This window comes from Loxodonta africana, chromosome 7 (assembly GCF_030014295.1).
Source record: "Loxodonta africana isolate mLoxAfr1 chromosome 7, mLoxAfr1.hap2, whole genome shotgun sequence".
Classification (NCBI taxonomy): Eukaryota; Metazoa; Chordata; class Mammalia; order Proboscidea; family Elephantidae; genus Loxodonta; species Loxodonta africana.
In genome coordinates this window covers 68,708,403-68,780,491 of record NC_087348.1, presented here as the reverse complement: position 1 = coordinate 68,780,491, position 72,089 = coordinate 68,708,403, and the positions used below count along the sequence as shown (strand labels likewise).

The window sequence follows — 72,089 nt, the reverse complement described above, 5'->3', positions numbered from 1 at the left end:
CGCACCTCCCACCTATTTGAATTTGAATGTTTCCCTTGCGTTGTGGGAGATTTCTTCAACTTCCAACCTTCCTGTTGAGTTTTTTCATTTCTGTTATCATGGTTTTAATTTCCAGGGGCTCTCTTTTGTTTCTCTGAATGTTCCTTTATTTAAAAACAGTAAGAAAAGATCTTTGTTATCTCTTTTAAGCATATTAAAGATGGTGATTTAGACTTTTTCCTTTTCCTGCACTATCTTTGTTCCTCTAAGTTACTTCTATCTGCTTGTTTGTTTTGGTCTTTATCTTTCCTGTGAGAAATTTTCCTTGAATGTTTGTTAATCTTTGAATGTTTGCTCTTGTTTAAGAAGGGACACTAAAAAATTGATTGGAATCTGTGAGCATGCGGGTGAGGTTTGTTGATTTGGAACTTCACTGTGAGCTGATCTGATGAGGCCATTGTTCAGGGAATCCTCAAAGTCGGTATGTTCCCTTTGTTTCCCCTTTGGTTGATCAACTCCTCCAGAAAATATTTTAATCATCTGACTGTATGGCAGATGCCTGGTTGCTTGAATTCTGTGAGCCAGAAGGGGTGGGTGGATATTTGGGAGGTCTCAGCAGTCGGCCTACAGTAATCTGCAACTGTGCCAGGCATCCCTTAACCCAGGAACTTTTATTTTTTATCCTCTCCAAAGAACAAGCCTTCAGTCTTCAGCTGGAGTTGGGGGTGAGGTAGTCACTCAGGGGAATAAAGAAGGGACGAAGCTGCTAACCAAAAGGTCGGCAGTTTGAATCCACCAGGTGCTCCTTGGAAACTCTATAGGGCAGTTCTACTCCGTTCTATAGGGTTGCTATGAGTCGGAATTGACTCGACGGTAGTGGGTTTTTTTTTTTTTTTGAAGCACTAAGAATCTGTCTCTTAGCAGCGTTCAACCAGTTTTCCTGATCTTAGTTCCTACCTCCTTTGTCCTCAGTTTCTGAGCTTTTTGAGGATTTCGTAATATAGATTGGCTTGGCTCTCTGCCTTTCCCTTTCCATGTGTAGGATTTAGTTTCTTGGATCCACCACCTTAGTTACTACTTGTACATCTGATTTCCAGAGTCCAGATTTATTGCTGCCGTCTCCTCTCCCTTTTTTCCCATCCTTGTGGATCTTTCTCTAAATCCCTTTACTTGGTTTTAATGGATTTTCAGGAAGGAGCAAAATTGGATGTGTCCATTCAATGCACCATCTTTAGCTGAAAGCTCTTGAATACTTTTTATATACTGATGCTGGATACAACTGTAAAAGTTGGGATTATTGTACTGATTTTATATATCAAAGAGGAAATAACTTATCCAAGATTATACAGCCAGTTAGGTCTGTCTAAACACTTCCTACTTATATATAAACATAACCATTAGAGATCGGAAATCGGAAATCTGCAGGTAGCACAGCTCATAGATATTTTTGTTTGCTTCTCTCCTCCAGAGGGTTTTTAAACACAGGAAATTTCACATAGGAATCAAGTGTTAAGCATTGCTTGAAAAATCCAAAATTCTGGCAACATTGGGCTTATATTCATGCAGGGCAAAATCGATGAAACAGAATTGTATTTGCCTCCTTTAAATGTGGGTCCCTCTCTCTAATTGCTGCAGTCCCCAGTTAGCCCTGCCTTACATCTGCCTGCAACACTTATATAGGTTACCTGCCTGACCTTTGTTTGCATTTGCATGCAATAGAAATTTTTAATTAAAAAAAAAAAAAAAAGTCTTATTATACAAATTCTTCTGGGTCTTGCTTGTTTGACTTAATTTTAGTAAGTACCTTTTGGGCCTGTTTACCTGCCCCACTTCCAGCCACTATCTTTTTACTGTGTGAATAAATCAGACACACCAGCAAAGTGTCCTGCATTCAGGACTGTGCTATATGATCCTGTTCCTCTTAGCCAGAGCTGATTGATCCAGCAGTAGACAACTAATCCAAACTGGGCCAATGAGATACTCTCTCTTTTGAAACTTGAAATAGAGATAACTGAGGCTAGGAGTCATTGGAGCTGAGTCCCATTAACAGCAGCACTCTAGAGAGGTCCCATAAACTCCTATTACCAAAACCCCAGTGCTTCCCTCGTTCCTTCCCTTTCCCCAGTGTCCCTGCCACCCCATTCCAGGCTCTATAAAAATCATTAACATTTTAAAACTAATAACAGCTTTATTGGGATATAATTCATATACCATACAGTGTGTCCTTTTAAAGTATACAATTCAATGGTTTTTAGTGTATTCACAGTTGTAAACCATCACTACAATCAATTTGAGAACATTTTTAAGATCCTCCCCCAAAAAACCATACCCATTAGCAGTCATTCTCTATTTTCCCTTAACCTCTTTCAGCCCTAGGCAGCCACTGATCTACTTTCCGTCTCTGTGGATTTGTCTATACTGGAATCATATAGTATATGGTCTTTTGTGTCTGGCTTCTTTCACTTAACATAACATTTTCAAGGTTCAACCAAGTTGTAGCATTCATCAAGACTTTATTTCTTTCTATTACTAAATAATATTCCATTATATGGATATACCATATTTTGTTTATCCATTCATCAGTTGATGGACATTTAAGTTGTTTCTACTTTTTGCCTATTATGAATAATACTGCTATGAGCATTAGCATACAAGTTTTTGCAGTGATGCCTGTTTTCATTTCTCTTGGATATATATGTATACGTGTGTGTGTGTGTGTATACACACCTAGGAGTGGAAACTCTGGGGCCCTGGTGACACAGTGGTTAAGGGCTCAGGCCGATAACCAAAAGGTCAGCAGTTTGAATCCACCAGCCACTCCTTGCAAACCCTATGGGGCAGTTCTACTCTGTCGTATAGGGTCTCTATGAGTTGGAATCGACTTGACGGCAATGGGTTTGGTTTGGGTTTTATGCTAACTCTATGTTTAACCTTTTGAGGAACTGCCAGACTGTTTTCCAAAGTGAATGCGCAATTTTTACATTTCTACCAATAGTGTAAGAGGGTTCCAGTTTCTCCATATCCTTACCAACACCTGTTATTGTCTTTCGTTTTCACTATTTTTTATCCTAGAGGGTATGAAGTAGACTCTCTTCATGATTTGTATTTCCCTACTGGATAACAATGTTGAGAATCTTTTCATTTGCTTTTTGGCCATTCGTATATCTTCCTTGGAGAAATGTCTATTCAAACCTTTGCCCATTTTAAAAATTGGGTTATTTGTCTTTTTGTTATTAAGTCATGAGAGTTCTTTAAGTATTTTGGATATAAGTACCTTTTAAGATATATGATTTGCAAATATTTTCTAGTTTTCAATTTCTTGGTGCTTTCTTTTAAGCAAAAAAAATTTTAATTTTGATGATGCCTAATTTATCTTTTCTTTTGTCACTTGTGATCATTAACATTTTGAAGTATACTCCTCCAGATATTTTCTGTGCGTTTTAACAAATGTGAGACCATGTATGCCCCACTCCTTTATTTACTTAATAAATTGTGAACAATTTCTAGATGCTTCATCATAATGATCATTATTGTCTTCATAATATATGTTGCCTGTGTTTACACAATCTGTTTAACGATTGCCTAAAGATGGACATTTAGGCTATTCCCAATATTTTACTATTGTAGACAATCGTTATACAAACATCTTTGCATACTTGTCTAAATTATTTGACAGGATAAACCAAGACTGAACCACATTACAGATTCAGGGAACAACACGAAGAAGGTCAAAGAGGAGGAGGAATCCATCAATCCTGTATACAGGTAGAGCGTAAGATGTTTAAAGGAGAATAGTAGAAGCAAAAGCTGGAGAAATAAGTGGAGGGCCTCAGTTTTAATAAGCTTAGATTTAGAAAGCTATATACCTACCTGTTGCCATCAAGTCGATCCTGACTCATAGCGACTCTACAGGACAGAGTAGAACTGCCTCATAGGATTTCCAAGGAGAAACTGGTGGATTCGAACTGCTGACCTTTTGGTTAGCAACAGTATCACTTAATCACTGCGCCACCAGGGCCTCCTGGGAAAGCTATAAAAGTCTTTTATGTGGAGGCTTAACTTGATAAAATTATCAGATACCTCTTTGATAGAGTAAGAAAAAAAGTTCTGTTTGCCTCCAAAACACATGTTCTAGAAAAGTAAGAGGAAAACCAAGAGGTTTTATCATAGAAGGCAGAGGAAGAAGAAGTTTTAAGAAGAGCATGGCCAATAAGATCAAATGATGCAGACAGATCAAATTAGGTAATTTATCAATAAAAGAATTGTGCTAGAGAAATGTCAATGGAGAGGAGTCTAAGGGTTAAAAAGTTAGAAATAATGATTATTCTTTTTAAAATGCACGGGAGGTGAGGAAGTAGAGACAGTGAGTATATTAGCCATGTTTGGCTATACTGTCATAACAAACAACCCCCAGATTTCAGTGACTTAACACAAACAGAAGTTTCTTTCTTATACTCTATGTCATGTGTCAGGAGGGGACACCACTTAGGAGCTCAAAGTGATGGAGCCTGCATCATCTTGAAGTTGCAACATCTAGAAGACAAAACTCCCTGCACGGTTGCTTCAGCAAGGAAAAAGACCATTAAGAGTCATATGCCAGCTCTTTAATGCTTTGACCCATAGCGACATACCAGTCACATAGTTTGCCTTACTGCATAGGGGTTGCCAAGTGTGGGGATCAGATAGTTGGTGAGCACCACCATCTCTGACATAGGAAAGTAGACTATATGAAATTTGTTATAAAGGAAATGAGAGAAATAGGATAGTTGCTAGGGTGAAAAAAAGTGAGTAGATTTTGGTTATGTTTTTCTAATTGGAAGAGAATTGAGTGCATTTACGGAGAGGGAGTAAATACGCACTGGAACATGGTATTGGTCCTGGAGAAGGCGGAAGGGGGAAATGACATGACTTAGAAAGGGGAACTCACCATCTTTCTCTGAAATTGACAAGAAGGAGGTGAGGGAAGTGCAGTTAGCTAAAATGTGGGTGTGGAGGCAGGAAACCAAGTAAGTTCGCACCTGATATTTTAAATTTCCTCAGAAGTAGGACGCACGTCAATTTCCAAAGAGGTGGGAGGTTTGGGAGGAGGCCAGAAGTAGGTTATACGGCTTTAGGAATTTGGAGAAGGTTCTAAAATCTATCTCCACTAAGTCATCACCTTTCAAATGGACAACTACTATAGCTTCCTATCTGGCTTACATACCTCCATTCGATCCGTTCAACTGCAAACAAGTTAATCTATTTTAAAAAACAGTGAAAATCAGATCATGCCATCCTTTGCTTAAAATCCTACACTGCTCACTTATCGGCTATCGCATTATCCAACATTTTGCATTTACTATAATAATAAAAAAAAATCTACTGTCTGATTATCTTGCACATTAACAAGGTGGCAGGCATGGCAGCAATGGCTTCAGCATGTGCCTCCCTCGAGGAGGGTCTCTGGGCAGCCTCTGGGAAGCTGGGCCACGCTGCCCCATGGCCTTGGCTCCCTCCTGCCAGCAGAGACACCATGTCCAGTTGCTGCATGAGCCAGCCTCCTCCACAGCCACAGCCTCCAGGCAGATGTGCAGGCAGCACCAAGGCAGTGGGCACCTGTTCTGGGGTCCCAGCTCCTATGCGGCCTGAGGCCCTGCAGCTCAAAATTGCTGCAGGGTGGGAAGGAGGAAATAAAAAGGCATCAGAGAGGGTGTTTGGAAGAAATGCAGGAGAGTTTAATGGCATCCCAAAGTGAGATGAACTGGGCCTGAAGCCTCTGCCTCAGTTGGGGGGGGTGCAAACCCTTGCAGGAAGCACTGAGCTTCAATGACTCACCAGGCCCAAAGGGCAGAAGAGGCTGGAGGATCATGAACACAGGGCTTGCAGGGGTGGGAGCGGAGCCCTGGAGGCAGCTCTGCAAAGGAAGCTGTGACCCAGCACAGGAGGAAGGTGAAGTGGTTAGGCCTTGGGTCCCTAGTCAAACAGTCCAGTTTTATCCAGCTTTGTCTCATCCAAGCCTCCTTGTCCGCAGAGGAATAATACATAACTTGACTCATCACCATGATGAGCACATCAATAAATCCTTTCTGTTATTTTTTCTATGATTGTATTTTCTAAATAAAAAAACTAGACAAATGGATGGTCTGAAAACAGAAAAAAATTCTACATTTATGCATAATGCTGATTTTCACATAATGATCTGGGCTCTGGGTTCTAACCATGTCATTAAGTGAGGAGTGGGTGTTTCCTGCCTTGCCCCCAATTCTCTCCATATAGTAGCACAAGGACCCCCTTTAATTTCCTTTCTCCTTCTTGCCTCAAGGTCTTCATAAATACTCTTCCCTCTGCTTGGAAAACCCTGCTATTCCACCCCTACTCCTTTTACTTAGCTAATTTGAACCCTTCCTCTAGGCCTCATATTATATGTCACTTTCTCAGGGAGACTTTCCCTGACCCTTCAGACTAGATTAGGTCTTTCCATGATATGCTCTTATAATACTTGGAGTTTTTTCCTTTCTAGTACTCTTCACATTGTAATAATAAATTTGTATGTACTAGAGGAAGCCTCTCTCCTCCACTAGACTATAATTCCACGAAGGCAGGCACTGTTTGTCCCCTGTTCTTTGTTTAACATGTAGTGCATTGCTGGGCATATAACAGATGACAAATATTTGTCAAATGATTGAAGAGATTAGTCTATTTTTTTAAATAATTCATACTAATTGTGAAGAGATGACCAGGGTTGTAATAACTATGAGGACCCAGTCAAAGATGGAGACCACAGGAGGCAGGGCCAAGATGACGGAGTAGTCAGATGCTTCCTGTGGTCCCTTTTACAACAAAAACCTGAAAAAACAAATGAATTGGTTATATATGACAATCGAGGAGCCCTGAACATCAAAGGCAAAGTTGAGGAATCTGACTGAATGGCAGGGGGAGGGAGAGATGGTTCAGAAGCAGTGAGGAGTTGGCACACCCGATTCTGTGGGAACTGGCACCCTGCAGGCTGGATCGGCTGCTGTGCATGGTGAGGTAAGCAGTGGTGCTCAGAATGCGTTTTCCACATTGGGAGAGACCGAATGGCGGAGAGTCTGCTCAACCCTCTAGAACCAGCAAGAAGCAGCGCGCAATCGGCGTTGTATCCTTTCACCATACATATTCAATCTGTATACTGGACAAACAATCCTATATGAAGAAGAATGGGGCATCAGGATTGGAGGAAAACTCATTAACTACCTGCGTTATGCAGATGACAGAGGACTTGAAGCATTTACCGATGAAAATCAAAGACCACAGCCTTCAGTATGGAATACACCTCAACATAAAGGAAACAAAAATCCTCACAACTGGACCAATAAGCCACATCATGATGAATGGAGAAAAGACTGAAGTTGTCAAGGATTTCATTTTACTTGGATCCACAATCAATACCCATGGAAGCAGCAGTCAAGAAATCAAAAGACACATTCCATTGGGCAAATCAGCTGTGAAAGACCTCTTTAAAGGGTTGAAAAGCAAAGATGTCACCTTGAGGACTAAGGTGCACCTGACCCAAGCCATGCTATTTTCAATCACCTCGTATGCATGTAAAAGCTGGACAATGAATAAGGAAAACCAAAGAAGAATTAATGCCTTTGAATTGTGGTATTGGCAAAGAATATTGAATATACCATGGGCTGCCAAAAGAACGAACAAATCTGTCTTGGAAGAAGTACATCCAGAATGTTCCTTAGAAGCAAGGATGGTGAGACTACATCTCACATACTTTGGACATGTTGTCAGGAGGGATCAGTCCCTGGAGAAGGACAGCATGCTTGATAAAGTAGAGAGTAAGAGAAAAAGAGGAAGACTATCAGTGAGACGGATTGACACAATGGCGGCAACAGTGGGCACAAGTGTAGCAACAATTGTGAGGATGGCGCAGAACTGGACAGTGTTTTGTTCTGTTGTGCATAGCATACCTATGAGTCCGAATTGACTCTATGGCACCTAACAACAACAGTAGCAACGGGGGTGTAGGCAAGCTATGGAAGGAATGGAAATATTGAGGGGGAGTGATAGGCTTGGGATAAAACAGTGAGGCCAAAGTCTTGGCAGTATCCAGGATGTAAAGGAACAGGTATAATGGGAATAACAGTGTGAGGGTAAGGGTGTTTGGCAGCCAGGAGATGATCTTCAGAGACTAAGTGTACCAGATCTCTAATACGGAACAGTTCCAGGTCTTGAGAAGGTCCAGGTTATAACCAGGGAAATGAATAGCTGGAGTGGCTATGAGGTAGTTGTTAATGTTGCTAACATTAAGGAATAGGGAGGCTTATTGGTTTTGATGGTTAAGGTTGTGTGTCTGCTTCCCTGGGCCATGATTCTCTGTGGCTTGGCAGTTATGAAGTAGTTTGGCAGTCGAATAATGATGTGATCACCTCCATGATAAGATTTGATATAATGTGATCACCTCTATTATGGAATCTTCTGTGGGCAGCCAAGCAGTTCAAAGGGAGTTTTCTTGGGGGTGTGGCCTGCATCCATTATAGGTGGACTTTCTGGCATAGCTCGTTGGCTTTTCCTCACTTTGGATAGCACAACTGGCTTCTGTTCATCTGACCTCCAGTTCTTGGAACTTGAGCTAACAGCTTACCTGCTGTCTTTCCTGCTGATCTGGGGATTCATCAGCCTTTGCAGCCTGTGAGCCAGAGCCCTGCTGTCTGATTTGCCAATCTTGGGTTCGCCAGCCCCTGTAGCTATGTGAATCAGAAGCCTCCAGCCTGACACAGGGACTTGGGATGTTCCAGCCTATACAACCGTGTGAGCTTTTTCTGTAAAATAAATCTCTTTGTCTGTATATATTTACATGCTTTACTGGTTTTGCTTCTCCAGAGAACCCAGCCTAAAAAAAAAAAATTTTTTTTTTTTTTTTTTTTTATGTTAAATGGCTCCTTTTATTGAAGTCACCTGCGATATGGCAGGACTTGAAGTGGAGAAGACTGTCAGCCAGGTACCAAAATCTTTAGGGACTGAGGTGGTCAGAAGATGACCACTGTAAGGATGGCATGAGCCTCAAAGACAGCCCCTCTCATCATTCCTTCCATTCTTGGATCATTTATTCAAGAGTCAGAGTTCAAAAACACAGTGTCCGATGTGCTGAGCTAAAAGGCATAGGCCTCAAAGTAGAAGTAAATTTTGCATGCAGTAGAAGTGCTGTGGTAGGTTAGTGGCAATCAGAATGACAAGACTGCCAATAGAGGCCCCAATGGTATATAGAAGATGTGAGAATAGGCAGCTTCTTATCAAGAATTTTGGAGAGGATATAGAAGAGGTGAGATCTTGAGGGAAAGGCAGGTTTTCATTAAGTTGGAGATGTTGTATGCTGTCAAGTCGATTCTGACTCATAGCAACCCTATAGAACGAGTAGAACTGCACCATAGGGTTTCCTAGGCAGTAATCTTTATAGAAGCAGATTGCCAATTCTTTTTCTCCAGAGGAGCACAGCCAGTGGGTTCAAACTGTCGACCTTTCGGTTAGCAGCCAAGTGCTTAACCATTGCGCCACCAGGGCTCCTTAAGCAGGAGGTCGAGAAAGATAATTTAAAAATGGCTGCAGCCATACATCGACAGGGAACTTCCAGATGTTAAAGCTGAATTCAGAAGAAGACATGGAATGAGGGATATCGTTGCTGATGTCTGATATTGGGTGAAAGGAGAGGATATCAGGAAGATGTTTACCTGTGTTTTATTGACTACGTATAGGCATTTGACTGTGTGGATCATAACAAATTATAGATAATATTGCAAAAAAAATGGGAACTCCAGAACACTTAATTGTGCTCGTGCAGAGCCTGTATATAGATCAAGAGGCAGGTGTTCCAACAGAACAAGCGGTTACTGTAGTTTAAAATTGGAAAAGTTGTGTGTCAGGGTTGTATCCTTTCACCACACTTAATCTGTATACTGAATAAATAATCTGAGAAACTGGGCTATAGGAAGAAGCATGTGGCACCAGGATCAGAGGAATACTCATTAACAACCTGCCACATGCAGATGAAACAAGCTTGGTTGCTGAAAGTGAAGACAACTTGAAGCACTTACTGATGAAGATCAAAGACCACAGCCTTCAGTATAGATTATACATCAACATAAAGGAAATAAAAATACTCACAACTGGACCAATGAGCAACATCATGATAAATGGACAAAATATTGAAATTGTTAAGGATTTCATTTTACTTTTATCAATAATAAATGCCCGTGGTAGCAGCAGTCAAGAAATCAAACGACGTATTCTATTGGGCAAATCGGCTGCAAAAGACCTCTTTAAAATCTTAAAAAGGAAAAATGTCACTTTGAGGACTAAGGTGTACCTCATCCAAGCCATGGTATTTTCCATCTCTTCATATGCATGTGAAAGCTGGACAATGAATAAAGAAGACTGAAAAAGAACTTATACATTCGAATTATGGTGTTGGCAAAGGGACTGCCAGAAGAGCACATAAATCTGTCTTGGAGGAAGTACAGCCAGAATGCTCCTTTGGACATGTTATCAGGAGGGACCAATCGCTGGAGAAGGACGTCATGCCTGGTAAAGAAGAGGGTCAGCAAAGAAAAGGAAAGTCCTCAACAAGATGGATTGACACAGTGGCTGCAACAATGGGCTCAAACATACCTACTATTGTGAGGATGGTGAAGGGCCAGGCAGTTTTTTGTTCTGTTATACATAAGGTCACTACGAATTAGAGCCAAATCAATGGTACCTAACAACAACAGAGAAAGTAATCAGCCATGAAAGTTTGTAGAAGTTTTTGTCTGTTTGCTTATTTTACAATGGATCAAGGGTTCCAGCAGTAAAAGTAACAACATGTAATAAACCGAGGACAAGCTCTGAGTCAGAGAGGTTAGGGTTCCATTCCATTCCTCACCCCATCACTAAAATTCCTGAGCAAACTTTGCCAATTACTTCACTTCTTTGAACTCAGTCTTCCTAAATGTGAAATGAAAAAGTAGTAATTGGGTTACTATGAGGATCAAATGAGATAATGGGTGCAAAACTGCATTGTATAGTGCTGTCCACATGCAGTTTGGTGTTGCATCTCCAGTGTTCTTTGGCCAAAAAGGAAAGGAACCTCTTTGGTCCCACACAGGAGCTTGTTCTCTTCACCTTTGCTAAGGTCCTGGCTGTCAAGGGTACACCACCATTCTTGCTTAGTCTCTTTCCAATTTACTGTCAACAACTTACTAAACAAAAACCAACCCATTGCCATCGAGTTGATTCCGACTCATAGAGACCCTATAGGACAAAGTAGAACTGCCCCTAGGGTTTCCAAGGAGTGCCTGGTGGATTTGAACTGCCAACCTTTTGGTTAGCAGCTGTAGCTCTTAACCACTACGCCACCAGGGTTTCCAACAACTTACTAGCAGGATGCAAATGTCCAGCTCAGAAATGAGGCATCACACTTCAGTTTCTGCCTACTAGGTTCTTCCCGATTATCTGATAATGCCCGTTAGTGGCTGACTGTGCTAGCTTAATTGGGAACCATTGACAGGTCAACTTGTCAGCAGCTCTCCCAGGAAACCAGCAGGGTTTTAAAGGAATCGTGACTTTTCACATACACTGTGATTGTTCCACACCTGAATGAGGTTCTGGAGGTACACTTCAATCCCGCCTCCTTTTGTTATGTCCTTCATTAACCCAGAGACCAAAACAGAAAGGTTCCCTTCTTAGGTTACCAAACTCTGACTGTTCCGTTGGCACTTTTCCAAAGGTCATTGGTGGGGACCTGAAAACTTGGTCATCCAGGGTGAGCCCTAGTCCTATTTCAAAGTTAAACAATAACAGTAACCATGGTATATCCATTTTATAGATGAAGAAGCTAAACTTGAACGAAAGTGAGAAGCTAGGAGCTCAGGGTGAGGCAGCTATCTTAGAGCGGCAGTAGAACATGAGACCAGAACATAGCCTAAAACAACAGACCTATAATGGATATCTGTCCATTTTGGGCTGTTCAATATCCATTTCTCCCTTCCTACACCATCTTGATTTCTGTTCACATTATGTGCCATCTTGGTGGGAGTGGACATTTGGATGCTTATCTCCCATTATAGTCATTGAAGGGCCTCAGAGTTCTGACCTAAGAGGTTATGGTCATTGTCATAGCAAATTACCACAAACTGGGTAGCTTAAAACAACAGAAATTTATTCTCTCACTGTTCTGGAGGCTGAAAGTCCAAATGCAAGGTGTTGGCAGCATTGGTTCTTTCTCGAGTCCCTGAGGGAGAATTTGTTCCATACCTCTCTCCTATTTTCAGGTGGTTGTCTACAATCCTTGGTGTTCCTTGGTTTGTAACTGCATCACTCCAATTTCTGCCTCTGTCTTCACATGACTTCTCCTTGTGTCTGTGTGTCTGTCCTCTCCTCTTCTTATAAGGACAACAGTCGTTGGATTTAGGGCCCACTCTAATCCAATAAGACCTCATCATAACTAATTACATCTGCAAAGACTTTATTTCTAAATAAGGGTCACATTCAGAGGTTCCAGGTAGTTATGAATATGGGGGGGGGGCACTAGTCAACCTGCTACAGAGGTTTAAGTGAAATGCAGAAATTATCTCCCTGCTGAGACTAGCATAGTGTCTAGCCAATAGTATATGCTTGTTGTTAGGTGTTTTCAACTCATAGTGACCCCATGTGACAGAGTAGAAATGTCCCATAGGGTTTTGTTGGTTGTAATCTTTACAGAAGCAGATTGCCAGGTCTTTCTCCCATGAGCTCGCCGGGTGAGTCCAAACTACGAACCTTTTGTTCGCAGCCGAGCAGTTAACCATTTGCGCCACCAGGGCTCCTTAGCAAACGTCATTTCTGCTTCAGAGCTGTCTGTTACTTACCATCTGTGTGATGTTATACAAATCATTTAACAGCCTTTGCCTAGAAATGATGTGTGTAAAGTCACCACCATTACCATTACTAACATGTTTTAAGTGCTTGGTAGTCACTGTTATGATTTTTATTTTATTGTCCCAAGAACAGTACATAAGTTGAATTGTGTATATCAGCATGACTGAAACTATTTAAAGTAATGTTACAAAACATTGATTTATTGACATATAAGTTGTTTACATTATAGACTAAAAAAAATTACAGTATGGTCATAATTTGATTAAAATACGTATATAAATTAATATATATCTAAAATGATATTCCTCAAAAGACTAACCAGTATTTATCTCTTAGTAGTGAGATGTTGGATGATTTTCAAATTTTGCCTTTCTTCATTTTCTGTCTTCAGTGAACAGACATTAAACCAAAAACCAAACCTGTTGTCGTCGAGCTGACTCCAACTCATAGTGACCCTATGGGACAGAGGAGAACTGCCCCATAGAGTTTCCAAGGAGCGCCTGGGTGGATTCAAACAGCTTTTTGATTAGCAGCTGTAGCACTTAACCACTATGACACCTGGTTTCCAAACAGACATTACTTAGTAATAATTTTTAAGTTAAAAAAGGCCATGACTCAATGGAGCATCAAAAACTCTGGCTTATAACTCTCCAGACAGGGGTTGGACTGGACTATAAGATAATGATACTAGTGAGGAGTGAGCTTCTTGGCTCAGGCAGACACATGAGACTATGTGGGCAACTCCTGTTTGGAGGTGAGATGAGAAGGATGAAGGGGACAGAAGCTCATTGAATGGACACAGGGAATACAGGGTGGAGAGGAGGAATGTGCTGTTTCATTAGGGGGTGAGCAGTTAGGAATACATAGCAAGGGGTGTATAACTTTTTGTTACGAGAGACTGACTTGATTTGTAAACTTTCACTTAAAGCACAATAAATTAAAAAAAAAAAAAAAACCCCTCTGGCTTATTACTGAATGTTTTGATCAGATTCCTTAGGAGAATTCTGATCAAAATGGAGATACACAGAATCCAAGGCTTTCATGGAATCTAGACTTTCTGGAGCCATTGAGGCTGGGTGACCTCTCCCTGCCCGAAACTACTGCCCTGAGGAAATCTTTAAACCTTAGAACCATCCCCTGAAGTCGTCTTTAAACCAAAAAAAAAAAAAAGATAGTTTAGCTTAAATAGAAAAGAATGTCTGCCTTGAGCATTGTGTTCTTTTAAAGTATTTGTACGTGACCAAACTGACAGCAGCAACCCTAAAGGACAGATGAGAAGCTTAGGGGGCAGAGAGTTCGTGTTAACGATGGTGAAACAATTTGGAAAAGGCTGTTGAGAAAGGTGGCACAACCTGAAGAATATAACCAATGTCACTGAATTGTACATGCAGAAATTATTGAATTAGTGTACGTTCTGCTGTGGATACCTTCACCAATAATAATAAAAACTCTCACTTTATTTCAGCCAGAGGAAAATTCAAGGGGGTCAGGCAAAACAGCAGGGTCACACAATGGGATGGAGTCAGGGTGGCAGTCGCATCTTACTTCTGGATGGCCAGTCTGTTTAAAACAAGGTACCTGTAGGGGACATAAGGGCAAAGGCCCAGACAATAATTTTTATCTCTCTCCTGCCTATCTCTCCTACTGAACCTTCTACCACTTTAAAACCTCTGTCACAAGAAAAACCCCACCCATTATGTTCCTCAAATATGCCAAACTCATTTCCACCACAGGATCTTTTTTTTTTTTCTTATAAAAATTTAAAATATTTAGTTTGGAAGTTTTATATAAAATCAGTATTTAGCAACTTCCCTGCTATTTTATATATACATATATATAACATTTTATTGTGGTTTGGGTGAAAGTTTACAGAGCAAATTAGTTTCCCATTCAAAAATTTATATACATTTTGTTTTGTGACATTAGTTGCAATCCCCTCAATGTGGCAGCGCTCAACCCCCTTTCTCCCTGGGTTCCCTGTTTCCATTTGTCCATTTTTCCTGCTCCTTCTTCCCTTCTGAGCTTTCTTTTTGGGCAAATGCTGCCCTTTTGGCCTTGTATGGTTGACTGTTCTGAGGAGCACGTTTCTCATGGCTGTTATTGTTCACTTTAAAGCCCTATCTTTTGGCCGAAAGGTGATCTCTGGGCATGGCTTCTATTTCAGGTTTGAAGGGTGTCTCAGGGTCATAGACTTGGGGGTTCCACCAGTCTCTATTAGAGCAGTAAAACTGTTTTATGAATTTGAATTTTGTCCTACATTTTTCTCCCTCTGTCCAGGACCTTCTATTGTGATTCAAATCAGAGCAGTCGTAGCGGTAGATGGGCACCATCTAGTTCTAATCTAAGGCTAATGGAGGCTGTGGTTTGTGTGGTCCATTAGTTCTTTGGACTGTTTCCTTGAGTCTCTGATTTTCTTCACTATTCTTTGCTCTGGACCGGAAGAGACCAATAGTTTTATCTGAGATGGGTGCTTGCGAGGTTTTAAGACCCCAGACATTACTCACCAAAGTAAGATGTAGAACGTTGTCTTTATGAACTATGTTACGCCACTTGACCTAGATAGCCCCCGAGACTATGGTCCTAAGTGTTCAAGCCCAGTGACCCAGTCCTCCAAGGTGTTTGGTTATGGCTAAGAAGTTTTCCTAACTTTGTCTCGTGTGCTGTATTATATACATGGATGTGTTTGCCGCACAAACAGGTACATGGAAATATCCTCTGCCAAACCTATATATGCTCACTAGATACTCCATCTCACGCTTGTTCAGCTTATACACCTATGTATCCACTCGAAAATTACTGTTTATTACTGTTATTGCAAGATTGTGTATATAATAATATTTACCGTTGTTTCCTTTTACTCTCGCATTCCTTCCAGTGTCTTCCTTTGCCTTGGTCATGTTGTGCTGACATCCCCCTTAAAGCGTGTTGCTTTTTTTTTCACCCAAGTTAATACATGTCTACTATCTTAATGATTTTCCCTCCCTTCTCCTCCCATACCTGGTAAGCATCAGAGACTGTTTCTGTATGTAAACCTTTTCTTGACTTTTTATAATAGTGGTCTCATATTTGTCCTTTTGCGATTGACTTATTTCACTCACCATCATGTCCTCCAGGTTCATCCATGTTATAAGGTGTTTCACGGATTCATTGTCATTCTTTAACATTGTGTAGTATTCCAGGTGTGTATGTACCATAGTTTGTTTATCCATTCATTTGTTGATGGGCACTTAGGTTGTTCCCATTTTTTGCTATTGTGAATAATGCTACGATGAACATGGGTGTGCACATATCTATTCATGTCACGGCTCTTATTTCTCTAGGATATATACCGAATGGTGAGATTGCTGGATTATAAGGTATCTCTATTTCTAACCCAATGCAGGGTCTTGTTACGTTCTTAATTCCCTGAAACCCTTTCTAAGTTACTCCCATTCACCAAAAACCAAACCCAAAGCCATTGCTGTTGAGTCAATTCCAACTCATGGCGATCCTACAGGATGGAAAAGAACTGCCCCATAAGGTTTCCAAGACTGTAAATTTTTACTGAAGCAGACTGCCACATCTTTCTCCTGCGGAGCAGGTGGTCGGTTCAAACCACAAACCTTTTAGTTAGTAGCTGAGCATTCAACCAGTGTGCCACCTCCACTATTTATCCTATTAGCCAGTTTATTTCCTTCACAACACTTATCCACTATGGAAACATCTTATCACACGAATGTAAGCCCACCAGTGCAAAGATTTTGTCTTTCTTGTTCACCATATACATGTTGTGACAAGAACAGTGCTTGCCCAATGTAGAAGCTCAATAAAATGTAAGTAATGAAAAATCAGGGCCTCATCAGAGAGCAAAAATGTTGAACAGGCAAACTGAGGAGAGAATCCAGCTGACCTATCATGACCCAGGAGTGCATGTCAGTGATTGAGGAAAGGTTACTGAACCCATGGGTTAAGGGCCCAGGAGAGAGGATGATTGGCAATTATGAGTTTACCTTTCTGAGTTGGATTCACAGTCAGGAATATAAGAAAATAAATACCATTCCAACTGCTGTTTTTTCCTTTGCAAAAGACAATTATCACATTTAAAAAAAAGCGATGACATTTTCAGGGGAATATAAAAGTCTGTATTATGAATTTATTGGAAGCGTAGGCTAAATGAGTGACTTCCTGAATGACATGAAACATGATGAGGCTTGTGTCATTCCAGAAAAATTTGACACAAATTGTGCACTGAAGCAATTCCGTGAAATGATGTTTGATAATTTAAATGGCCACTCAGTCTAAAAGATTTTGTCTTGAAATTATGACGGATGAACATTTCTTATACACACCCTGGCATGTAGCTATAACTCAGCTTTTCTGGGACAGAAAGGTTTGGCCAGTAAGCACGGTATACACGAGCTTAACTGTGTTTATTTATTAATCTGCCGTGCACAATTTCATAATGAAATTGTGCAGTACAAACTAGTGAGTAAACACAACTAAGCCTGTGTGTACCTGCCTTATTGGGTAATCCATCCCTGCCTGTTAACTGTCTTTAGGCTCCTACCTATCCTCCAAACCCTGCCCCGATTCTCCAGATAAGGTCTATCAAAATAACTCTTGAATTTGACTTCTATGCTTAATCACAACTACCATAATTTCAGTTTATGCCTTCATCATTTCTCACCTGAAACAACAGGCTTCTAATTGGTCTCCCATACCTCCAGTCTGTTCTCCAAACTGTAGCCAGAAGTTTTGCTAAATGCAAATTTGGTCATGCATTCACCGCTTAAAAGTACTCCTTAGTAGTTCTTTATTCCCTACAAGATAAATTTCAAATGCCTTAGCCTGTCAGTCGTAACCTGACTCGTCTATCATCTCCATCCTCACCATTTCCCACTGCCTGCCAACATGTTGAATAGAACTCACCTCTCTGCCTGCACCTCTGTGACTTAAACTGTTCTGTTGCTGGAATGCCTCCCCCACCCCCCTCCCAATCCCTCATCTGACATTCAACAGGCAAATTTATGCTTTTCAACACTTAGTTCCAAGGTCGCCTTTGTCTGATTTTCTTCTGGTGGTGCGTGTTGTTAGCTGCCGTACATGGCAACCCAGGAACAAGAGAACAACTTTTCCCAGCAGGCCTGTGCCACCTTCACGATCATTGGTACGCTTGGGTCCATTGCTGCAGATGTCATGTATTTTGGGAATCTCTTCCAACCTAGGGGGTTCATCTTCCCAAACTACAATGAACAATATTCTGCTGTGATCCAAAGGATTTTTACTGGCTAATTTTCAGAAGTAGATTGCCAGGCCTGTCTTCCTTGTTTTAGTCTAGAAGCTCTGCTGAAACCTGTCCACAATGGGTGACCCTGCTGGTATTTGAAATACTGGTGGCATAGCTTCCAGCATCATAGCAACACACAAGCCACACAGTATAACAAACTGACAGTGAGTGGTGGTTTCTTCTGGTAGTCACTCCTTTTCTGTGTTCTCACAGCAGCTGGTATATTTTTCTATTGTAAGACTTAAGTAGTGCTCTGTTAGGTACGAGTTTGCTCTTGAAATACTTACCAGACTGTATCTTACTCTTCGTAACTTCAGGATGTAGCACAGCACTAGACATACAGCAGGTGTTGTCAGTCAAAACCTAAGGGTTCTAGACAGTCTCCATCTTACTCCTTAGGTTGAAGAATGAGGGAAAAATCTTATTTACAGGTTGAGTGCTAAAAGCCAGGGCACACTCAGGGCTTTTCAGGAGTTCTTTGCATTGAAGGCATAAGCCAGGGACTACTGAACTTGGATTTATACTTCCATTACCAAAGCCTATTTCCATTAAACAGTGCTTATGAGTATATGACCTGTATGAATTACACAAGAGCATTTGGATTTTACAAAATATATTTCACAGCAGAGCCCCAGGCCACTGGTGGAACACTTTGAAGTCAAGGTGCCCTTTGCTGTCATCATGAAATATTGACGCATTTAATTCAATTGGACGAAGAAACAATTTACTAGCAGAAAATGTATTTATGCAATATAAAACTACCAGGAGCACACATGGCCACAAAGACAAGCTATCAGGCCAAGAATATTCAGCTAGCCAAATATTCCCACAATGCTTTATTACTTTTAAAATTCGGTAGCAGATATTAAAGTAAAAAAAAAAAAATGGAGAAGAAACATAAAATAGACAAAATTCTACCAGTTTGTGTTTTCCTGCCAAGGAAAAAGACCACCATTATTTGATCTTAGCTGTGGGAACACATTGGTCTAGCTCATGAAATACTTCTGTTCTGGTGGAGATGGTCTGAAAACCACTTTCTTAATCATACCTTTACTCAAAGCAGGAGGTCACTGGAAAAAAAAAAAAAATTGACCTTAAGCAACTTCATACAAGAACATTTTGACTATGATCCATTAAGTTCAATTTTTACATTTTTGGGCTTTAAGAAATGGTTTGCATAGTTTAGCAGAGGTCAGTAATTTTCCAGGACAGATTCCTTGGGCCAGATGGGCATTTTCCTCAAGTTCTGGCTGGTGAAGTCCTGTGTGGTAAGATTCAGTCCTCACCCTCTTGTTAAGAGCATGTGAAGAAACTGTGCTTGCAGCCGCTTTGAAGCCCAAGAGAAAAAATCAAAGATCTAAAAATCACAAGAGCTGGAATCAGGGACTCCAGCCAATGAATACCTTAGCCACACCCAGTGACCTAAGTGGGTGGCCAGCATTTATTTTCCACATGCACTAGTGATATGACTGATGTGATATTTTGATTTTCAATTCACTTGGAGGGACAGGCAATGCATCTGTAACATATCCCAGTTTATCCTAATGTAGGAGACATAAAATTTTACAACAGCACTGTCAATTTTCTCACTTAACGTTGCTTCATAGGCACGTCAATGCTACAATTTAATCTGCACTGCTTATTATGTCTAATGGCTCATGCTTCATTCATTCGATCACTCAACAAATACTGAGCACCTACTATCTACTGGGTACTCTGGTACTCACTGTAGATACTTAACACCATTTGCTTGCCAATCCTTATTCTGGGGTGTCTGGATTGTCATTTTTAATTGTGCTTCTGATGAAAGTTTACAGAGCAAATCAATTTCTCATTCAGTAACTTATACACGAATTGTTCCGTGACATTGGTTACAATTCCCGCAACGTGTCAGCACCGTCTCCATTTCCATCCTGGGTTCCTTGTTTCATTTCTCTGGTTTTCCTGCCATCTCATTTTTGCTTTTGGGCAAATGTTGCCCTTTTGGTCTCATACAGTTGATTGTTCTAAGGAGTACTTTCCTCATGGGTGTTATTTATTTTATAGGCCTGTTATTTGGCTGAACAGTGATCTTGAGTGGCTTCAGATCCAAGTTACGAGGGTGACTATGGGCCAGCCTCGGGGGTTTTTCTAGTCTCTATCAGACCAATAAGTCTAGTCTTTTTCATGAATTTGAATTGTGTTCTACATCTTTCTCCCACTCTGTCCAGGACCCTGTATTGTGATCCTGGTCCGAGCAACCACATGGTAGCCAGGCACCATCTAGTTCTTCTGGTTTCAAACCAATGAAGGCTGTGGTTCCTGTGGCCACTACTCACTCGTTTGGACTGATTGCTTCCTTAAATCTCTGGTTTTCTTTGCTCTCCTTTGCTCCAGACAGGAAAAGACCAATAGTAGTATCTCAGATGGCCACTCACAAGCTTTTAAGACCCCAGACACTACTCACCGAAGTAGGATGTAGAACCCTGACTTTATGAGCTGTGTTATGCCTAGATGTTCCCCAAGACTATAGTCCTCAGCCCTGAAGCCCAGTAACTCTGCCCCGTGAAGTGTTTGGTTATGTCTAAGAAATTTCCCTGTGCTACGTGTGCTCTATTGCAACATATGTTTATACATGCAACACGTAAGAATATTTTGAAATATCCACACTTTATATATGTGGGTGTACTCCCATATGCCCTCTCATAACTATTCAGCATACATACCTGCCTACGTATCCACTCATAAATTACTGTTTGTTACCATTGTCACAGGGTTGTATACGTTGTAGTATTTAGCGTAATTGCCTTTTATTCTTGTGTACTTTTCAGGGTCTTTCTTCATTTTGGTCATGTTGTGCTGACTTCCCCCATACCGTGTATGGCCTTTCCCTTCATCAAAGTTAATGTGTGTCTACTATCTAGCTGGTGGTTTTTGTTCCCTCCCACCCCTGGTTTAACGATCAAAGAATGTTACATTCTATGTGTGAACATTTTTAACTTTTTATAATAGTGTTCTCATACAATATTTGTCCTTTTGTAATTGACTTATTTCACTCAGCATAATGTCCTCCAGATTCATCCATCCTGTGAGATGTCTCATGGATTCACCATTATTCTTTATTGTTGCCTAGTATCCCATTGTGTACACATAACCCAAACCCATGATTCATACCAGTTTTTTTTTATCCATTCATCTGTTGATGGACATTTAGGTTGTTTCCATCTTTTTGCTATTGTGAGTAATGCTGCAACGAACATGGGTATATGCTCTTATTTCTCTAGAATATATATACCTAGAAGTGGGATGGCTGGATCATACCGTATTTTTATTTCTAGCTTTTTAAGGAAGCGCCATACTGTTTTCCACAGTGGCTGTACCATCTTACATTCCCACCAGCAGTGCATAAGAGTTCCAATCTCTCCATAACCTCGTCAGCATTTGTTGTTTCCTGATTTTTGGATCAGTGCCATTCTTGCCAGGGTGAGATGGTATCTTATTGTAGTTTTGATTTGCATTTCTCTAATGGTTAATGATTCCATGCCTCTCTTCACGTTGTTTGTTAACTACCTGATCTCATTCATTTTTAAAAAACATTATTTAAATCTTTGGACTCATTTTTTCTTTTTTAGGTATGTCTCCCAAAGTGTTATTATCAGGGAAAGAGCCTGACCAGGTCAAGGAATTACATAGCTACTGTTATATGTGGTCAAGATTAAAGCATGAGCTTTAATTTTAGAATTATATATGAAATTTGTAGTTAGGCTACTTACTGCAGTAGACCAGGTTCAAGATGACAAGAATTGAAACCAGAGAAATGGAACAATGAGTGGGGAAAAAAAGAGGATTAGAGGAAAATGGAGGAATGGAAACACAGAGCTTAGCACCTGATGAGATGATGGTGAGGGTAGAGTTAAGAGTGACTACTGGGTTTTTAGCATAAGTGACCAGACAGAGAACACAGTAGAGAAACAAGTTTGAGGGGCAAGACGAGTTCCATTTTGTAATGCTGATTTTGAGGTGCCTAATTTTTAATACCCAGGTAGGAAACCCTGGTAGCGTAGTGGTTAAGTGCTACGGCTGCTAACTGAAGGGTCGGCAGTTCGAATCCGCCAGGCGCTCCTTGGAAACTCTGTGGGGCAGTTCTATTCACTTTTTTTTTTTTAATATCCAGGTGAACATAAGCCAGCTGACTGTAAAGTTTGTTGAAGAGGCAGCTGTAAAAACACAAGACTTTCTAACTACAGATTTTTTGAGCCAGAAACACTAGAGGTCAGCTATCTGAATTATTTCATTTTACAGATATGGACAGAAGCCCAGACAGATACATCCTGCCTATTTTCAGAAAGTTACTTAGAGAATGGGGATTAAACCTAGGAAGACTCATTCAGGGCTATTTCAGTCCACCATGCTGCATTACATTTGTATATCTTGTTGGTTTTACAATTACTCAAAAGTACATACAGAGTTTCCTCAGAATCCTATGATTATATACAGAACCCCAGATAAAAAGTACAAATTCCACTTGCATTCTTTTGTCACTGCATAACCCACTTTTCAATAAGGGAGGTCCTGTCTTCACCAGATGGAGAAAATGAAGAGGTGAGATTACAAAAAGTAACTTTTGATCATAGTGAGCAACCATAAATATCATTGTTATGGTAACTAAGCTGCACATATCTCTGTGTTCAGTTTTTAAAGAACCAATCATTTGATTGTCACTCTGAAGGGAAAACCAGTATGTTCATCATAGACCATCTACCACATGAGAAATATGGGTTGTGACAGTTATTTAACTGTGACAGCAGCAGTTGTCATGTAAAAGGGTCAAGAGCTTATTTTAAAAAAATGACATAAAAAATACCGTTCTTAAACTGAGGCCACGATACCCCACTTAAAGAATTCTCCAGAAATGAAGCTTCTTTTTAAGTAAGTAATTGGTGTTAAAAACAAAAAACAAAAGCACACAAGTAGAGTATAAAAATAGGACCAAAATCTGAGGGAGGTATGAAGATTGTAAGAAGAACAGGTTTCTGTCTTCTCTATAGCATAAGGAAGGAGAGTGAATGAGGGAAGAAATGGAATGAACACTATTGATGAGTATCTACTATGTGCCAAATATTTATAAAAAATACATTATAGCATTCTCTACTTGCATCACCCTTGTGAACCAGGCATTATAAGCACTATACAAATGGGGATACTGAGGCACAAAATGATTAGGTAATGGTGGCAACGTGATTACTTATAAGGGCTTCAATGTCAGGTATTCTGGCTTTATATTCAGGTTCATTTCTTACTAGCTATTAGACCTTGAAAGTAACTTAACCTCTCCAAGACTATAACATCATTTGACAATGGTATTAATTGTATTTGTGTCATACAGTCATTGTGAGGATATGAGCTGTGTCATGGAAAAAGATGGGTCATGGCACAAGCAAGCACTCAATAAATTAGCTATTACCATTGACTAAGACTACACAGCAAGTAAGCAGCAGGGACAGGATTCCACACTTTTCTGTTTCTAAACTGTACTTCCGCACTATACCTGGTTATCTCCTTAGGCTTCTGAGATCCTGGAGGTGGAGAGTGGAGCTAAGAGAAAGGAATGGATAACAATGATGGTGTACTGACCCTACTTTGAGGACAGCATTCAGAACTGTTAAGACAAAAGACAAAACCATAATTTTAAATGCCATCTTGATTTAAGGGAAAGGTGACAAACTACTAGCTGACTAGAACATTTACCAATGTAGAGAATAAGTCACCAATAGAACTACTTATATTACCCAATATTTCAACAGTTCACATTTGATATTGTGAGTTTCTAAAGATATCCTGAAATGAGCCGTACCACTATTATTTCTAAATCATGTAGAAGTTTCTGACAGCAAAATATCACCATCAACCTCCTTACTGACAGATTCACCTTGCTTTCCTTTCTTATAAAAACAGCTTTAATCACTTCTAATCCCAAAGATGAACATAACTGCACAGAGCTCCCTCTAGTGTCAAGACACTAGAGAAAAAAACCCAGTTGAATCCAGCTGCTGTCAAGTCACTTCCAACTCATGGCGACCCCATGTATGTCAGAGCAGAACTGTGCTCCATAGGATTTTCTTTTCATATTATTCTAAAGTTTATCTATGAGGCTAAACATGGAAGGATAAACCTCCAGCTTTCAGTTAGCAACTGATAGCTTTAACCATCTGTACCACCCAGGGATTTCAGTAAAACACAAGGGCCATTTAATGCTCTCTTAAGATTTATTAAGCCCTCACTCAGTGTCAGATACTATAATTCATTCTCTTATCAGACATCATGGGCCGAATTACATGGTATCTCCTGATGCAGGCAGCCACAGCCTTTGAATATATATTATATTCAAATTAAGAGGATATAGTATGATTACCTTCTCTAAAGAAAGTGCTGCTATCCAATTCAGTTCACATTTATTTTGTGCACAAAGCTAATTAAATGCTAATGAAGTAAATAGCTTAATAATAGTAAAGGGACCTGAAATTATATTAACTTTTTTCTCTTTGTTCTCCTTATTTATTAATTTAATGGCAATGTAAGCCAATCTAATCCACAAAATTAGGCAGGTGATTTTCTGAGATCATCAAGAGACATACAGCAGCATATTTCTTTGAGATTTCAAATGCAAACTGTTTGACTGTGAATTCAAGACTGAAATACTAAGTTATTTTCTCCTTTCTAAGGAAACCCTGGTAGTGTAGCAGTTAAGTGTTACAGCGGCTAACCAAGAGGCTGGCAGTTCGAATCCACCAGGCACTCCTTGGAAACCCTATGGGGCAGTTCTACTCTGTCCAATAGGGCCGCTATGAGTTGGAATCGATTGGACGGCAGTGGGTTTGGTTTTGGTTTTTTATGTATTGTCAAGAGATGTTCCACAAAAAAAGAATTCCTTGGTCAGATAAGATTAGGAAATGCTGGGTTAAACCAAACTTATTTGTTAGTGTGTTAATGTATACTGTGAATTCCCAATACAGGAGAGTATGCAGCTTCTTCCAAACTGACTGGACTACAGGACTCTTTTTCTCCCAGAATAAGTACTGACATCTAAGGAAGCTAATGTTCAATGGAACAGAGTTTGGGAGACAATGATCTAATCCAAACAAAGTTACATCAGTTCTCCTGCTCTCACCGCAAATCTCACCACAAATCTCTTGACTCAATATATCAAACGGAGCCTTTTCTTGCATTCCTAGTATCTTTCCCATTTGGGCTTTCTTTTGAGATCTCACTCCTCTGAAATCTCAAATCCCTGTATTGTTTCTTTCTGATTAGAAAAAACAAGTGGATTCAAAGTTTATGACATCATACAAGATATGAGTCTCCTCACACTCCAAACAAATCATTCCATGCTTACTCCAGTGCTGATACAGAAGATGCTGTTTTCACTCTTTCACAGACCTTATCTATGGGCTCATTCTGAATGCTGAATGTTGGAAGACAAAGTGTAACAGTTTAATGTTCAGACACAGCTAACAGATCAGACTACTTCAATCATTCCCAAGGAAGGCAAGGGTCAAAAGGACAGTACAATTACAAAGACGCCAGAAAACTCAGGTCAGAAATGTATTTAGAATCAAACCGGGAGGTGATGGAGCTCAGCCCTAACATAAATGGAAGAAGGAGGAAAGAGGGAGTAAGGCATGGAGGCCACATGGAAACAGGCCAGGTTTCTGAATCCTCTGCAGCTGACTCCTTCCAGTGCAGCTTCAGTAATTGGCTAGGATCAATTTAATGCCTAACAAACATAAAATAACACCCAAAGCTAAAGGTAAAGGATCTAAAAATCTACTTTGGGTTATCTACCCTACTACTTTTCATTACAATCCAGGATAATTAAGAACAATGTGTCTATTTTAGTCAGGGTTCATAATACTGCCTTAAACTCAAGATGGATCTATTTTTTCAAGTTATTTTGATACTTTTTCCCTGGGGCTAAATTCCAGAGAAAAGCTCTTTAGAATTTGATAAGCTGTTTTTAGATACTGATGTTGGAGTATTAAATAAGTAAAAATCAATCAAGTTAAATCAAGGCCTGTCTCATGTTATATCACTGAGTTTACATTAATAAAACTGCATATAGTCATAACTCATAGTAATTTAAATTTATAACAAACCTATAACCCAATTAAAGAAATCATTGCTATATAACTGAAGTTATGTAATTATACATTTATGTATAAAATAACAAAAAATTTAGGAATAGATTTGTTTATTGTATTGTGAAAATGGTCTTGGTACATGTGAGACATTGTATACTTTGAGGTCAGCATTCAGAGCTGTTAAGACAAAAGATAAACTATAAATTTAAACTCAATCTTGATTTAAAGGAAAGACTATAAATTATTGGCTGGAATGCATTCAGCATGAACTCACATTCTATATAACGTAAATCACGTAAGAGTATAAAAGATGTTGGAGCTCAATAAGCCCATACCTAAATTTTAACTGTAAAGCTGCAAGGACTTTTTGTTTATTTTATATACTGGTTTTCTTCTGAGACAAGTTGATTTTATCTCCAAGACTTAAGGCCATTCCCTGTAAAGAAGAATGAAGATATTTACAACTCTCAAAATTATGTACAACTGATAGGTTATTCAAACTTAACTACGCCTCCATTCAATGACATCATATGAACAGCAAAACCAAGGATCTACAAAACAAACTCACCAAAACTTTACTGGGTTAAGTACTTTTAGGGCTATATTTACAAATGCTCACTAGATTTGTACGCTGGATTAAAAAAATCTCTGGGGAATCCATTTCACAAATATCCCACAAGAATCAATCTATGTTAAGCAAATAAGTGCAAAAGATAAGCCATTTTAGTGAAGCAAAAGCTGTATTTCTATTCAGAGACTATTATATACACACATATATACACACACACACACAATGTATGTATCATACATACATACACATCTAACGCACAAAACGCTAGTATGGCAAAGGATACTACAGGCAGATATAAGAAGGGCATAAATTCTTCCTCCCTTTGTTCAGATCAGAGATGATCTTCGAGAAGAACAACTGTTACCTGACTCTTTGCACGAATTCTTATATGGCCAGTAACAGGGGCCTCTGGTCCTTGGTGAATTGGCTTCTCAATGCTGACATTTGCAAGTGCGTCTTCTCCAAATATGGAGCGAGCGTAGAGGTTGGCTGCCATAAAGCCACAGTAACCAGAGAGGGCCTAGAAGAAATTTGTGATAAATGTAATACTTTATTAAAGAACTACACATAGGCAAATAACACAGGCAAATTATGACTTAGAATAGTACTTATTGCAGTGGTAGTTACTCAACTGTATGAGTCTGTCAAAACTCACAGAGCTACGCGTGTAAAAAGTGTGAATTTTACTGTGTGTATACGCTTCAACAAGCCTGACTTTAAAAAAATAGTACTTATTTCAATTCATATATTGTTTGTTTGCCTCTTGCAACAGACCTTAAACTCCAGAAAGGATGAGGCTTTTTATTTTGATCATTACTATGTATCTAACAGTTCACACAGTGCTTGGTACACAACAGGGGCTCAGCATTTATTGAATAAATTAATACATGAAATAAAACCTACTTGTCTGGGAGCAGACATTCTTTTATTGATAAAATTAATACTATAATATTAACAGAAATTTTACAAGGAAAAAAAATCCCTTAGAGCCCCACTTTCATTTTTCTTTCTTTCTAGTGTTCTTCATAATGCATATATACAGCACAAAATCAAATTACATCAACAATTCTGTATTTGAGAAGATACGTTATGACCTACAACTAGAGGCAACAAAAGAGGTCATGCACATTTTCTAATCCAGTATTACAAATAAACTATCTTGGAATAACCCTCTAGCTAAAAAGGCAGGAAGATTAAAAAGAAAAAATTAGGCTGATTATTCAATTAGATAACTGCACTAGGAACAAGCTGGCTGGTGTTGGGTAGAGGGAGGTACGCAGATTTTTATATTCTATGGGAGAACCTTTTTTAGCTACTTCAGAATGACAGTGCTTTTCCCATGCTGAGTAACAGCAAAAATACACCAGAGAAAACACAAGAAAGACAGGAAGCTACCATAGTACTCTTTATCAGATTTAAGAAGTTCCCAATCAAATCTTACCTTCTCTGGGGTAAGGCATTTCATATTGGTTGACTTTAATATGTGCTGTAAGTATTCATTTAAATCAATTATATTTGTGTTAACCGTCACCTGCAGAGAGGGAGAAAAAAAGTCAAGGCAATCAAAATTCTTACAAGGACGAAGTTGTGAATTTCTTAGTTTGGGATTGAGGAAACACTGGTATTTCATACTAGAACCTCCTTCCAACTGTCTGGTGGGAAGGGTAGACAACAAAAAAGTCAGTGACATCTTCTACCCGATGCAACGGCCTGCAGGATGGTATCAGTATTCTCAGATATAGATGACTTCACAGAAGAGCAACATGCATGTAGGCTATTTCTAATAAAACATCAAGGATAGAAGTAACGAAGTTCCTCAGCAGGTCCCTGACTTTCGTAGCCTCTTTTAGACATGAGATTCGATAGTAAATTATTATTCATACCTAGAAGGGACGGGATATTGTCTATACTGTTTTGATCAATCAGATTAATTACAGAAATGCTACTCTCCCCAATATACAACAGCAACTTACAAAACTACGTGCCTGGTTTCCACTTATGGCTAATTTACAAGAACAGATATCGAAGGTCTTTTTGCTTCTCACATCTGCCACTTTTTAACAGGACTAATTTTACATGAGAACTCCTCAACACTAGGCAAAAGCAAGAAAGAGAAGTACAAGAAAATCTGTTAGGGACTAACTTTGTTTTCCCATTCAAATTCAGCCCACATTTGACGGAACTCAGCATCAGTGCAAGTCGCAGGCTGGATATAGTCCATGATGTCAATGTGGATATCACTGAGGACCACACAATTTCTGTCACTTGCTGCTCCAGAGACATCATAAACTGCAACACAAATACACAAAAAGATTCCCAATCGTGAGAGTCAAATTTTAATTTTTAAAAGTTTTAATATTTCCAAATAATAATAATGACATTAACAAATATTTATATAATACTTATTCGGTGCTGGACTCTATTCTATAAGCTTTATAAATATTACCTGTTTAATACTCCCATCAATCCTATGTGACAGTATTATTATTTTCCATCTTCAAGATGAGGAAACTAAGGCACAGAAAAGTTAATTAAGTCCCTCAAGGCTAAGCAACTGATCAGTGGTGGGGCCAGGATTCAAACTCAGGCACATTTTGTTTTTTCTTTGTTTTTAAAATTCAGTAAGTACTTATATAGTAGTTGCAATGTGCTAGGCACTGCAGGGAATACAAGTAGTACAGCAGGTGTTTAATATTTTCGAATGAATATTGCTGAGGCATAGCACTTAATGATGTAAGATTATTATGTTTATATGACTCTCTCTTCCACAGTAGAAAACACACAATGACGAAAAAAAAAAAAGTTGGCATCAAGTCAACTTCAACTCATGGAGACCCCATGCGTTTCAGAGTAGAACTGCACTCCACAGGACTTTCATAGCTGTGACCTTCGGAAGCAGATCACCAGGCCTTTCTTCTGAGGCCCCTCTGGGTAGGTTTGAACTGCCAACCTTTTGGTTAGTAGCCCAGGGCTTAAGCGTTTGCACCACCCAGAGACTCCACAGTAGAAAGGCCCTTCATAATCTGACTGAAGACTACCTTTCTCTTTCTAGCTTCCTCTCCTGATATCCCCCCACCCTATCTACTTTCAGAGAAAACTGAGGTTACCAAGAATAAGCTCCTTTAATTTTCAGTCCCACATTCAACCATAAGTGTCTCTCTCTCTGAATTCCCTCTCACCACCTTCCCTTTCGTGTCAGAGAAGTGCTGTCTCTTCTCTTCAAGGTTAGTAATTCCTGCCATCTATGATCCCTGCTTTGACCCAGGACCTCACTCCATTAATCATTACCTCTTTCACTCTTAAGTCTTTACCTTCCCATTCTCTACTGACTTTCTTCCCTCGTAGTCTATAAACATACTCAAGGCTCTTTCATTTAAAAAAAAATAAATCTTTCTTCATCCTTGTCTTTTCTTCTGGCTACTGTCCTCTCTCATTCCTATCAAAGCCAAGGTTCTAGAAAGAAGTTTGTCTACACTCACTATCTTTATTTCCCCATCTCCTAGTCTTCAACTGATCACCCTTGCCTGAGACATGCCACAAATGTTTTAAGACCACCAATTGCTAAATCCAAAGGACTTCTCTTTCAGACTTCATGTTACTTGATCTTTGCAACTTCAGATACTTCTTGAGGTTTATTCCTTACTTCTCTAATCACGCTTTACTCTGTTGGTTCCTCCTTCTCTGACCACACTTTAAATATTGCTGTTCTCTTTGATTTTGTGTTCAATCTTCCCTTTTTCTCACTCTTTAGCCCCCTTTAGGTAGTTTCTTCCACTCCTATGGCTTCAACTATCACCTGCATACTAAAGATTTAAACCAATATTTACCCCTAGTTGAGACCTCCTGTTCAAGTTCCAGGTGCACATCAAACTGCCCTTGGGTATCTGGACACTTTATTTTTTAATTAATTTTTACTGTGCTTTAAGTGAAAAAGTTTACAAATCAGGTCTCTCATACAAAAATTTACATACTTTGCTATACACTCCTAACTGCTCTCCCTCTAATGAGATAGCACAGCTCTCCCCTCCACTTTCTCTCCTTGTGTCCATTCGGGTAGCTTCTGGCCCCCTCTGCTCTCTCATCTCCCCTTCAGACAGGAGATGCCAACATAGTCTCATGTAGGGTCCTTCTAGTCCCAGTCTGACAATTAAGTCTGGTCTTTTTATGAGAATTTGGGGTCTGCATCCCACTGCTCTCTTGCTCCCTCAGGGGTTCTATGTTGTGTTCCCTGTCAGGGCAGTCATTGGTCATGGCTGGGTACCATCTAGTTCTTCTGGGCTCAGGCTGAGGTAGTCTCTGGTTTATGTGGCCCTTTCTGTCTCTTGGGCTCATAATTACCTTGCGTTATTGGTGTTCTTCATTCTTCCTTGCTCCAGGTGGGCTGAGACCAATTGACACATCTTAGATGGCCACCTGCTAGCGTTTAAGACCCCAGACGCCACTCTCCAAAGTGGAATGCAGGGTGTTTTCTTAATAGATTTTATTATGCCAACTGACTTAGATGTCCCCTGAAACCATGTTCCTCAAACCCCCAACCCTGCTACGCTGGCCTTTGAAGCATTCGGTTTATTCAGAAAACGTATCTAGACACTTTAATATTCAACCTGCCCAAGGTTTAACTTATTATTTGTCTCTCTCAAATCTGTTCTTCTTTCCTATATTTTTTGGTGACTGATACAAACAATAACGCAATAAACTCAATCCAGAAATCCTTGGGTTACTCTAGATACCTCCTCTTTAATCAGTAACCATGTTCTGGGCATTCTATCTCCTTAACATCTATTATATTCAGCCCATCTCTCCAATTTAACAACTACTGAGTTGGTTCAAGCCCTCTGTTATATTTCACCTAGGCTATGCAACAGTCTCCTACTATATTTTCCTGCTTCTTCCAGTTAATTTTCTATAGTGCTGCCACAGAAATATTTAATCATGTCACTCAATTTCTCAATGGCTCCCCTTTACATCAGGATAAAGCTCAAATATGGCTGCTGCTAATCTTAACTTCATTTTTTTTTTTCTACCACCACCTCCAGCCCAGTCTAAACTCCAGGTATATTACACTGCTTGTTTTTGTTCTAGCTACATCCTCATCTATCTGGAGAATACCTCCTGATCTTTCAAAACCCTACTCAAGCATTACCTCCTCCATGAGTAAAAGCTTTCCCTGTGCTGCCCCAAGAAAAACGACCAAAAGTCTTCATAGATTCCCACTTCACCTGGAACAGGCTTTCATACTTGTTGTTGTTTGGTGCCATCAAGTCGGTTCTGACTCACAGCAACCCTATGTACAACAGAACGAAACACTGCCTGGTCCTGCGCCACGCTCACAATCACTGCTATGTTTGAGCTTATTGTTGCAGCCACTGTGTCAATCCATCTCATTGAGGGTATTCCTCTTTTTTGCTGACCCTCTACTTCACCAAGCATTAACTCTCTACTTTACCAAGCATGATGTCCTTCTCCAAGGACTGGTCCCTCCTGATAACATGTCCAAAGTAACTGAGATAAAGCCTCACCATCCTTGCTTCTAAGGGGCACTGTGGTTGTACGTCTTCCAAGACAGATTTGTTTGTTCTTCTGGCAGTTCACAGTATATTCAATATTCCTCACCAAAACCATGCTTCAAAGGCATCAATTCTTCTGTCTTCTTTATTGTCCAGCTTTTGCATGCATACGAGGCCATGAAAATGCCACATATTGCACATATTTGTGTTTCCTTATGTGACTGTAATCTGAGGACAGAAATCTTGTTCTTCTTACCATGAAAGCTCTATCCCTAATCACAGAAGTAGCTAAAAAAATGCCTACTGACTGAAGGCCTCTGTACAAGCTAATCCCTGCATCTGGGATAGCCTTGTGTGCCTGGCAATAAATGCCTATACAAAGTTTTAGACTCAGTTCAAATGTTATCCTTGGATGATAACGTACCTTTCTTCTGTATAAAGTTTTCACTTTTTTCTCTCTATGATCCCAAAGCACTTAGTATATATAAACCAGCCGTTAACACATTGTATTGTAATGATCTATTTACTAACCTATCTTCTCCTTCTGCCAGATCATTTCTTGAGCACAGTGACCCTATCTGTTTCATTCTGTACATCCAGTACCTAGTACAATGCCTGGTACCAATGACCCCATACATGATGAATGAATGAATGAATGTATTAACTTCCTGTCCTCAAGCAATGTCACACAAGTATTCATCACAAGAAATTCTTTAATAAAATTATTCAAACGTCAGACACTATAAAAGTTTCTTACCTATATTACCAAAAATTATTCCATTTTCTGTTGATGCTACTTTGACATTAGCTTTAATATTTGCAAAATCATGAGGAGCCAGAGTCAAAGGAGATGGTTTTTCCACAAGTTTCAGATCCCCTGAAAGAAAGAGTTTGGACATGGTTAAAAAAAAATACATATATTAACCTCTTAAATCATAAAACCTTGGCCACACATCGTATGTTATGAGTTATGGACTCAGAAAATACCTAGCTCTGTTCTAAGCCAATTAAAAATTTAACTATGTGAGCTACTGGGTAAATCTGTTACCTTAAACAGCTCTTTTTTACATCTAGAAAAACTGACATTCGCTTGATCAAGCTCAGTGAATGACCCACCTAAGTGTACCAGGGACCTAAGTATGACAAAAGTTCAGAAAACTGAAGTTGAAGGGACTAAATGTTAAATGTAAAACTAAGCCTTGATTCAAAATCTCACAAATGTCTCAACATAATTATTACTCTGAAATTTGTGTACTTCTCTTAATAGTCTGTAATAAAGATCTACTATGCAACAATCTTTCCTTTATGGTACACGTCCTCACCTAGAGTAGCTAACTCTAATGTGCAGTTCTGCAAAGTATCACTGGTTTGGTTCACAACAAGTACATCCAGGACGATATCATACTGGTTGACATGAACATAAGCTTCTGCATATACAGGATCTGAGAAGCCTGTCAGTTGGGTGACCTGTCAAGCAAAAACAAAGAGCTAATCAAACAACGGCTGAGACACTTTAACCAAACATATCCTGGTCAAAGGACTAAGTATGCTAGGTAATTAACAGACGTGCTTAGACAAGCCATTTTGAAATAGATAAAATAAAATTGTTCCGTAATGCAGAAGTGGAAACTGAAACTGCGATATTAGAAAGATCGTAGAGTTAAAAAAAGAGTTCTTAAAAGAATATGGAATTCAAGATTTTAAATTAAAAACTGATACCCAGGGCTCCTATTGGTTTTGAAGCTCTGTATATAGATATCATATATGTTGGCTTCATGCTCAACAGCAGAAAGATGTTAAGTATGCTTAGTAAATATATTAACATTATCCCAGTTTCGTAAGTGAACAGATTTGGATATATTTTCAGATGAATCCATCAGTATCTAAACTCACTATCTGCTCTCCAAAACTCAGGAATCAAATAATTTTAGATTTTATGGTAGCCCCTATTATCCAAGCTCAAGAACCAAATTGATAATTTAAAAAGAGATGCTTGTAATGTGAAAAACATAAAATTTTAAATGTTTAAAACACTCAAAGTATAGCACTTTAAAAAATGTAATGTTGTTGATATCGATTCCTAATTTTAAGGGCAAGAAAGTGTTTTAGCAGTTCCAATTCTGCCACTAACTTTATCCTATACAATAAAATCAATTTGGGAGTGTTTATTCATCTAACAAATAAGAGAAATAAATTAGATAATTTCTTTTTTTTCTGGTAAGTATAAATAGTATATACATATATATATTAGAAAACGTTCATCACGTCAACATTTTTTATATGTATAATTCAGGAACATTAATTACATTCTTCATGTTGTGCAACCATCACCACTATCCACTTCCAAATTATTTCATCACCCTTAACAGAAGCTTGACGACCTCTAAGCAATGACTCCGCCTTTCCCCCCTCCCCCCTGGTAAGCACTATTAAATTTTGGTCCCTACATTGTTGTTAGGTGCCGCAGAGTCACTTCTGACTCATAGCGATCTTACGTACAACAGAACAGAACACTGCCCAGTTCTGCAACATCCTCACAACTCTTGCTATGTTTGAGCCCACTGTTGCAGCCACTGTGTGAATTCATCTCATTGAGGGTCTTCCTCTTTTTCCCTGATCCTCTACGTTACCAAGCATTATGCCCTTCTCCAGGGACTGGTCTCTCCTGATAACATGTCCAAAGCATGTAAGACGAAGTCTCGTCATCCTCTCTTCCAAGGAACATTCTGGCTGTACTTCTTCCAAGACAGATTTGCTTGTTCTTCTGGCAGTTCATGGTATATTCAACATTCTTTGCTGACACCCAAACTGAGAGATGTCAGTTCTTCTCTGGTCTTCCTTATTCACTGTCCAGCTTTCACATGGGTATGAGGTGACTGAAAGCACCATGGCTTGAGCCTGGTGCACCTTAGTCCTCAAAGTGAGACCTCTACTTTTTTAACACTTCAAAGAGGTCTTTTGCAGCAGATTTGCCCAATGCAATATTTCCTTTGATTTTTGACTGCTGCTTCCATGGGCACTGATTGTGGATCCAACTAAACTGAAATCCTGGACAGCCTCAATGTCTTCTATGTTTGAGGCTGTTTATCATGATGTTGCCTATCGGTGCAGCTGTGAGGATTTGTTTTCTTTATGTTGAGGTGTAATCCTTGAAGCCTGTAGTCTTTGACCTTCATAAGTAAGTGCTTCAAGTCCTCTTCACTTTCAGCAAGCAAGGTTCTGTCATCTGCATATAACAGGTTGTTAGTGTTGGTCCAATCCCGACGCCACCTTCTTCTCTACATAGTTCAGGTTTTGTTTTGTTTCGTTTGTTTTTTTTTATATACAGAATGAACAAGTATGGTTAAAGAACACAATCCTGATGCATACCTTTCTTGATTTTAAACAATGCTGTACCCCTCCCCCTTGCTCTGTTCCAACAATTGCCTCTTGGTCTATGCACAGGTTCCACATGAGTCCAATTAAGTGTCCTGGAATTCCTATTCTTCATAATGTTATCCATAATTTTTTATGATCTACAATGTCCAATGCCTTTGCACAGTCAATAAAACGCAGGTAAACATCTTTCTAGTATTCTCTGGGTTCAGCCAAGATCCATCTGATATCAGCAAAGCTATCCCTTGTTCAATGTTCTCTTCTGAATCTGGCTTGAACTTCTGGCAGTTCCCTGTCAATGCACTGCTGCAATTGTTTTTAAATTATCTTCGGCAAAACTTTACTTGTCTGTGAAATTACTGATATTGTTCAATACTTTCCACATCCTGTTGGATCACCTTTGTTTGGAATGCACACAAATACGGATCTCTTCCAGTCGGCTGGCCAGGTAGTTGTCTTCCAAACTTCTTGGCATAGACGAGGGAAGCACTTCCAGTGCTGTGTTTGTTGAAACATCTCAATTGGCATTCTGTCAATTCCTGAAGCCTTGTTTGTTGCCAATGCCTTCAGTGCAACTTGGACTTTTTCCCTCAATACCACTGGTTCTTGATAATATGCTACCTCCTTAAATGGCTCAATGTTGACCAATTCTTTTTGGTACAGTGACTCAGCATATTCCTTCTGTCTTCTTTTGATGCTTCCTGCATTAGTCAATATTTTGCTCATAGAATCCTTCAAAATTGCAACTCGAGGCTTGAATTTTTTCTTTGGTTCTTTCAGCTTTAGAAATGCCAAGAGTGTTCTTCCCTTCTGGTTTTCTAACTCCAAGTCTTTGCACATTTCATTATAATACTTTACTCTGTCTTTTTGACCCACCCTTTGAAATCGTTTGTTCAGCTCTTTTACTTCATTTTCTTCCTTTTGCTTCAGTTGCTCTATGTTCAAGAGCAAATTTCAGAGTCCCTCCTCACATTCATTTTGGTCTTTTCTTTCTTTCCTGTCTTTTTTAATGACCTTTTGCTTTCTCATTTATGAGGTCCTTGATGTCATCCCTCAACTATCTAGTTTTTGGTCACTAGTGTTCGATGAATCAAATTGTATTCTTGCATTGGTCCCTAAATTCAGGTGGGATATACTCAAGGTTGTACTTTGGCTCTTGTGGACTTGTTTTAATTTTCTTCAGCTTTGACTTGGACGTGCATATGGGCAGTTGATGGCCTGCTACGCAGCTGGTCCCTAGCCTTGTTCTGACTGATGATATTGAGCTTCTCCATTGTCTCTTTCCACAGATGTAGTCAACATGATTCCTGTGTATTCCACCTGGCAAGGTCCATGTGTACAGTCGCCATTTTTGTTGAAAAAAAGTATTTGCAATCAATAGGCCATTGGTCTTGCAAAATTTTTTCATGTGATCTCCAGCATCTTTATCACCAAGGCCATATTTTCCAACTACTGATCCATCTTTGTTTCCAACTTCAGCATTCCAATCATCAGTAATTATCAATGCATCTTGATTGCATGTCTCACCAATTTCAGACTCCAAAAGTTGCTAAAATCTTCAATTTCTTCATTTCTGGCATTAGTAGTTGGTGCATAAATTTGAATTAATAGTCGTATTACTAGGTGTATGAATATTATTCCATCACTCACAGCATTGTACTCAGGATGGATCTTGAAATGTTCTATTGACAATGAATGCGATGCTGTTGCTCTTCAATTTGTCATTCCCAGCATTGTGGACCATACGATTGTCTGATTCATACTGGTCCATACCAGCCCATTTCAGCTCACTAATGCCTAGGATATCTACCTCCAAGCATTCCATTTCACTTCTGACAACTTCCAATTTTCCTGGGTTCATACTTTGTACACTCACATTCCAATTACTAATGGATGTCTGCAGTTGTTTCTTCTCATTTTTAGTTATGCCACATCAGCAAATAAAGGTCCCAAAATCTTAACTCCATCCGTGCCATTAAGCTCTTTCCCAGTCATATTTTGAGTGCCTTTCAACCTGTGGGCTCATCTTCTGGCACTGTATCAGATAATGTTTTGCTCTTATCCCTAAAGGTTTTCACTGGCCTATTTTTCCAGAAGTAGATTGCCACATCTTCCTAGTCTGTAAGCTCTGTTAAAACCTGTCTACCATGGGTGACCTCGCTGGCATATGAAATACCAGTGGCATAGCTTGCAACACCACAGTAAGACACAAACCACCACAGTATGACAAGCTGACAGATGAGTGGTGGGTCGTCTCCATACATTTGCCTATTCTAGATATTTAAAGTGGGATCACACAATATTTATCCTTTTGTGATTGATTTATTTAACTCAGCATGTTTTCAAGCTTCATCCATGTTGTACTGTGTATCAGGACTTCATTTCTCTTTACAACAGAGTAATACTCCACTGTATTATGTACCATTTTGTTTAGTTACTCATCTCTTGATGGGCATTTAGGTTGTTTCCACCTTTTGGCTATTGTGAATACTGCTGCAGTGAACATTGCTGTACATATATCTGTTTTGTGTTCCTGCCTTCAATTCTTTTGGATATATGCCTAGGAGTGGAATTGCTGGATCATATAAGTCTATGTTTAACTTTTCAAGGAACCTCCTAACTGTTTTTCACAGTGGCTGTACAATTTTACAGTCCCACCATCAACGGATAAAGGTTCCAATTTCTCCACATCCTCAACACTTTTTTTTTTTGGTAGAGCATAAATTTTTTTAATTGTGGTAAATATACAAATAACAAAACATATGCTACTTCAACAATTTTTAAATTCACATTTTTAAAGAGTAGAATAGTTTTCCCAATAGAATCCTATAAGGAATTCAATGTATTTGGAACATAAGAGTAGAGTTGCTCTGTTTAAAGTAGAAGACAAAAGAACATGAAGTCAGGGTGTGGGGGAAGAAGTCAAACCTTAAAAATTAAAAACCACTGTTAGCCTCTGAGGAATCCCCAGCTCTATTTATTAGTCTAGTCTATGACTCCACAAGGTGCCCTAGTGCAACGGAAAAGCACTCAGCTGTTAACCCAAGGGTTGGTGGTTCTAACCCACCCAGTGGCTCCATGGGAGGAAGACCTGGAGATCTGCTTCTGTAAAGATTACAACCAAGGAAACCCTATGGGGCAATTCTACTCTGTCCTATATGGTTGCTATGAGTTGGAATCGACTCCACAATTTGACAAAAAATAATGCTATATAACTAGTTATTTGCCTTTTTAAAAACAACAGCAGATCAGCAACTTCCAGATTACCGCTTTTCTTAAATAGTCAATTTAAATAACCTACCAGTGTATTGGACATTTCATTACCTTGTTAAGTTTCGATGCCAGAGGATCTGCTGCCTCTTTCCTCTGTGTGTTACCCATTGCTGCCAGCAAACTTAGCTGAAACTGATCTTCCTTGCAGTTCATTTCATTCTTAGCAGTTAGTTGCATGAAGGAAATGGGGTCATCAGGCTGTACTGTCACATTCCTCTTTTCAGATTCTTTCTGTTTTGAGAAAACAGTACATCTTTTCAATATAGAAAGCTTTTTGTGGGCCGTTAATAGGGATAGTCCTCACCTAAGAGGCCTGAAAAATCAACAAAATAAAAACACAAAGCACTTTTATGACCTTATCATATATATACTTTACCTTCTGGGATAGCTTCTCTTCTTCAAGTTTAGCAGATAACATGTGAGAAAGGGACTGTCTGCATTCTTTATTAAAAATGTCATTCATTAAAGGTGAACATTCAGATAAGACCTTGAGGCACAGGGAAATTCGATCTACATCATCATCTGTAATTGGCTTCTTAGGAAGTGAGGATTTGCCCAAATGAAGGATAGTAGCCATGAGCAACATAGCCTCAGCAACAAAAGACTAGAAAAGTAGAGAAATGAGTTATTTATTGTCATGATTCTCCAATTGTAATGTCACTCACAATCCAAGAAATAAATCTAATTTTTCATTTCACCTGAATAAGATTTTAAATCCTTTAGATTGTATCTCCATAATATCTTTTTGCACCCTTCTCCTTTCTTTCTCTTCTGCCACTTTCTAAGACCTTCATTAACCCTCAGCAGAAATATAGCAATGGCTTTTTAACTGTCCTTACTTTAGTTTCTCACTTTAACCCCTTATATGCTGATGCTATCTTTTAAAATTCCAACTGCAGAAGAGTTAAAAGAACTGACACACTTCATCATTTGTTAACATTTTGCTTTGTTTGCTTTCTTATTCTACCTACACATATATACTTATTTTTTTTGGCTGAACGTATGAAATTAAGATTCTTCAACTCATAAATACTACAGCATCCATCTCCTAAGAATAGGGACAATTTTCTATATAATCACAGTATCATTATCTCACCTGAGAAACTTAATTTCAAAACACATTTAATATACACTCAGATTTTTAATTGTTCCAAAATACTTCTTACTTAAAATCCAGGATTAGTTTCATGCATTTTATTGGCTGTTATTGCCTTTGGTTCCTTTAATCTAAACTAGCCCCTCAGCCTTTTGCTTTGTTTTTTTATGACATTGACTTTCTTAAGTGTTCAAGCCAGTTGTTTTATATAATGTCTCATATTTCAGGCTAGAATACCATATAAGTGATATTTTCTCACTGTACTGCATTAGGAAGCAAATAATGTCAGGTTGTCCCATTATTGGTGATGCTAAGTTTGATTACCTGCTGCTGCTATCTCAATCGCCAACTGACTTCTTTAGTCTCATTTAGCATCATCCTGACACATATACTCTTGCCAAACTGTCTTTAGCTGAGTACTGATCTACACACATTTATTAAAAAACTACCAGAGGCCTGGGAAAGAACCAGAGGAAGAGTAGGTACAATAATCCCCTGAGCTTTGATACAGTCTCTAGAAAGAGAGGACAGAGAGGAGGGGATGGAAAAAATATGTGAAGAAATAATGATAATGGCCAAAATTTTCTGAAGTTTGATGGAAACTATAAACCCATAAATCCAAGATGTTTAATGAATCACAATAAAAGAAACACAAAAAAAACCACATCAAGGCATATTAAAATAAAGCTACTGAAGCTGAGTGATAAGCAGAAAATAAAAAACCAGTCAGTGAAAAAAAGACACTTTCCACAAAAAGGCACAAGAATGACAGTAGATTTCTCATCAGGAAGGAAGAAAACAAAAAGAGTTATAACTTTACAGTAATGGAAGAAAAAAATTTTACACCTAGAATTCTACAGTCACAAAAATAGCTTTCAAAATGAAGGAGAAAAAAGACTTTTTCAGGCAAAAACCAAGAGAATTAATTACTAACTAGACCTGCACCAGAAGCAAGTTAAAGTTGTTTTAGGCAAAAGACATAATACCAGAGAGAAACTCAGACCAACATAAAGAAATGAAGAGTGCTCGAAATGGCTGATGAGGTGATAAACAACCAAACTGCCTTCTCCCTTGGACCAAATGTGAAAAACCTTATGAGCAAGATATGTTAAAAAAAAAAAAAAAAAAAAAAAAAGGCTCTTAAACATTATCAGCAAACGTTCTCCCAACTTCGAGGTGTAAAACAGCTATTTTATGAAGGGAAATCAAATTGGACTCTTGAGACACAAAAACGTTGAAGATTTTTTAAAAACATCATTAAAAAAAAGATAACACCACGAAAAAACCTGAATAAATAAGTAATGGTCACAGGAGAGTTACAAAATAAATTATTAGTCATAAAGAAAAATAAATCAGTAAAGTAAGAGATAATACGCTTTGTAAATTAATCAGTGCTCTAATTTTCACTTATGACTTTTTATGCTGGAAGTAAAAACGAAAATACTCTGAAAACTCCAAATCTTAAATGGAAATGTCCAAGGCCTAATGAAATGAAGGAATCATACACCTAATGGACTATAATGCAGCTATTAAATATTATGATTTTTATGGTCAAGAAGCGTTTAGAATAACATGGGGAAATGTTTGCTAAAACATGAAGTGAAAAGGCAGTATCGTAAAACACAGAATAATTACTACTGGGGAAAAAACTGTTTCATAGATAAGACCCACCTTTATTTTTTTCTGGAGGAAGGAGGAACAATGTTATTGTATCTGGTAATGTAATAGTATTTCTATGATTTGATGTATTTCAGCACATTAACAGGATCCGTACTTAAGTGCTGTAAACATCAGCAATTTTTTTTTAAGTATTTATTATATCACTCCTTGCTCATATTATTAAAAAAATATTAAATATTAAAAAAAGAAAAATAAAATATTCACAACTCTAAGACAGAGAATTTTTTTTACAAATGAAGGTCAAATAACCTTTTCAGGCAAACGAAAGTTGAAAGAATTTATCACCAGCAGACCTGCTTTAAAAAGACCAAGTTCTTCAAGCAAAGAGAAAATATCAGATAGAAATCTGGATTCACACAAAGGAACGAAGAGCATCATAAATGGTAAATATCTGGGTAAATATAAGACTTCTTTTTCATTTAAAAAAAATCATTAAAATATAATTGGCTACTAAAAGCAAAAATAACAACAATGTATCATGGCATTTAAAACCATGACATACAGAAGTAAAATGTAGGACAACAAGAGTACAAAGGATGGGGGTAAGGGAACGGAAGTATGCTATTGTAAATGAATGTACAGTCAGAACGGTCAGAAGCCATGATGAAAATATGAGCCATAGAAGGGAATACACTTAAGAGATATTTCTGGGATAAAACAGGTAACAACTGACGGGATGAAGATGCTGGAGAGGCATTTCCTTCATCAGGCCCTGGTGAGCAAACAGAAGTGACTTCATAAACCCTTATTTCTCTTCCACTTGACGAGTCACACTGTTATTACTTTGTCAACTTCACACACGTATTGTACCGCTGTGACCATCTCCCCTACTAAACCATAAGCTTTTCCATGACAGGAACTCTAGTATTCATTTTTGGGTCCCTCACTGTTGACTACCTACAGTAGGCACTCATCATTCATTTGTTGAGTAAACGTAGAATAAATGACCTTACATTTTGCTTCTTCTTCTCCTGAACCAAAGCTACATAGCGCAAGGCGACCTTGGTCAGAGTTGTGGCAAGAGAGGCAGCAACAAAGAAATCTCCATCCAGAAGGAATCCTCTCAGGGGAGGTCTGCAAAGAAATCAAGGAAAATGAAATTTACCAGCTTCTTAAGCAGCATGCAGCTTCTGTAGAAATGATTCAAATAAGCCTATTTAACACTCTCCCTTCCATCTGTCAGTGAAGGAGCTCAATTAGCCCCTTTTAGTTCTCAGAAGGAAAAAGAAAAAGAATACAGAGCTTTAAAATTTGTCTTTAAATGATACAAGAGCCAACTGAATACAATAAAAGAAAATGGTTAAAGGTGTATATACTGGAGCCAATGAGCTACATTCAAATCTCAAACTGTATATTTACTGTATCCCCTTGAGTAAGTTACAAACCTCTCTAAGTCTCAAATTCCTCTTCTATAAAATGAGGATAATACAGACTCTCTCAAAGGGTCGTTTTCAAGATTATATGAGACAAACTACTGAGCACAATGCCTACCATATAGTAAGTATTCAGTAAAATTTTAGGCATTATTTTCTTCATCTTCACCATAAAAAATGGAGAGCAAAATCAAGAGCAAAATAACAAAATTTTATTCATCAATTAGAAATGGAAAGTCATCAAAACTTTGTAAATGCCTTCAAGTTAAAGCTATTTGTATTACCTAGATGCTAATAGGCAACAAAACTCAAATATCAAAGTTACTTCCACTTATCGTTTTACATGTGATTAAAATAATTTTATTTTAAACAGGACATGGCTATTTCAATTAAAACAGGTGTAAAGGCAGAGGATTGTATCTATCAACATAATTGCTAGGGGAAAGAACTTAAACACCTTCCTTCTTTAAAGTACCTCAAATGACAGAGACTTTCATTTTAGCCATAAAAGCAAACTGACAAAAGAAATCATTTCACCATTTTATACACAAGAATAATAATTAAAACAGTACAGCTGGAAGGGCACAGGTGCATTATGTTACCTGTCTTCCTCTTTCTTGGTGGGTCTAGAACTGCTAAGGGCACTCTGAGTTGCATAGGTGCCCATCTCAGTTACCAATTTCTGAACTGGCCCCACAGTTATTTCTTCTTCAGGTTTTAATTCACCTGCTTCTTTCTTTATTTCTGATTCTACAATTGGGATCTAAAAGTCAATTGGAAACATCAATTTAGTATTAATATCAACAGTGTCATAGATTGTATTATGTCTCCCAAAAAGTGTGTGTGTATCAACTTGGTTAGGCCATGATTCCCAGTATTCTGTGGTTTTCCTCTATTTTGTGACTGTAATTTTATGTTAAAGAGGATTAGGGTGGAACTGTAACACTCTTACCACGTCACATCCCTGATCCAATGTAAAGGGAGCTTCCCTGGGGTATGGCCTGTACCACCTTTTATCTTCCAAGAGATAAATGGAAAGGGAAGCAGGCAAAAAGTGGGGGACCTCAAACCATCAAAAAAGCAGCAGCAGGAGCAGAGCGTGTCCTCTGGACAGCCAGGGGAAGATTGAGGACAAGGTCCTTCCTCCTGAGCCGACAGAGAGAGAAAGCCTTCCCCTGGAGCTAAAGCCCTGAATTTCAACTTTTAGCCTACTTTACTGTGAGAAAATAAACTTCTCTTTGTTAAAGACATCCATTTGTAGGTATTTCTGGTTATAGCAGCACTAGATGACTAAGACAGAATTTGGTACTGGGAGTGGGGTGCTGCTCTAACAGACACCTAAAATGTGGAAGGAGTTCTGAAACTGAATGGATAGAGGAGCAGCAGCGACAGAGGGCCAGCAGAAGCAGAGAACCTGCAGCGGAAGAGAAGCGGTAGCGACAGAACCAGCTGCAGCAGAACCAGGAGACCACCACGAAATGGCGCTAGAGGTGACCCATGCAGCAAGAGAGCTGAGTGCCTGTGCACAGGAGGCTTCCTAGTGGAGTGGGGTGCCTTCATTACTTACCAGTGGAGCTACAGAGCTGTGGAACACTTGCCCCAGCAGGGCAGAAGTGGGCATGAGGCCTGAGAGCCCAGACAAGAAACAGAAGTTGAAGGGACAAGGAACACAAGAAGCCAAGCTGCCTCAGTCTCAAAAGGTATGGCCATGACCTCAAGGGTTCAAAGGTGGAGCCATGGCCTCTGGTGTTTCTAAGGGTGGAGTCGCCCTCAGATGGACTAGGATAATGATGCACTTAAAGCTTAGGGAGCATAGTTGCTGTCCCAGTGAGCCTGGAAGGTGGAGCTGAAGCCCAGGGCCAAGGGGCCTCCACTCAGAATCTGGAGAGTATGGCTAATACCTAGAGTCTGGAGGGCAAAGCCATTGTGTAAATTTCTCAGAGAACAGAGGATTATTTTCAAAGCTTTGAGGGCTAATATAATGTGTTCTGCTGCCTTCCTTGGTGCCTGTTATGCCTTCTTTCCCTCCAATTTCTCTGGTATGTAATGGAAATGTCTAGCTTGTGCCTGTTCTGCCGTTATACCTTTAGAAGCAGATAACTTGTATTCTAGATTTCACAGACGAAGAGGAATTTTTGGATTTTGGACGTGGAGTTAAGACTTTTGCTATGATATGATGGAATGAACACATTTTGCATGTTGCAAGGATATGATTTTTTGGTGGCCAAAGGGTGGAATGTCATGGATTGAATTATGTCCCCCCAAAAATGTGTGTATCAACTTGGTTACGCCACAATTCCAAGTATTCTGTGGTTGTCCTCCATTTTGTGATTGTAATTTTATGTTACAGAGGATTAGGGTGGGATTGTAACACCCTTACCAGGTCATATCCCTGATCCAATGTAAAGGGAATTTCCCTGGGGTGTGGCCTGTACCACCTTTTATCTTACAAGAGATAAAAGGAAAGGGAGGCAAGCAGAAAGTGGGGGAATGCATACTACTAAAAAGCAGCACCAGGAGCAGAGCACGTCCTTTGGACCCGGGGTCCCTGTGCCTGAGAAGCTCCTCAACCAGGGAAAGGTTGAGGATAAGGTCCTTCCTCTAGAGCCAACAGAGAGAGAAAGCCTTCCCCTGGAGCTGAGGCCCTGAATTTGGACTTCCAGTCTACTTTACTGTGAGGAAATAAACTTCTCTTTGTTAAAGCCATCCACTTGTGGGTATTTCTGTTATAGCAGCACTAGAGGACTAAGACAAATAGTAAGCAAAATCATATTTAAATAATTCAATCATTTCTATAGAGAAGGCAATCCCCCAATGGGGTTTTTGGAACCTGGAATTCTGCTTCCAATTCTTTTCTTTGCAGGATGACGAAGTGGAAGAACAGATTTTGGACTTGGATGTTCTTGGGTTGAATTCTTCCTTTGCCACTGACTAGTTGTATGGCCATGGGCAAGTTAAATAAAGCATGCTGAGCCTCAGTTTCTTTTTGGGGGTTAGATTAAGGTTTACGGAGCAAATTAGTTTCCCATTAAACAATTAATACACATATTGTCACATAGGTTGCCAACCCCATGACCTGTCAACACTCTCCCCTTCTCGACCTTGGGTTCCCCATTTAGTCTTGTTTTGTTTTATGGAGCCTCAGTTTCTTAATTTGGGTTAATGGGAAATATTAATTCTACACAAGTTACTTAATAGGGAAATATTAAGGGGAGTGCCTAACACCAAATAGACACTAAATTGTATTTTTTCTTCTCCATCCCTCCCTTGAAATACTAATGAAAAACAGCATTCATTCTTCAAAACTGAAATAAACATGACTCATTTGTACACAATAACCTAATCAACTATCTTAAAAAAAAATAAATGGCTGTTATGTACTGATTCCCTAATACCAGTCTATCATGTAATTCAAGAGCTCTAAGAGTCTTCAATCACTATCTATTCCAATGCCTTCATATTAAAGATTAAAAAACAAACAAAAAGAAAGCAAACAAACACAAAAGACAAAACTGGTATCCAGTCTGGTTAAGGAACTTATATCCAAGATCGTGGAGCTAATTACTGACAGAACCAAGATTAAAACTCAGTCTCCTGACAAGAAATCCACTGTTCTTCCTGTTCTACTACAAGAATAAGGAAATACTATTAGTTTTAAGACACAGACATTCTAAAGTCAGCCTTGTTCTTAAAATATTTACATTTTCCTTTCAGAACATATAGACTAAAACTGAGTTTTTTTGTACCTATCAACAATCAAACTAAACGTAAACGGTTTAAATGCTCTAGTCAAGAGACAGAGTGGCAGAATGGATTAAAAAAAAAAACCCAGACCCATCAATATGTTGCCTACCTGAGACACAAAGACATAAACATGCTAAAAATCAATGGATGGAAAAAAATATATCAAGCAAACAATAACCAAAAAGAGAGCAGGAATGGCAATATTAATTTAGTAAAATAGACTTTAAGTCAAAATCCATCAAAAGAGACAAAGAAGGACATTGTATAAAGATTAAAGGGTCAACCCACCAAGAGGACATAACCATGATAAATATCTATGCACTCAATGACAGGGCTCCAAAATACATCAAACTCCAACAGTATTGAAAAGAGAAACAGACAGTTCCACAATAATAGCTGGAGACTTTAACATACCATTAACGGTGAAGGAACGAACTAGGAAGAAACTCAATAAACATACAGAAGATCTAAATAACCCAACCAACCAACTTGACATCATAGACATATACAAACACTCCAACCAACAGCAGCACAGTAGGCATTCTTCTCTAACGCACACGGATCATTCTCCAGAACAGACCGTATTTTAGGCCATAAAGCAAGCCCCAATAAATTAAAAAACATCAGTAAAATGCAAAGCATCTTCTCTGATCACAACGCAAAAAACCAAAAAACCAAACGCAGTGCTGTTGAGTCTATTCCGACTCATAGCAACCCTATAGGACAGAGTAGAACTGCCCTATAGAGTTTCCAAGGAACGCCTGGCGGATTCAAACTGCTGACCCTTTGGTTAGCAGCCGTAGCACTTAACCACTACGCCATCACAACTCTATCAGACTATAAATCAATAACAGGAAGAACAAGGAAAAAAATGAAATGCATGGAAAATGAACAATACCTTAAAAACCACTGTGTAGCAGAAAAAATTACAAATGAAATTTAAAAATTCCTAGAATTAAATGAGAATGAAAACACAACATACCAAAACCTTTGGGACACAGCAAAAGCAGTGTTCAGAGGAAAACTTACAGCAATAAATGCACACATCAAAAAAGAAGGGCCAGAATCAACAGCTTAACTCTACAACTCAAACAAACATAAAAAAAAGCAGCAAAAGAAACCCAGGGTCACCAGAAGAAAGGAAATAATAAAAATATTAGGACAGAAATAAAAGAAACAAAACAGAATCAATGAGACTAGAAGTTGGTTCTTTGAGTGGATCAATAAAATTGACTAACCACTGGCCAAACTAACAAAGGAAAAGAATGAAAAGATGCAAATAACCAAAATAAGAAATGGGAAGGGTGACGTTACAACTGGATAAAAAGGATCATAACAGAACATTATGAAAAAATTGTACTCCAACAAAGACTGGAGAAAAAAATTTGGCAATGACATATCTAACAAGGGTCTAATCTCTAAAGCATACAGAAAATTTCAACAGCTCAACAACAAAAAGGCAATCTAATTAAAAAATGGACAAAGGACATGATCAGACATTTCACCAAAGACGACATTCAGGCGGCTAACAAACACATGAACAGATGCCCACAAACATTAGCCATTAGAGAGATGTAAACCAAAATCACAATGAGATACCACCTCACCTCGGCAACAATGGCACTGACAGAAAAAACAGAAAACGACCAATGGTGGTGAGGATGTGGGGAGACTGGAACTCTTACACAATGCTGATGGAACTGTAAAATGCTACAACCACTAAGAAAAACAATATTGCACTTCCTTAAAAAGCTAGAAATAGAAATACCATATGATCCAGCAATCCCACTCCTTCATATATATCCTAGAGAAATAAAAGCTGTGACACGCCCACACCCATGTTCACTGCTACATTACTGACAATAGCCAAAAGATGCCAACAACCTAAATGACTGTAAATGGATGAATCGATAAACTGTGGTACATGCAATGGAACACTTCACAATGATAAAAAATAATGATGAGTCTGCAAAAAATCTCACAACATGGGTGAATTTGGAGGACATTATGCTAAGTGAAATAAGTCAATCATGAAAGGACAAATATTGTATGATACCACTATTACAAAAGATAAGAAAAAAAAAAGCTTACACACAGAAAGAAACATTCTTTGATGGTTACCAGGAACAGAAGGGGGAGGAAGGGAGAATCAGTAAAGAGTAGACATGTGTTAACTGTGGTGAAGGGGAAGTCAGCACAGTGTGACAAGGCAAAAGAAGATGCTGTGCAGTACCCAAGAATAAAGGACAACTAACATAAACACTACAGCATATACAATCCTGCAAAAAAAATAATAACAAACAATAATTTGTGCGATGATACAAAGGTAGATATGTATGCTAAATACGTGTGGGAAGTCACACAGCAGTATACCTGCGTGCATATATAGGTATGACTATAGATATTTCTATGTACGTATTTGTATGTACTGCACATGTATTCATATACATAGTAGAGCACACAGAGGACACAGTTATGGAAACTTAGACAAAACCAAACAGCTTATAACTGAGTTAACTGGGCTGTAAGGCTAAGGACCATAATCTCAGGGACATCTAGGTCAATTGGTATAATGTAGTTCATAAAGATAATGTTCTACATCTTAGGTTGGTGAATACCATCTGGGGTCTTCTTAAAGGTTTGTGAGCAGCCATCTAAGATACAACTATTGGTCTCTTCCTGTCTGGGGCAAAGGAGAGTGAAGAAAAACTAAAGACTCAAAGCAGCAATTAGTCCAAAGGACTAATGGCATATATGAACAACAAACAACCTCTTCTTGCCTGAGATTAGAAGAACTGGATGGTCCCTGGCTACCACTTCTGAACTGCTCTGACCACGAACACAATAGAAGGTCCCAGTTAGAATGGGTGAAAAATGTAGGACAAAATTCAAATTCATAAAAAAGACCAGACTTACTGGTTTGAAGAGACTAGATGAATCCCTGAAACTATGGCCCTAGGACCCTTCAAACTTGTAACTGAAGCCACTTCTGGGGCCTACCTTTCAACCAAATGATAAACTAGACTTTAAAATAAACAGTAACACCCATGAGGAAATGTGGTCCATAGAACAGTCAACTATACGTGACCAAAAGGGCAACATTTGCCTAAAAGCAAAGACGAGAAGGTAGGCAGTGGCAGGGAAACAGGACTAATGGAAACAGGGAACCCTGGGTGGAAATGGGGACAGTGCTGACACATTGTAGGGATTGCAACCAATGTCACGGAACAATCTGTACATGAATTATTGAATCAAAAACTAATTTGCTGTGTAAACTTTCACCTAAAGCACAATAAAATGTCAAAAAACAAAACAATTTTATGAGCTTTTTTCTTTTTTTTTTTTAAAACACAGTACCCTTTGTTCAAACAAAATCTTATTCTGAAAGGTAAACGATATAAATACAAGAGCTGTGATGGTTCAACAGGTGATGGGGGGGTACTCCCTCTAATTGCCCACATCTTCTAGGGCTTAATTATCTTAATGTATTAAAATGCATTTTTCAGGGTTCATTAGCCCAGATACTACTAAATAAAAACACAAAGCAAGCCATTCCATAAAGTAGGATTTATTAAAGTAAAACATACCTCCCCTAGGGACCTTCGGACCTCGGTCATCACACTCTGAATGTCTTCCTTGGTACTACAGTATTCTCCCAGGATCCATAATGCTCCTCGGTAAATCCTAGAACAAGAATACAAGTTCTGAAACACTGACCTATCAAACAAATATTGACACAGAGATCTTTGTGAATTCAAGCTCAAGCAAGAAACTAAGATTCTGGATTATAAAGAACTATGCATGAAAATTTAAGAAAACATAGCAAATATATTATTAGTTTCTTTGACTCTTTCCAGAAAGAAAATAACTGCTCTCATTCATTGTTCCTAGGAACATTCTAAAATTGGGTAAACCCAGCAGTAAAAATAATACCAAAATGTTTCCCAGGAAGGGGTTATCTTCCATTTATGACAGTTTTAATGTAAAAAGTAATTTACTTTTTATCTGTCATCACTAAAAAGAGGCAAAGTGCTGAACAGACAATGGACAAAAAAGGAGTGTAAGGGATCAGTAAAAAACAAAACAGAAACTCCCAGAAGTAAAGAAAGCAACAAATTTCTAGTTTGAAATGTTAAACTTAATAAAAGCTTTAGTCATGTTTTTTCTAAGATTTTCATTAAACTTATGCAGGAAAATGTTAACTACAGAAACTGAAGCTCTAAGAGATTATGACCATCAGAGCAAAACCTTAATAGGATTTTATTTTTCCTCACGAAGGAAGCAAATCTTGTTCACTTATATAAACACAATTTCATACTGTAAAAATAATTTTGTATTGGCCATTTCCTTCCTATCTAGGCAAACTATAAGTCTGTTAGAGTCTATCAATCAGATGCTGCAAATGAAGCAAAATGTGGCTGCAACACTCCTTTTGCATTAGCAAAGACTATTTGAAAGGACACATCACGTCAGATTTAGGCTGCATTTTCAATCCTTCTCTTTAAATTGCTAAAGAAGGATATAAATGATAATGATATCCAAAAAGTGATGCCACCTAAATATGCGCTCCTTAGTCACTTAGGATTCAGATCTTTTGAGGAAATCAGAATAAAGAAAACTAGCCAAATTACTCCTGCTTAAAAAAAGCCTTCTGCCCATACAGTAGGAATCAACCAAGGGTGAGGTGACATTTATTACCATGCTTATTTTATTTTATTTTGGCTTGACTGTCTTGAATCTCCCTCCATTATATTTTCTATCAACTGACCCTTTAAAGACAGAAATTGATAAAATGCTTACTTGACCTTGTATTTTAAAGTACTGTAAACTTACTTGACAGATTTAATAGCATGAAAGACTTCAAGCATCTTTTCAACAATAAGCATTCTCAAGTTATCAAAGCGCTGAATGGCTTCACGAACAAACTCCAGGACATCAGCAGCTGCTGCTTCATTATTGTCACTGAGAAATTCCATTAACTAAACAAAGAATGAAAAAAAGTGGTGGGGGGAGGGAGGTAAATAGAACAACTGCATGATTTTCATGAAGAAATTATGTAAGGCCAAAACTAAATTCACAAATCTACAAAGAATGTAATTTTCAAATACATAACAAAATCTGAGTTCAGAGACAGCATTATCACCTAAACTAAGCCACAATGGCTTTTTTTATGTTATATGCAGCAAAGTTTATTATAAAACTCACAATAAAGAGCAGGTGGAAATCCACAACTCACAATAAGTTGAATAATCGTAAATTATAACTAAAAGTAAATGACTTTAGAGAAAATTCAGAGCTGAAAGGCAAAATCTGGACCATGAAATTGAGTGATTTTGGACAGCTGAGATTTCTGGAGCTTAACTGGTGAATAACTAGATTTTTAAAAATTCTTTTAGAGAATTTCAAAATTAAGGCAGTAAGAATTACATACCACAGGAATGACATTTGCAGCCATATCTGGAAATCGGACAGAACAGGAATGCAATGTTCGCACAAGGAGTTGTCTGTATTTGTCAGTATCTTCATGCTCAGATACGTTATTGGTTTTAATCACTTCCTTTTTCAGGACAATAACGAGCTATAGAACAATGTAAAAATCAATCAGAATTACATCACATTTGGCCCAACAGCTTGTAAGTACTGTGAGAGTCTTCTTTTACCTCTTCAACATTCCTAGAAGACACAAGATCCAGTGCTAACTGTAGAGTTTTCTTGCGTACTTCTAAGTCCGGTGTGCTCAATACTCTTAGGATGTCCATAACCAGATCCTGTAAAAAGAGCAAAAAATCCAGAAGTTACACCAATCTTTCTGGTCCCAAGAAGAAAAACTTAACTGTAGAATAGAGTTCTGTCCATCGTCACCTTAATCTTTAGATCAATCATAAAATCACCAGTAGTGGAATAATCAGATATTTTGGGTCATCTGATGTGATGCAATCCAAGGTATACGGTATCATATATGGTCCGTTCAAGCTGAAAACGTTTGCACTGAATTAAGCTTCAGATCCAACTTACAGTTTACAGAGATACAGAGGTTAGAAGAACAAGCTACACACCACCACAAGAAAGTAACCACACATATCCAAAAGGAGGGGCATTTTAGAGGACATTTGGCTTGGTCTCAACAAGTCAGAATCATGAAAAAAGACACTATTCAGACTTGAGAGAGATACCAACCATACATGTTATCTGGCCATGAACTGAACAAACCACCCACGTAAAAGCAATTTTGGGACAAATGAGAAAATCTGAAACTGGACTTGGTAATTAGAGAATATTAGGAAATTATTAACAATTTCGTTAAGTGTGGTAATGCTATTTTGGATCTGTAGGGAGGAATACTTTAAAAAATCTATGGCAGATAAGTATTTTCAAAACAGCAAAACTCTAATTTACAACTGGTTTTATTTTTTAAATTTTATATTTTAAAATAATTTGAAACCATTTTAAAGTAACAAAAATAGTAATTGTAAACACCTGCATACCTTTTCGTCTACAATCACCAATTGTTAGTATTCTGCCACATTTGCTTTATCATACTCTCTCTCTAATCCTGAACATCTCAGCCTATTTCCCAAGAATAAGGATACCTTCTTACATAACCGTAATACCATTATTAAACTCAGAATTTAATATCAGTAACACTATTAACTAATATACTGTCTATACTGACATTTCTCCAATCGTCCCAAAAATCCCCTGTATAGCTATAATCTTGTTCTGATTCAGGATTCAATCCATGATCAGCATTGCATTTAGTGGTCATGAAGTTTCATCTGTTAACAATCTTTCTCATGGATTAAACAGGCATTTTTACAGCAAAGGCCATACCTCAAAAAAAATATGGTAATTCAAGAGTTACACTTTAACTGACCAAAATTTAAACTGCTTAGTTGCCAAACCTTCAAGTTAATCAAGATGGCAAGGCTTGGGAATTACCTCAATCGAAAAATAGATTATTTAGGATCGATCTCTCTTTTAGACAACACTTACCTGTAGTACTCGCTCATGAGCAGGATGTTCTTTTAATTCTATCAAACGATCCAGAACTATGAGCTTTACATTGTTATCACTCTCCTTAATAATTAAATCAATGTAACACTGAGCAGCAGCCTATATTAAAAACAGAAATACAATATAAGAACACATTGTTGTTGGGTTCCCAATAAAAATAAAATTAAAAAAACTAAAAAGCCAAAAATAAGGATTGAAACAAAGGAACAAGGCAGAAAAAAAGTAGACAAAGAATCTCAAAAAGCATCACTTTGCCCCAAAACCAGTTGTTTTGGGGCAAAGTCTAACACACCTGCATTACAACACAGAACAATTAACAATATAAAAATAACCACGGTTCTTAAATGCTAGCAAGTGGCTATCTAAGCTGCATCAATTGGTCTCAACCCACCTGGAGCAAAGGAGAATGAAGAACACCAAAGACACATGGTAATTATGAGCCCAAGAGACAGAAAACCAAAAAACCAAACAAAATCCAGTGCAGTCGAGTTGATTCTGACTCATAGCGACCCTAAAGGCAGAGTAGAATTGCCCCATAGAGTTTCCAAGGAGCACCTGGTGGATTCGAACTGCCGACCCTTTGGTTAGCAGCTGTAGCACTTAATCACTACATCAGCAGGATTTCCAAGACACAGAAAGGGCCATGTAAATCAGAGATTACATCAGTCTGAGACCAGAAGAACTAGATGGTGCCCGGCTACAACCAATGACTGCCCTGACAGGGAACACAACAGAGAATCCCTAATGAAACAGGAGAGCAGCGGGATGCAGACCTTAAATTCTTACGTCTGAGACTAGAAGGACCCCAGAGGCCACGGTCCTCAGACCTTCTGTTAGCCCAAGACTGGTATACCATTCCCAAAGCCAACTCTTCAGACAGGGACTGGACTGGACTATAACACAGAATGATACTGGTAAGGAATAAGCTTCTTGGTTCAAGTAGACACATGAGGCTATGTGTGCAGCTCCTGTGTGGAGGGGAGATGAGAAAGCAGAGGGGAGCAGAAGCTGGCTGAATGGACACAGGGAATACAGGGTAGAGAAGGAGTGTGCTGTCTCATTAGGGGAAGATCAACCAGGAGTACATAGCAAATAGCAAGGTGTATATAAATTTTTGTATGAGACACTGACTTGATTTGTAAACTTTCACTTAAACCACAATAAAAATTAAAAAAAAAAAAAAAAAAGACCGTGGTGATATCCTCCCACAAAGACTGTTGTTGTTAGGTGCCCACCAGTCAGTTCTGACTCACAGCGACCCTCTGAACAACAGAACAGATGCCCAGGCCTGTGCCATCCTCACAATTATTGCTGTTTGAGCCCACTAGTACAGCCACTGTGTCAGTTCATCTCATTGAGGGTTTTCCTCTTTTTCAGTGACCCGCTACTTTATCAAGCACGATGTGCTTCTCCAGGGACTGGTCCCTCCTGAGTACATGTCCAAAGAACGTGAAAGGAAGTCTCGCCATCCTCGCTACTAAGCAGCATTCTGGCTATACTTCTTTCGAGACAGATTTGTTTGTTCTTCTGGCAGTTCATAGCATATTCAATATTCTTTGTCAACACCATAATTCAAAGGCATCAATTCTTCTTCAGTCTTCCTTATTCGTTGTCCAGCTTTCACATGCATATGAGGTGATTCAAATTACCATGCGTGGTAAGGGACACTTTAGTCCTCAAAGTGACAGTTTTGCTTTTTGACACCTTAAAGAGCTCTTTTGCAGCAGATTTGCCCAATGAAATACATTGTTTGATTTCTTGATTGCTGCTTCCAGGGGTGCTAATTGTGGATACAAGTAAAAGGAAATTCTTGACAACTTCCATCTTTTCTCTGCTTATTATGATGTTGCTTCTTGGTCTGGTTGTGAGGATTTTTGTTTTATGTTGAGGTATAATCCATACTGAAGGCTGTTGTCTTTGTCTTCATCGGTAAGTGTTTCAAGTTCTCTTCACTTTCAGTAAGCAAGCTTGTGTCATCTGCATATTGCAGGTTGTTAATGAGTCTTCCTCTAATCCTGAGGCTGAGTTCTTCTTCATGTACTCCAGTTTCTCAGATTATTTGCTCAGCATACAGATAGAATTTAAGTATGATGAAAGGATACTACCCTGAGGCACACCTTTCTTGACTTTAAACCACTCTGTATCCCCTTGTTATGTTCAAACAGCTGCCTCTTGGTCTATGTATTTGGTAGTATCTATGTACAGGTTCCTCATGAGCACAATTCAGTGTTCTGGAATTTCCATTCTTCGCAGTGTTATCCATAATTTGTTATGATCCACACAGTCAAATACCTTTGCATAGTCAATAAAACACAGGTAAGCATCTTTCTAGCATTCTCTGCTCACAGCCCAGATCCATCTGACGTCAGCAATGACAGCCCTTGTTTCACATTCTCTTCTGAATCTGGCTTGAATTTCTGGAAGTTCCCTGTGGATGTATTGTTAAAACTGTTTTTGAATCATCTCCAGAAAAATTTACTTGGGTGTGATGGTACTGACATTGTTTGATAATTTCTGTATTTTGCTGAATTACCTTTCCTTGGAATGGGCACATATATGGATCTCTTCCAGTTGGTGTCCAGGAGGTAGCTGTTTTGCAAATTTCTGGGCATAGACAAGCGAGCACTTTTTTGCAGTGTTGCATCTGTTTATTGAAACACCTCAATTGGTATTCTGTCAATTCTTGAATCCTTATTTTCAACAATTCCTTCAGTGCAGCTTAGACTTCTTCCTTCAATACCATCAGCTCTTGATCATATGCTACCTCTTGAAATGGTTGAACATCAACAAATTCTTTTTGGTACGGTGACTCTGTGTATTCTTTCTGTCTTCTTTTGATGCTTCCTGTGTCATTCAATATTTTGCCCTCAGACTTCTTCAATACTGCAACTTAAGGCTTGAATTTTTTTCTTCAGTTTTTCAGCTTGAGAAATGCTGAGCGTGTTCTTCCCTTTTGGTTTTCTAACTCCAGGTCTTTGCACATTTCATTTAATACTAATTTGTCTTCTCTGTTCAGCCCTTTTACTTCATTTCTTCCTTTTTCTTTAGTTACTCTATGTTCAAGAGCCAAGTTCCAGAGTCTCTTCTGACACACATTTTGGTCTTTCCTGTCTTTTTAATGAGCTCTTGCTTTCTTCTTGTATGATGTCCTTGATGTCATCCCACAACTCATCTGGTCTTTGGTCATTAGTGTTCAGTATGTCAAACGTATTCTTAAGATGGTCTTCAAATTCAAGTGGGATATACTCAAGGTCATATTTTGGCTCTCGTGGACTTGTTTTAATTTTCTTCAGTTTCAATTTGAACCTGCATATGAGCAATTGATGGTATGTTCGACAGTCGGCCCTTGGCCTTGTTCCGACGATGTATTGAGCTTTTACCATTGTCTCTTTCCACAAATGTAGTTGATTTGATTCCTGTGTGTTCCATTTAGCAAGGTCCACATGTACAGCTGCCATTTATATTGTTGGAAATGGGTATTCCCAATGAATAGGTCATTGGCCTTGCAAAATTCTATCGTGTGATCACTGGCACTGTTTCTGTCACTAAGGCCATAATTTCCAACTACCAATCTTTCTTGTTTCCAACTTTTGCATTCTAATCATCAGTAATTAATCTTTACTAATTTAATTAATCAATATATCTTTATTGCATATTTGATCAATTTCAGACTGTGAAAGTTGGTAAAGATCAATTTCTTCATCTCTGGTGTCAGCAGTTGGTGCATAAATTTGAGAATTAGTTCTGTTTACTTGTCTTCCTTATAGGGATATAGATATTATCCTATCACTGACAGCATTGTACTTTAGGATAGATCTTGAAATGTTCTTTTTAACAATGAAGGCGACGCCATTCCTCTTCAATTTGTAATTCCCAGCATTGTAGACCATATTAATTGTCCTATTCAAAATGGCTAATACCAGTCCATTACAGCTCATGAATCCCTAGGAAAGTAACCTTCAAGTATTCCATTTCATTTTTGACAAAGTCCAACTTTCCTAGATTCATACTTTGTATATTCCACATTCCCATTATAATGGATGTTTGCAGCTGTTTCTTCTCATTTTGAGTAGTGCCACATCAGCAAATTAAAGTCCTGAAAGCTTGACTCCGTTCACGTCATTAAAGTTGACTCTACTTTGAGGAGATGGCTCTTCCCCACTGGTATTTTAAGTGCCTTCCAACTTGAGGGACTCATCTTTTGGCACTGTATCAGACAATGTTCTGCTGCTGTTCATAAAGTTTTCACTGGCCAATTTTTTAGAAGTAGATCACCAGGTCCTTCCTAGTTTGTCTTAGTCTAGAAGCTCTGCTGAAACCTGTCCACCAGGGGTGACCCTGCTGGTATTTGAAATACCGGTGGCAGAGCTTCCAGCATCATAGCAACATACAAGCCACCACAGCAGGACAAACTGACAGATGAGCAGTGGCCATGAAGACCGTATCACTGAAAATCCTATGGGACAGTTCTATTTTGTTCCATGGGGTCTCTATGAATCGAAACCTACTCAACAGCACCTAACAACAACATTTAAAAGCAACAGACAAAGGCACAGATCTGAAAGAGTTTCCAATGGTCAAAACTGGAATGATGTGATCAGTAAAATAAATAATAACAGGATTAAAACTCATAGAATAAAATATCCATACTGAATATTAACAAAGTTAGAAGGGAAGGAAGGGAAGGAGGGGAGAAAAAAGGACAGCTTTTCCTTACAGAATAATTCCAATTAGTAAATGTAAAAAGAATGAGGGAGAGAAAATCATAATTAGAATACCACAGTAGTAACTGTTGTAGAGAAGATCTACCATGGATGCTAAAATTAGTGGATATAAGTTTGAGGAGAAACAGGTTATTTGCATAGTCTCAAAGTTATCTCTCCCACAATACTGATTGATTAGGGAGGGAAAAACAGTAACTCAGTAGTGGAGAAACCTGGCATATGTCACCTTAACGTAATGATCAAGGTTAACATTACCAGTAATTATAAGTAATGAGATATATCGACATTATGTACTCTGATATGATACGCTGAGAACAGCACATCACTTCTGCGGCATTCTTCCCCCCAAAATTGCATAATCTCAATTTAATCGTAAGAAAACACCAGACAAACCCAAACTGGGTAATATTTTATAAAATAACTGACCAGTACTCGTCAGAAGTGTCAAGATCATGAAGAACAAAACAAAACAAAAAAACCTGCGGAACTGTTATGGATTGGAGGAGACTAAGAAGAAAATTAAATGTAGTTTAGGATCCTGGATTGGTTACTAAAACAGAAAAGGGCATTAAATGGGAAAACTGGTGAAATCTAAATAAAATCTGTAGTTTAGTTAATAGTATTGTACTAATATTGGAGTTGATTTCTTAGTTTTGACAATTATATATTGGTTGTGAAAGACATTAATATTAGAGGAAACTAGGTGAAGGGTACGTGGGAACTTTGCCCCTATTTTTATAACTTTTCTTTAAGTCTAAAATCATTTCAAAATAAAACCCATTGCTATCGAGTAGATTCCGACTCATAGTGACTCTAGAAGACAGACTAGAAATGTCCCATACAGTTTCCAAGGAGTAGCTGGTGGATTTGAACTGCTGACATTTTGGTTAGGAGGTGAGCTCTTAACCACTGTGCCACCAGGGCTCCCACTTCAAAATAAGAAGTTATAAAAAATCTTTTTAGGTATTGGTGGGTAAAGCAATAAATTCCCCTGTGTATAAAATGTTGGCTTTCTAGAACAATTCATTCTCTGAATATATTAGGGGTTCCTGATATGGTCTATACAGAATAAACTAAAGAAGGAAAATATTCCATTACTGAAAATACCAACTAGGACCTTTTTAGGATTCATCATTTAGAATACAGAACTCATTTTCCCAGATCTTGTTTTTAATGAAATTAAAGTTCAGGGAGAGATCTTAAAATGCCAGTATCATTTTCCAGAAACTAGAAATATCGGAATTCTCTGAAAATACATATACACATACACAAAAGGAGAAAGGATACAAGGACAGAAGGAAGAAATGAAAAACTTTAACAATCTGTAGTTGTTCCCTCTATGCCACCTAATGCCATGTAACACAGAGTGATCTGCAATGTCACTAAATCACAAGTGATAAGAAAATATTTAATCTGGTCTCCAGAGAAATAAGCAGTACCTTGATTGCAGTTGGTGCACTAGAGAGTGTCACTAAGGTTCCAGCAGCTTCATATTTTACAGCAGGGCTAGATGACTGTAATAAGTTATAGATGCAGCGAATGAAACGAGCCCTTTCTGATGGATTAGCATGACAGACCTGAAGAAAAAAACAACTGACTTCAGGGACATTCGCTTTCAAAATGAAATTTTTTTACAGATGTGAGCTTATGGGATGCTGGCTTTCTTAAATTGAAAGCTAAGAGTATTCTTACTCAAGGACCCTTGAAAATGTCAGCCAACACTGGTGAGACACTGTGACACAACACTCGTAATTCCTGAAGTAGATTTTATTTATATTTATAATACTCACTTAATCATTCAATCACAATTTATATTTCCCCTCCTTCACAAAAGGTTTTTATATGGCTTATAATAAGATATACTTACTATACACAAGTCAAATAAGAAACAAAAATATAAGGTAACAAGAGCATAGACAGCAAAACACTTGCCAAGTTACACTTAACATAGGTACTGTGATACGATATTAAATTTGGTCCTAAATTTCCTGGATGCCATGCCAAAAAGGGAAACACCGTGGATTACACAAACTCAGTAACCAACAAAAGGGAAATATCAGTTCATCAAGTGAGAATAAAAGCTTTTCATTCAAGTACTACTTGCTACTATTTGGCACCATTTTTAATATTGGATATGCAACTAAAATTTTCCATCCCGTTCTATATGCATCCTGATACCTTCACTTGTGAAGAAAAAGACCTTTATTTTTTCTCTCTTGAAGTTAGTATTTATATTAGATTTTCCTAAAATACATACAGTCAAATCTCTATTACTTGGGCATGACCAAAAGCTATTCACTCTTACTATAACCTGGACCCTAGAAGAAGTCAACGGATGGCAGAAAATCTTACTTTTGAGAACTTCAGTGACATTCCTAAATGATACACATGAATTAAAAGAAACTATCTTTACTTTCCTGGTTTCATCTTAATGCCAATTCAAAATGATTGGTACCCTTTTCTGCAGTAGCAAAGACTGCCGTGATCAGTTACCAGTGTCGACTATGGGTATTTTGGCCATATAAACCTGTTTAAGATAGCTATTCCTAATATGTATCTTTGCTGGTGTACAACTCTATCAGTAGCAAAACTAGATGTTACTGCATCTTTTATCTTATCAGAGTATTAAGATGCTACCAATTCTTTCGAAGGATATTATCTCATTAAAATGTTGGCAATAAAGTATTTCATTTTAAAATCCCAATTTCTAGCTGGTTTTAGGCTTCCCATTAATTAATGATCTACAATGTCACATCAACACATTTAATATGTATCTATTCTATTTTACAAACAAGGCGCATAAAAAATATTTAAGGCTTTTTTATTTGTTTTTAGGTTTCCAAACTAGTGTGGTGTATATATATATATATACCCATTGCCGCTGAGTCAATTCCAACTCATAGTGACCCTACAGGACAGAGCAGAACTGCCCCATAGGGTTTCCATGGATCGGCTGGTGGATTCCAACTGCCAACCTTTTGGTTAGCAGCTGAATGCTTAACCACTGCACCACCAGGGCTCTGTGCGGTGTACACCCAAGAAAAGATCTTGGATTTTACTCCAAATCCTAATTCACAATCTAGTAAGTGACTAGGAGGAATACAATGATTTCTTTGCAACTCTAACGGGTCAAGGCATGAATTTTTACAGAATTTCTTATAGAGGTTTAGAAAGAATGGAAGCAACTACTTGGAAAATACAATAAACCAAGGGAAAAACAAAAAGAAAAAAAATAATGGGTCATGCTATAAAATATTTCTACTGCTACAACATATTATCCTGGCAATTAAACAGCATTCCAGAAAGAGTTATCTAACTACTTAACTTTGTTTTAAAGTAAAAGTTTAAAGTTTATTTTAGCCATCATCAATTAACATTCTTACCTTATAAATTAGTTCAACAATAACTAACTGAAGAATGTCTCCAAATGTTTGAACTTGATCAATACAAGTACTCAGGTAATCCAAAGCTCGGTCCTAAAAAAGGGAGAATATATTTATCAATCTCCAGTTCATTCAATAAAAGAACTTAAGGCAGCTTAAAAGAATACACACATTAACACTAAATATGAAACAAACCAGGAAATAACAGCAAATCAAAAATAAAGGAAAAAACAACCAAAGAAACCAAGAATAAGGTTCAAAAAAAAAAAAACTCATTGCTGTCAAGTCAATTCTGACTCATAGCAACCCCAGAGGACAGAGAGGACCTGCCCCACAGGTTTCCAAGGAACGCCTGGTGGATCTGAACTGCTGACCTTCTGATTAGCAGCTGTAGTACTTAACCACTATACCACCAGGGTTTCCAGAGTAAGGTTAACACATAAAATAAAAGATACAAAATCAAACACATTTTCTAGAAATGAGCAAAAAACCTGGGTCTGAATTTTCTAGCAACTACACCAAAGAGAGAAACACTGTGTGTTACTTAATTTGGTGTATCAATACAACCAAAACAAACCAGCTGCTTCAGAGAGTAGTTATTCCTTATTACTGAGACCTGAAGGAAAAATCTCCTGAGTCCTCATAAACTGGACACTGTGATATACAGAACTTCAACAACATCTTCAGTAAAAGCTTCAGTATAGCTTCAACAACATCTCTACAGTAAAAATACCAGAAAATTTTATTGGACTATTTCTTATTATGCCCCTTAAGGTAAGCTGACAGCACAACACCAAAGCACAGTTCAGTAAAACCAATTCTAGCAGAGGACAAAACATTGTGATCTAAGTAAGCAGCTTTCTCATAATCTTTTTTTATAAAATGACAGTATCAGGTTTTAGAAGAATGGAGACTCCATATTTTTCAGTCTTCATGTATATTATTTCCCACATTTTGATAATGTTGGACAAAATATTCAAGATTATGCGCCACCAAGGCGTGCAGGGTAGCTGCTAACCAAAAGCAGATCTATATTTGAAGAGACTAAAAAGAACATGTTATCTATATTGTCAGTCTACTTCTGCAGACAAGACTAAGATAGATCTCCATACAAAGCTACTATTTTCACTATGAAACCATTTTAGATCTAGATCAACATAAAGAAAAACAGGCAATCAAAGCCCCAAAGTTGGGTACCACACATAGCCACAATAATTTCAATCTTGAGAAACTGTAAAGTGGCCAATATTAAATTGAGTTTTCAATGTTTACTTTTTAGAAAGAATATATGCATGAGCTACATTTCACAGAAAGGTTAAGAAAAAAATTGTAGGTTTATACAAATGAAGTTCAGTATCTAAAAAACTCAAAATAAAATATACAAATCACATTATAATAAAATTACTGACTAAATTGCTAAAAACATGACTAGGCCTATGTAATACTTTTAATTTTCATTTAAATGCACCTATAAATGTATTTTTAAAAAAGTACTTCACCTGATCTGCATGAATTAGCATCATAAATGCATTCCTTTTGCAACTTGCATCCTTCTCATTCACCAGAAAATCATGTATCAGTTCAGGTGCATCAGGTATAAGATGTTCAAAATTCCTTTAAATAAAAACAGGTAATATCCATATTTAGTTAACAACCTACTTTGCTATTTTAGTAACTCTTTGGACAATACCAAAATTAAACCCTAACAAACTTTTTTTTGTGTGTGTATGCTTTAGGTGAAAGTTTACAGCTCAAATTAGTTTCTCGTACAAAATTTATACACACACAGTTATGTGATCTTAGGTGCTATTCCTAAAACGTGGCAACACACTCATCCTTTCCACCTCAGATCTCCTGTGTCCATTCAAACAGCTCCTGTCCCTTTCTACCTTCTCATCTTGCCTCCTGACAGGAGCTGCCCATTTAGTCTCACTTATCTACCTGAACTAAGAAAGCAGCACACTCTTCATGAGTATCATTTTATGTCTTGTAGTCCAGTCTAATCTTTGTCTGAAGAGTTGGCTTCAGGAATGGTTTTAATTCTGGGTTAACAGAGAGTCCAGGGGCCATGTCTTCTGGGGTTTCTCCAGTCTCAGTCAGACTATTAAGTCTGAAAACTTCAACAACCTTTATAACACTACTGATTGTTTGCTTTTTAAAACTTTATAAACCAATTAAAGTTGTGCGCAGGAATCACAAGCTTCCACCCTCATCTACTAAATTATCAAATCAGATGTTTTCCAGTTCAACAGAGAAAAAGGTGGTCTATTCAACATACTATCAACTAAAAAAAGTCTAATAATTATCTTTCACATACTTGAAGAATATCGATTCTCATGAAGACGACCTCAAGACACTGAAAGATCTTTCAAGGATCACCAGAGAAGAAAATATCATCTTTTGAATTTTATTAATTGTGTATTGCACTTTTATTTATTTATTTACTTATTGTGGAAACTTTTAAATATCTGTGGTACACAGAATAATGAACACCAGCTTCATAAAAACCACCACCTACCTTCAACAATTACTAATTTATAGCCAATTCTGTTTCATCTATACCCCTGCCCATTTACCCTTCTCCCATGTTACTTTGAAGCAAATCCCAGACAACTTACCATTGCATCTATAAATATATCAGCATGTTTCCCTAAAATTAAGAATTCTTTCTTTTTAAGTTAATAACAATACCAGTATCATACCTTAAAAAATTAACTATATCTTAACATCAACATATAGCCAGTGTTCAGATTTCCAATTCTCTTACAAATGTCAGGAAGCACTTGTGGCGTAGAGGTTAAGTGCTATGGCTGCTAACCAAAGGGTTGGCAGTTCGAATCTGCCAGGCGCTCCTTGGAAACATTATGGGGCAGTTCTACTCTGTCCTTTAGGGTCGCTATGAGTCAGAATCAACTTGACGGCACTGGGTTTTTGGCTTTTATGAATGTCCTAATTTGTGTGTGTACACTGTAGTTTAAATTCTGAAATTTGTGTAGTCTATATGGTAACTTTCAAAGAACTTCACTACATTAGTAACCAGAATGCTACTTTCCCTAACAGAAAATAAAATCTAACAGAACAGTAAGAGAACCATAAAATTATATATAAACCAGCTAACATATTAAAGTACAAAGATGCTTATAAGAATTCCACCCTACTTCAACATGGTCTGACACAAGCAACTATAAAAATCAAGCAATCTAGCCTCACCTAACTGGTTCTCTGAACTGTTTTTAAAGTCCAAAATTTTCAGCTTTCCAAGAATAGGAATCACTGAGAAAAAACACGGCCCACATTTCACATAAAGAATTCTAAAACAGGGTCAAAATCTCAAAGCCTATAGGTGCTAAGCAAGAAAATAAATGAATTAAGTGGGCTGGAGTAATGACTAAGGAGCCCTGGTGGCACAGTGGTTAAAATGCTCGGCTGTTAACCAAAAGATCAGTGGTTCGAACCCACCAGCTGCTCCGTGGGAGAATGATGTGGCAGTCTGATTCCGAACAGATTTATAGCCTTTGAAAACCTTTGGGGCACTTCTACTTTGTCCTATAGGGTCACTATGAGTCGGAGTTGAAATCGAACCCACAGCTGGTTTTAGTTGGTCATGCAATTCCAGCAGACTGTTGTCATGCAAAAACTAGGGCCCGGTGTTTCCAAGTCTTTTGACCTTTCAATGTTAACAACTTAACTATAATAAAAACATACTGTGTAGGCCAAACGAAACATATCTGCAAGCTGCATGTAGCTTACGAGCAGTAACTCTGGAACCCCTGGTCTAAAAGACTAAACGGTCCTCACAAAGCAAAGTCAAGGGAATACCTTCATTTACCTGTAGATAGTATAGATGGCCAAAACAGCATTTCTTCTAACATAGCTGTGTCGATGCTCCAAACAAGCACGAATAGCTGGCATTAAAGGTTCTAACAACTCTGCTTCTTTCAATTTGCAGAGAAAACGAAGAGTAGATCCTCTAATAAACTCATTAGGATGCTGAAGATCCTGATATAAAAATTTAAATATGAAATGGTGAGTTTTGGCTTTTTACAAAATAAAACTCCACTTTTTAAATAGAAAAATTTCCATTGAAAAAATCAGAACGTAGGTTTGAGGAAAAAGACCTACATTATCAGACAGCTTCCTTCAGATTCCTGTCGATTAAAGTGGTTTTTACCTATGTTATCAATGTCTTCTATTCTATGTGTCACTGTTTTTTATTAATAACATATATACATATAAATACATAGAAAAAACAATTAGAACATTTTACAGTAACTGTAACTTTCATATATAAAAACATTCTAAACAATTTCGATTATCTGCAACTTACCATTTTATTCAAGATTTAATTTTAAAAATTAAAACAAAGTATATTTGATTTTAGATAATTTTATAATTATCTAAAATCAAAGCAATATTCAGAAATAATTATACATTGGCTGGTTTACCTTTCTATATGCATCACAAACAAGGATCATTTCATGTAAAAGTCTCCCATCTGGAGTTGTTTTAGGAACAATTTCCCAAAACACCAGGAGTAATTTTTTGATGGTGTGATCCTGAAGTGGGAGCACAAAACGAATGATTGTCATCAGAAGTCCAGGAAGCTTTTCACCATTCAGAATCATTATGATTACTTTCTTCAAAGCTTCAGTCTTTGACTTCACATCTCCTTTTTCTAATTCAAAAATTAAAAATGAAACAAAAAACACAATTATTTTGAAAGAAAATTCCTCAAATAATTTTAAAAGCAATTAAGAAAACATTTTACTTTGTTAGAGACAACGGTCATAAAGGTACTGACCCAAGGGACATGGGTTATCTACCTTGCTTTGCCACGAATAGGCTGTGTATCTCGGCACAAGTTATTTATCTCTGAACCTCAGATTCTTTAAATAAAATATGAAGACACTGATCAGCTCTCTAGTCCCTAATCAATGGGCCATGGAGTTAATGCAGAGTCCATGAATCTACAGGTATACCGGGAATATATGTCTCAAACACATGTGGTTATTTTTCAAAATGTATATAGATGCTGTTATGTTAAGTGCTTCTGAATTCAACGTAGTTTTTTTGCCAGTGTACTATCTCAAAGTTGCAACCATTACTAACAGGGGAGAATAATACATAGGGATTAAAAGTAATGAGATTCAAAGTAAAAGGTAAATAGTTAAAGCAACCCAATATTTCACCAAACAAAAATATATTTGTTACTCAATACTAGAAACTAGCCCTAAAATTCTTTCTCATCTCAATTATCTGAGCTAAAGGAAATAAAAAACACAAAATTTGAGACTACTTATTTATTTATGGGTTGGGGAGGGTAGTTAAGGCAGATGGAATTAAGGATATTATTCCAATTCCAAGCAAGATTTTGTTCTTTACCAGTCCAGCTATAACTTTAAGCATTCTAGGCGTCTAGTGATGAAAACTTTTACTACCAAACATGAATGGTTAAAAAAAAAAAAAAAAAGTGACTTCTGTGTATAATGGTATCAGTTTAAGTGTCATAAAAGACGGTTTCTTTTCCCGAAAAATAACCCAAAAAACCAAACCCAGTGCCGTCGAGTCGATTCTGACTCACAGCGACCCTATAGGACAGAGTAGAACTGCCCCATAGTTTCCAAGGAGCACCTGGCGGATCTGAACTGCCGACCTTTGGTTAGCAGCTATAGCACTTAACCACTATGCCACCAGGGTTTCCTCCCTAAAAACAGACTGCAATTAAAAAAAAAAAAAACCACTGCCCTCGAGTGGATTCCAACTCATAGTGACCCTACGGGACAGAGCAGAACTGTCCTGTAGAGTTTCCAGTGAGTGCCTGGTGGATTTGAACTGCCAACCTTTTGGTTAGCAGCTGTAGCTCTTAACCAGTACGCCACGAGGGTATCCAGACTGCAACAGAAATCTAATATAAAGTAGCCTAAAATTAGGAGATATTCCACTACTGCTGAGTAAAAGGTGGAAATAAGCCAGTAAAATATTAAGTCTTTTATCAAACTGCAAACTACATTCTGAAAGATACCTTCAGGTTTTGAAACATAATTTTCACTCTACTGTTTGGTAGTTATCAGTTTAAGATATATGTGTTTAGTAGTTCAATTAAACAAGGATCATTACCTTAGAATGCGCATTACTTCTCAAAATTTTTTTTCTTTATGGACTCACTCACAAATAGGAAACAGTATATACTTTTAGGTTTGTGTTTTCTTCTGTGCAGAATACTTTTTAAAAGGAAAAGCTTAACCTTTCTGGGAAATACATTTTTATTCCATTATTGACTTTATTGGTTCAGCAAGTGGGAAACCAACAGAATAAAGTCCTTTTGGTTTTATAATTCAAGTGACGTGTAGTTTAATTTCCCAAAGGAATTAAGACATTCAAATACACATTATCAGCCTATTATCTACAGACCACTGCCTGATACATTTAAGTATAATATGCTTAACTGCATAAGGCTATTATGTTATTTTGAGGAATATCTAACAACTAAACCATTACGTTTCTTTAGCTTTTACTAAACTGAAATGTTCTACTTCAAAATCCAATATTGCAAGTCTAAAAGTCACAACTTTTCATTTTAAATAAGACAAAAGGTCTACCAAAGAGATTCTACAACGAAATATTCAGACAAAATTAAGCATTTCTAATTATAAAGGAACTTAGAACGCAAATTAGTTTTCACTATCCTTTCTTTTCCATTTCATTTTCAAAATATTACTAAAATTCACCTAGATCATTCTTTAAGCTAATTTCCGATGGTGGTTCTGAATCCATTGGCACGTTAATTAACGTATAGCACACGTTCTCAGCAGCTGTCATGATTTCAGGTTATAATCGACCCTCGATACAAAATTTAAAGAAGGTAGAAAATCTAGAAAAATAAATACAGGATGTCATTACACTGTAAAAAACAAAAACAGTAACTACTGTGATCTTTACTGTCTAAAGTTCATTTAGTTTGGCTTATAACTTTAAAATATTAAAAGGGGAAGTCAATCTATACTGTGTTTCCATAAAACAAGTCCTAATATAATACAAAACGCACCTGTCAGCACCAGCCTGTTTATTATCCACCCCCTCCCCCCCACGGCTTGAGAATGCTGTACTGCATGCAGAATTAAGGTCCACAATATATTGCCAGTTCTCTAGTTCCATCTCACCAACTTACAAACAGTGATTTTTTACATTTTATACAATAGACCTGTTCACGTTAAGAGCCCCTGTACACGAATACTACATCAAAATCTTAAAGCACTTAATCGCTTCTGTCGGTCCCTCAATCCCTGCGCTGCACCCCCGGCCCACCCCACGCCCCCTTTTTCTTTTCCTCCTGCAAAGCAGATTCTGGCTTGAAAGGGCGAACTTCGGGGTCCTAGGGAGAAGACCCTCGGCCAGTAAGCAAACCGGGATGAGGCGTTCGGTCCAGAGCTCCCCAGCCCCCCGTTCCCCTTCGCAAGGCCCCGACGCGAGCGGCCTAGTCGCTCCCCTTCCGCATCTTCCTGCTAGAAAGCCAGTTCTTCCAGCTCTGTCCGGCCCTCCACGCCTCCAGGGTTGGGGGCCAGTGGCTGGCTACCTGGCTTTGAGGAGCAGCAGCTGGGGCAACGGCGGGACCGTCTATTCCGGTTCCAAACCGCGGCAGCGGCGGCAGCTCCCGAGTCCTTGGCTGACGTGGAAGAGGGCGGGGAGGCGGTCCAGGCCGCAGCCACCTAGCACCTACGGCAGCCCAGAGAGGACATGCCTTCTCCGTCCTGCAGATGCGCGCCGCAAGTGGGTCCGGCTCTAGCCCCCGCCCCTTGTCCGCGGATGATTTAGGTCGCCGAGAGTGGTAGCAGATACTTTGAGTTTTCCCTACAAGCAAAGCTAAACCGAGCGCTATGGTCACTTAAACGCTACTTGGAAATTGTTTCTTTTTCCGGGAAGTGTAATAGCCAAGTGCTAGATAGGGGAGATATTTTACAAGGTTTTGTGGTCCGGTGGATAAAGCTCTGAACTGGGAACTGGAAGCCCAAGAGTCTTTTCTAACTCACCCATTAATTAGAGGGAAACTAATTACTATTTGGGATAGTAACTCCAGTTCTTCTAGTAAGAAACACTAGATTTTCTCGAAAATCCATTTCGGCTCTTAAAAGGTACTCTGGATCTTCGCCTCTGCATTTGGGCTAGAGTAGCTTGAACATCAAAATCCCATTGATAATGCTCTATTTAGTAATAGTCCTTTTCGTAATCCCTTCCAAGCATCCAGTAGATTAAAATTATGGAAACTATGTATAACGTGGGACTGACAGTCAATATTTTAAAAATATTTTACCAATCTCCACAGATTGGTAGAGCTACGATCAGCCACAGCACTTTTGGTTTTGCTCGTTTGAGGTTCCTTTTTTTTTTTTACCCCGCCCCCCCAAAAAAGTTTTTCCCGCAAATTGTTAATAAGTAAACATTGAGAGGCTTTTACAAAACATTCAAAGAGATTTGACAGAACCTGTCCTTGTAGTGCTGCATCTATCTAGAATCCGTCTATTTTGAGATTTCTCCTTTTGGAAACATTAAGCAAAAAATAAATTCTTTGAGCACCCAAAATATGTCACGAAGTCTATGTGTTCACTGCACTTTAATTACGAGTGCCCTCTGATGCTGTGTATTCATTTTTTTTTTTAAGCTCTTTATCTTGAGATGATCCATATGTGGCTGTAAAATAACAGAGATCCCATATACCCTTCACCCGAATCCAGGAAGTTGGCTTTGATACAATCTACCCATCCTTATTGATTTCACCAGCTTTACATGCACTCATTTGTGTATTTAGTTCTATACACTTTTATCAAGTTTAGACTCATTTAACCACTACCACAGTCAAGATAGAGCAAAGTTCCATGACAAGGATCCCTCTTGGTACCCTTTCACAGCCAGTCACCTCCCCCTCTACCTTTGTCCCTAACCCGTCACAGCCACTAACATGTTCTCTATCTCTATAATTGTCATTTCAAGGATGTTATATAAATGGAATCATACAGTGTAACCTTTTGAGTCTATTTTGACTCAGCATAATTCCTTTGAGCTCCATCCAAGATGTATCAATAGTCCTTTCCTTTTCTGTGTATTTAACATAGAATCCTTACAAATGCAGTTATTTTGTCCCCAATCCTATTTGATTTGGCAACAAGTGACAGTCTGTCAGCAGAAAATTAGTGCTCCCCCCAAAAAACAAAACAAAACAAAACAAAAAACTAGACTTAGCAATAAGAAAGCTCAGGAGTTTGAAGCCACCTATAGTACAGAACCAACCATACCCACTTCAGATGCCCAAGGGTCATTTTGTTACAGAATAAAGCACGACATTTATCGAGGTGAGCCCTAGTCATTAAGGAAACTAAATATGAAAAGGCAAGAAAATGTAATATATCTTATAAAACTTTATTTTAGGTCTACACCTAAAGTTGGCTTGGAGAGTGCATTTTTTTTTTTTCCTTGAATACAGCCCTTGTCGAAGTTATCAGGACCTTATATGGCCTCGCTAATTCTTTTCCTGATACAACATGCACTTTGTTTTGAGACTTTTTATCCTAGCAAGTAATTACAGGATTTTGAATGCTTTTCTAGTTACAAATTATTTGAGAGCAAAGATCTTGTCATATTTCAAAAATCGTAATAATTTAGATGTCTAGGAAATTGATGCTTAGAGAGAAGTGACTCTCCCAAAAATCACAGTGGTTAAACACTGAAAAAGCTAGGCCCAGAACCTGATCCTATTACCTACTTTAGTGCCTTTTATTTTTAACCATGCCAGTTCTTCAGAGCTGCACATATAAATGTTCACCAAATTCTTGGTGAACTGATTATCTTTACATCAAGGGGATAGGTTTTATGTATCATCTAATTGTCGACAGAGGGGACATTATCAGGAATTTTATTGTTTACAATTATTCAATACAGATTAAATAGAATAACTTTGAGTATTAACAGACTAGACACACAACACGAAAGGGCACCACAATGAATTTTGTACATATGGTATAGCTGAATATTATTGGGGTGGGGAGGATTTTAAGTTCTAGAGTCACTGGATAAGAACAAAATCACGTAGTATAAAAGATTACTAAAATTGCCCCTGAAGTACAATACAGATCAC

The 72,089-nt window shown here is 38.2% G+C and overlaps 1 protein-coding gene across 1 annotated transcript; it reads right to left on the bottom strand.

Moving 5' to 3' along the window:
* Positions 1–26,316: 26,316 nt before the first annotated feature.
* COPB1 (COPI coat complex subunit beta 1) lies at positions 26,317–69,668 on the bottom strand. The gene is made up of 22 exons (XM_003411997.4): positions 69,537–69,668; positions 68,692–68,834; positions 66,409–66,638; positions 65,793–65,962; positions 63,463–63,577; positions 61,964–62,056; positions 60,020–60,157; positions 53,836–53,955; positions 52,503–52,610; positions 52,274–52,420; positions 51,676–51,821; positions 50,430–50,526; positions 43,701–43,861; positions 42,679–42,799; positions 39,326–39,553; positions 39,001–39,180; positions 33,624–33,768; positions 33,059–33,178; positions 28,938–29,083; positions 28,236–28,325; positions 27,159–27,314; positions 26,317–26,659 (listed from the first exon to the last, which is right to left on the bottom strand). The coding sequence occupies exons 2-22, from the start codon at positions 68,780–68,782 to the stop codon at positions 26,600–26,602; spliced, it is 2,862 nt and encodes a 953-aa protein (XP_003412045.1). The 5' UTR covers positions 68,783–68,834; positions 69,537–69,668; the 3' UTR covers positions 26,317–26,599.
* Between the last annotated feature and the right edge of the window lie 2,421 nt (positions 69,669–72,089).

Coding starts and splice junctions, on each gene's coding strand:
- COPB1 (XM_003411997.4), bottom strand. CDS start 68,782: ATGACAGCTGCTGAGAACGTGTGCTATACGTTAATTAACGTGCCAATG. Junction 66,639..68,691: donor TAGCTTAAAGAATGATCTAG/GTGAATTTTAGT, acceptor TTTTTGAATTAG/AAAAAGGAGATGTGAAGTCA. Junction 65,963..66,408: donor TTTGTGATGCATATAGAAAG/GTAAACCAGCCA, acceptor TTTTTATATCAG/GATCTTCAGCATCCTAATGA.